This window comes from Carassius auratus, chromosome 43, assembly GCF_003368295.1.
Source record: "Carassius auratus strain Wakin chromosome 43, ASM336829v1, whole genome shotgun sequence".
Taxonomy (NCBI): Eukaryota; Metazoa; Chordata; class Actinopteri; order Cypriniformes; family Cyprinidae; genus Carassius; species Carassius auratus.
In genome coordinates, this window is record NC_039285.1 from 10,457,356 (window position 1) to 10,529,444 (window position 72,089).

The window sequence follows — 72,089 nt, forward strand, 5'->3', positions numbered from 1 at the left end:
GTTTGGCTGCTTTCTTTTTGACATTCTTATTAGTATCCACAGTGTTCCAAAAAACGAATAAAGTATGTTTTGAACTTGAAGTTAAGCTAACATTCAAATACCCACTCAGTGAGAAGTTTAAGTGGTGATATAAACGTAGTAATTTCAGTGCAGCGCCGCCACGCATGGATGATCACAGCAGGAGACACAGCGGAAAATAGTGTTCGGAAATAGTAATGTAATGAGCGAATAAACACACAACATTGACACATTTTTAATATCATCATTTATTTCAGGAACCTTAATGTACAGAAAATCAAAAAATGGACAGTGTTTTAGATCTCCCCCTAAATGTCTCAAAGTAGGCTTTCAGGGGAGGCCAGGTCCTTTTCAGGGGAGCCGAGCTCCCCTTAGCTCCCTCGTAATTCGAACCCTGGCGTTATTCATGTATTGTATAAAAGAGCAATCTGTGGCAATTTTTTTGTTTGTTTGTTTGTTTTTTACATATCTGAAGATGACTGGTGTCAGTCTTAAAAAGACTAATTTCTTATACAAAATGACTCAGAATAAAAATGATATTTACCTTGATTCCTTTACAGATCACACATCTCATCTTAAGCTCTTCATCTTAACTGTATCACTAGCGTTTAAAATAAAAGGCAAAATGAAAGAAAAATAGAAGCAAAATTGTTTGTTGGCAATGTGGTGGCTCATGAAATGGGAAATATTTTTTTTTATAGGCCTACAGTAAGATTTTTTATGTTTTTTAAATAAGTCTCTTGTGCTCACCAAGGCTGCATTTACTTGATCAAAATACACTAAAAGAGTAATATTTTGAAATATTATTACATTTTATTATTTTATTTTTACCTTATAATTATTTATACATAATTTAAAATGTAATTTATTCCTATGTGTTACAATCATCTCTTGTTAGTTTTATAGTTGTGTTCTGTTTAGTTTGTACTGTAGGTCAGGGTTGTCAATTTTCTCTACTTGCATTGAGTTTTCATTCATTTGTTCTCATGGTTTCTCATTAGTAACACACCTGTTCCTTGTTTGTTGATAATCTGTTTCAATGTATTTAAGCCTTTGTTCGTTGGTAAAGTAAGTGTTTAAGGTTTGTGTGTGTACTTCTGCTTTGTGGATCTCAACTGTTCAGTGGCACACTGTCTGCTTTGGCTTAATCTACATACATGCCAATATGAAACTGTGATAGAAAAGCAGAAGTTTCAGCAGTCATTACTCCAGTATTCATTGTCACATGACCTTCAGAAATGATTCTAATATGCTGATTTGGTGTTCAAGAAACTTTTGTTATTAATAAGAAAAAAATATTTTTCCTGTATTGATGTGCTTTATTATTAATATTGTTATTGTTATTATTTATTTATTTATTCATTTTGGTGTGTGTGTGATCCGTGTATATATATTTTATTTTAATTGATTTATTTATTTATTTTGGAGGGGGGGGGGGGGGGCGCTTAAATGAATATAATTTATTTGAAATAGATTTTTATTTTAATTATTATTTCTTTTCTTTTCTTTTTTTACAAAGTAAAAGTCTTTACTTTCACATTTGATCAGTTTCATGTGTCCTTGCCAAATTAAATAAAACCTTACTGACCCCACATTTTGAACAATACTGTAAACAAATTTCACCCAAAAAATAAGTTTTATTGTTTATTTTACTACTTGTTTAGATTATAATAGTTTTCAACAAGTAGCCTTATAATTCAAATTTGTATTATATATATATATATATATATATATATATATATATATATATATATATATATATATATATATATACTTTAATTCCTTAAATCTGGATCTGGGTCAAAGTGTAAAACAATAAAATCTACAAAAAGTTATAGAAAATCTATAGTTAATCTAAATTATGATAATAATTTATGATATGTAATGATAATAATGATATGTTTTTAAGGCTGTTGTAATGTGACCTGCATAGAATAAAATGTTTGAATAAAGATTAACCATGGAATACAGAGCAATGTTTTTTTTTTCGGTTTTATTTTACGTATTTCCAGGGTTCCAAAACAATTCCAATTAGATTAAAGGGGGGTGAAATGCTCGTTTTCACTCAATATCCTGTTAATCTTGAGTACCTATAGAGTAGTACTGCATCCTTCATAACTCCAAAAAGTCTTTAGTTTTATTATATTCATAAGAGAAAGATAGTCTGTACCGATTTTTCCCAGAAAAACATGACCGGCTGGAGGCGTGACGTGTGGGCGGAGCTAAAGAATCACGAGCGCCTGTAGGCTTTTGCGTTGAGAGCGTTTGGAAGCTGTGACACAGATCCAGAGGCTGAAATTTAACAAGAGCAGCATCAGCAACAACGTCTCTATGTGGTATGTACTGAAACTGTATATATTTGCTTAGCGGTTTTGGAAAATGACTAAGTTCCACTTTGTCGTCTTTTTTTTTTTTAAGCTGTACATATGGAAAGTGCAGTTTGATGACAACATCGCATGTTGTTTACTTGATGTGCTTACGCGCCGATAGCTAAGTTAACAACACAGAGATATTTGAAGCAGTTTTACTCAACGCATGCGGTTACAACACACAATCGTGACCCTTTTTCGTTGGAACTGCATTATCCTTAAGAAATAAACGATGTGCAAATCCGGCGTCAAACTGGGCCTTGTTTGTAAAACAAGCATCTTCGAAATGCAGGGAACAAACACAAACACTTGCACAACTCCGTTGATGCTCTGTAAAAATAAACTCAATCCACTGGTCCCTTAATGCCGTTTCTCTTTTGGTAATCTGTGCAGGGTTGTCTTGCCCTGGCAACCAAAAACACACTCCTTTTGTGACATTTCGCGACGCTCTCGCTCTGATCAGTGAATGAATGTCTGTTGTGCTCTCAGTGCTGTGCTATACGGGAGCGCGGGCTCTTCCGGCAGACGTGCCCTTAGGACCCATATAAGGAAATTCCGCTCCTTCAAACGTCACACAGAGCCATACTCGAAAAAAACTTTCCGAAACTTGTGACAAACCGGAAGGAGTATTTTTGGAACAGAAATACTCCTTCAAACGTACAACTTAATTTTTGAATCTTTGTTCATGTTTAGCATGGGAATCCAACTCTTTAACAGTGTAAAAAACTCAGTATGCATGAAATAGCATTTCACCCCCCCTTTTAATGTGAATGGTAAAATATAGCTTTCTCTAGAGCCCCTTTCACACTGCACGTCGGACCCGCAATATTCCCGTAACATTGCCTGGTCGCCTTCTGTGTGAAAGCAACCACGTCCCGGAATTGATTACCGAATCGAACCCGGGTCGGGCACATAGTAACATTGCGGTAATCGATCCGGAACGAGCGCTGTGTGAACAAAAGCCAGATCTAATTCGGTATCGAAGTGATGACGCGCGTTATCGCGCGACTCTTTTACCGGCTGTTTTGAAGGAAGATCAACATTCGCGACGAAAACATATGTGCAAACTGTAATGAAGCAGAGATCAGTTAGTTCCTCACTTTCCGCGCTGACGCAGAGATCGTTTGCTTGCTTCAGTTAAAGTGTAACGTGCCAAGCGTTGTCGACTCGTACATTACACGTCACGCGCTGATGTCACGTGTCGTTACGGGATCTTCAGGGGTTGTGTATGAAAACACACACATATACCGGGTCATCACTGGCAGTGTGAAAGTGCCAAATCTAGCGACCAGGGAGCAATTACAGGAACACTTTACCCCTGTATTTGCCGGAATGGCAGTGTGAAAGGGGCTTAGGTGTGATTGGCCTCCTTGGTTTCTGCACTGTCAGGTGTTCCACATGATACCTCCATTTCCCCTCCTTGTGCCCTTTCCACACACAACCTTGTCCTTTTTCTCTATCTTTGAAACACAATCCCACTGCAGTGTATGCCTCAGCTCAGGCCAATGTCACCCCAAACCTGCACACTCAAACCCACATTGCTCAGCATAATGACACTGCACTTTCTATTCTGGGCTGTTACCATGGGCTTCTCATCTGTCACCCACACAGAGGGCACGGGACACACACACTCACTAACACAAACACACAATTCATTTCCTGAATGTAAATAGAAGCGATAACCCAAGCTTGTACAAATGAACGAATCATAATATCCTGAGCACAAAATGAACCCAGCCAGTTCCACCTGTGATGTCATTGAGGATACTATTAATGGATACTATTAATATTATCACACATTAACAAACTATTTAAAAAACAAAGATTCATATTTAGTCAACTGTTTGTTTGCTCACATAACATAACCTTGAGTGTCGCTGCTTGTGGCTACATTCCTGTGGTGTGTGCTGGACATCTGAAATGAAGGGACATAGTCTTCTATTTGCTATTTATTTTTAAGTCTGGTGTACAACAAGGTTCCATTTAATGTTTAAAGCCATTTTTGTGTTTTATGTCATTTTTTCAGTAAATATTTCTGCATATTACATTTTTACATTAGCATGTGGGAACAATTGACTACATTTAATTGAACCATTCACTCTACACCCACACATTCATTTAACAAAACAAGTGAGTTTAAGTGAGTAATTGAATGATTCACTCAAACAATTCATTTAAACTCTGAGACGTTAGCTGGCTGAGTTTGCTGTGATTCTGTTGCTTTCGCTGGTGGAACAAAATAAACCAATTAACTGCCAGTATTGACCTAAAATGTAAGTTAGTTGTTTACTAAATGCATATTATACATCCATTTCCATTTGTAAACATCTGAGGTGGACATAACTGCAAAAGGTCTTGAAGTATCGAAGAATAACAATAACATCTTTGATTCTTTTACTCTGAGCAAAGAGATTGTTAATCAATGGTACATACATTTGTTGAAGCCAGCAACCCACACTGACTCTTAAATCATATTCGCTTCACTGCTATTCTAAAATGATCTCAATAAATCCTCTGGCATGGGCTCATGGGATTGTAAAGTGTCCACTGCATGAACATTTTTGAATCTTACTAGTAGTATTAAGTCACCCTTGTAGCCGTTTTCATACTCTTTCACATTCACTTCATTTCACCTACTGTATAATAGGAAAGTATGCGATTTCGGATACAGCCTCAGTTTCTTAAACTACAAAAAAGAAAAGAAAAAGAAAAAGAAAAAGAAGAACCTACTTGTATACTTGTACTTGTATAAATCAATAGTTTTATATTTCTCTATTGTAATCAGCCAATCACAGTGACCTGGATGCACTACTCCCTTTCCTCCACAAAGGAATAATAAACACTGTTGTCTGAATATGCTGGTATAATTATTGAACAGTCATTGGATCAGTTACACATTATTTGATCTCCTATTTTGTATTAGGAGCAATAGTTCTGTTATTAGCTTATGGAGACTAGACGAGACACTTCCTTTAAAGCCAGACTAAGCATAAATGATCACTGCTCATATTCATATGTATTATATCCCAGTTGAGGAAGCTTGAGTCACAGCTGTGATCTGTGGGATGAGGGGACCACTGAATCACTCGGTAGCATGGGAATTACGGCTTATTGCCAGTCTCTGAAACTATTCAGAGTGCCATTATTAGGTTGAGACATTATTCAAATTAGAGAATGTGTGTCTGTGTGTGTGTGACAGAGCAAGCAAGATAAGGAAACATTCAAAATTTTGTAGACATTGTTGTATGGTTTTAATTTTCATGCAAATAACTTCCTGCTATTCAACTCTATCAGCACAGATTTCAAATATATTCTAGCACAGCGGGTGCAATTATCTGAGATGAATGGTGAAAAAAAAGTTGCAGCTAGAATTAATAAAGTGAATGTCAATCATTTAGCTGAGACAACTGAGCTGTTGACTTGTGACACATTTAACAACCATACGACAATGTAGAAGAAATGCCACTGATGTGTAGTGCTAATCACATTTTTCTTTATTATTATTCTGTGTATTTTGATCATAACATCACTCTTATATCATTACTGAATTTCGATCTTAGTAAGAGGATGTTTATCAGGCATGATCATTAACACGACTGCATATATGCAGGACTATCACACTTTTTCTGCTTTCAGTTGTTAACTGTGGTTTATTTATTTATTTTTTAGCCTTTTTTATTTTTACATATAGGCAAATGAAATTCTGTATTTTGCATTAAATTAAACCAAACAAAAAAGAATATTAGCAACAACATCATGATTTTCTTAAAGGGATACTCCACCGTGTTTTCATATTAAACTATGTTTTTCCCTTAACTAAGACGAGTTGATACATACCTCTCTCGTCTCAGTGCGTGCACTCAATTGCTTTGACGCGCGGTGACACTTTGAAAGCACTTAGCTTAGCCCATTCATTCAATATGGGCCAAGCTGAGAAGCTACCAAACACCTCCACGTTTTCCCTATTTAAATACAGTTACTCGCGTAGTGTAACTCGACCTAGGACGGTAACACAAACCAAAACGTTGCGCTTTTCTAAGCGTGTAAAATGGATAACTATATTCTATGGCGGAATACCATGGCAAGTGCTTGTAGTGACTTACAACAGAGTCACAGGTTTTATTCTGGCTATTTCTCAAGTCTCAACTGCCAAAGCAAAGTTTTCCTTAAAGTGTTCATTTTGGACATTGGTTAGGATATTCAGTGCTGTGTGGGACAAAATTTAGCAATTTCCTGTTTCACAATTTTCATGTGACTTTGTGATACTTTAATTTATGTGTTTCAATTGCCACTCATGAAGTCAAGGCCTGTTGTGTAATATTCCATGTGGTAGTAATTAGCATTACATTAGGATACTGTTGAGTTCAGCTGAGCTTGCAGAATTGAATGCTAAAAGAATGGATCAGTGGACCCTCCATTGTTTCATTAATCACTCTCTAAAATGCACTTTTGATTAATGCCAAATAGGCAAAAAAAAAAAAAAAAAAAAAACCTCGAATTGAATCGAATTGACCAATTTATCAATAATGTGTTTATTATCATAATGTATGCACTAAACAAAGAATTACAAATACATTACTTAAGATAATAAATCACACAGAGATATTCTTTTAATTTACAAAACTGATTATCTATAATATGTATTTTGTTAAAGTTTGTTTTTGTGAAAAGTGGGGACATCCCATAGGCGTAATGGTTTTTATACTGTACAAACTGTATATTTTATGGCCCTTCACCAACCCTACACCTAACCCTAACCCTCACAGGAAACTTTGTGCATTTTTACTTTCTCAAAAAAATAAATAAAACAAAATAATAATAATTCTGTAAGGTTTATAAGCATTTTGAAAAATGGGGACATGGGTTATGTCCTCATAAGACACCCTCTCCCTGTAATACCTGTGACATAACCATGTTATTATACAGAGTTGTGTCCTGATATGTCACAAACCCCCCCCCCCCCCCCCACACACACACACTTTTGTAGCAATGATACTTTGTAAGATAGCAAAACTTTCAAATGTCTTAATTTTCAGCAGTGATGAAGCTTGATACGGCAAAGCAAAACTCTCTCTATATAATTATGTCCATACCAGTATCCCCCCCAAATTTTGGTACACATATAAAAGGCTAGAAACATAACTTATTTAACATCGACATGACCTGAAAATCAACTTATGAACCAGATACATCTGTACATTTTACCTCAAAATATGTGATGTTCATGCATGATAATGATTATATCCTTGTAGCTCATTTTTTAACGTGGCCTAGTCAGTAACTACAATGTGTCACTGTAGTGACCTGTATGTGTGATGTCTTAAAAAAAAATCAATATTTTCATCATTATACTTTTTATCTTTCAACAGTTGTCCTGTTTCTTCCCAGTCCTTGCTCTGCCCCGTAACCCCGCTGATATAATGCCTTGTAAATGTGTCATTCCAGTACACTGATGTTATCAGACGTCCGTTCCCAGGAGTTCAAGAAAAGAGATATGTGTGTAAATCTATCAGAGCAAGGATCCATGTCTGTGGTCATGTTGTTAATCATCATTTTGACCAGCCACAGTGTGCCTGAAGAACAGTGTAGGGAATCCATCTGCATGCCTGCATGGTAAACATGGACATCTATTCTCTTTTACTAACATAGTTTCCTTCGAGACATATTTCACCTTTTCTATCACCTAAGACACAACAACAGAAGTCTTTTCATACATGCTATTTCAAATGGCAAAGCTCCATTTACCCACCATCACCTCCCAGCTTAGCCTGGCTGAGAGCTGATAAACCTCTAATGGCCGCTGGGGTGAATCACTCACATGACAGCACCTGCCGCCTCCTGAACATTAACAATCATCTGCTCTTTGTTTACTGGGGTGGATTAGGCTTGAGAACAGTTGGATATGTGAAGCCCAATCAGATGTTCAATGCTTCAGACAGGAAGAGACACATCTCATAATTATTTAGGTTTCAGCATGGTGGCATAGCAATGCTGGCTAATGAGGCCTATCCACAGAAGACAACAATGGGAGTAAATGACAGGTACATTTACATTTTGATGAATTTCGAAGATGCTTTGCATTAACTTCAAGCTATTATTTATTTATTTTTTTTCAGTATATGCATTTCAGCCCAGGCTTATTGGGAAAACGTGCCTATGGCCACATGCCTGCATGTTTTATAAAACTTTCAAAGTGAATTGTTCAAAAATTAAAAATAAAAAGGTAAAAATACATTTATTTATAATTTACAATTTACAATTACCAGTTTTGTAAAAATGCAGGTAGAGTCGTGTTTTCCCAGTGAGCTAATGTTAAAGCATTTCCTTGGAATCAAATTCACGACTATGGTGTTGCTGGCACCATATTTTATCGATAAGAATATAATTTTATAGTGTGTATAAAGTTACATATCCTCTTTTCTCATACGTTTAAATACCTCTTATATAATATATGAGATGACTGGTATTTTTAAGAAATAAAAGCCATAATAATAATAATAATAATAATAGATGTAAACCACTGCCATATAGGATAGTTGCTGCATTAAGAGACTGGAGGTGAAAACTTTTTGCATTTGAAGATCAGGATAAACTGAATAAATATTCTGGGAAACATGTAAGTATCTTCTGGAGCTTCTGAAGGGCAGTACTAAATGAAAAAAAGAAAAGAAAAAAAGATAATACCTTAGGGAGCATCAGTTACCATTTGAACCTATTGTAATAGTTGCATATCAGTCCTTCATTTGCCGCAATGTGAAAAGATGGATCTGAAAATTATACAGTCATTGTTGGAAAGGCTCAAATACATAAAAGATGTTGGAAAATCACCAAATTTGACACCATCAGGGATTTTTCTGAGGAACAGTGGGCAGTGTGAAATATCTCATTCAGGTCAGTACTTAATAAAAAAATAACATGCATTTTATATGATCCCTCTTATTTTGGTTAAATAATTAACACACACACATGCACGCACACACACACACACAAACATTATTTTGATTAGCATTTTTGTTTTATTGTTTACATTTTTGTTGAAAAGCCTGTAGTCTGTTTAAGATTATGTTCCGTTGCGACATCCATATTAATGTGACAAAATTGTATTTTATACAAACCAGTTTTATGTTTTTGTATGTTACTTTTCTCTAACAATGAGAAATAGTCCTATAAAAAAGCAAGGTCATGGGTTGATTAAGAGAATGAACTTGATAAAATGTATACCTTGAATACAGAATAAAAAATAAATAAAAGTGTCCGCCAAATGCATAAATGTAAATTCCTTTTGTGTGTGTGTGTGTGTGTGTGTCATGAATTGTTTTGTATTTTTATTACCTCAAATTGTAAGTTTACCCCATTTAACCTTATATATTATACCTTTTAAAAGTGGAAATGGTTTCTAAATAAATAACCAAACAAATAAAGATTAATTATTTGATACAATACAAGTCCCGTAGTTCACAATGTGGCATCCAAAGTGTCGATGCCATCAAAAACACCAGGTTTTCATTATGCATTTTGATGAGAAATCGGCTGAACATGATGTGTTTAGTTATTTATTCACATTCACATATTCACATAAAAATAATTATCATAATCCAAACAAGAAGAAAGGATTTTTGGATCCAGAAATGAAAAAAGGGGAGGGGGGGCAATGGTGGCTTCACTTTAGTTGTACAGAGATGGCAAGCAGCTTGTTACGAGTCAAGGATAAGATGTTATGATCACTTTTACTTGAGGCAGGGTTACATCTCTTCACCCAACATGTCAGGAAATTAGGCATGCACTGTAGTAGGATACATATTTTTGTGAAAAAGGTGAGATAAAGCCATCCTTTCTTCTTCTGGTTCTTTGTGTGCTGGCCAACTGTTCATGTCCCATCTCTAAAATGTCATGCAGAACACAAGGAAAGATATTCAGTATCACCTGCTGCAGATACACATGACAGAATTGATCAATATGAGCTGAAACAGGGCTGCTGTTAGAGCTCAGTACGCTGCCTTTGACAAATGAGCTGAGCTCTGGCAAGCACATGCTGAGCTCAAATACTCAATCTTCCCACTTTTCGATGCTGATTACAGAGGAAAGTGACATTCTTTGAAATGAAGAGAAACAAAAGATGAATGGAATTCTCTTTTTAGGGCTTGGTCTTTTTTGTCACTGAAAAGAGATTAAATAAACAAGAAACCAGATTTTTTTAATTATTTTTTTTTACAAAGCCACGGCTGGACCGAGGCGGTTCCCCTCTGCCGGGCGATGCTCTTTTATCTGTAGGATGCAGACGTGTTTAATGTATTCAAATGCCATAGGCAAAACATTATTCTGGAAAGAAGAAAATGACAAGCACCTCTTCTGGCATTGTTTCTGCCCTAGATGCAGCATTGCCACCTGTTTATCTGAAGGAGGGGCTTAAAGGTTCATCAGTGTGAGCGCAATGATATGGAAGCATAATTTCCCCATCCGCAGCAATCTGCCATGCCACTTCGTAGCACTGACATGACAATCTGTCACATAGAGCAGAATATTATCATCCCTGTCCTTCAGCGCAACTGACAGCCTGTCCCTAAGCTGTCTGACTGATACTATGCAAAATATGTTAACGAGACCGACAACAGCGCACCCCTTGCATTGTAGCTTTTAGTTGTAAACACAAAAATCAAGAAAGATACTAATGTAGGGGATCTATTAGATCTATACTGACCAACAAATCTCAAGAGATGGTTGGTTTTTGCCGTCTGTCTTTTATTTATTTGCCACTAGAGAGGCATTGTGGGAGTGAACATCTGCCCGTTAAGAGGTATGATAACAGATTGTATCATTTAACTATTATTTTCATATGTCACATGTCATTTGTAGTTGATAATATGACTTGTTGAGAGTGATCGCATCTGTCAGCACGTCTTTTCTAATAGATGATTTTGTAAAACTTCACATTGTCTGTTATTAGTTAAATTGTAACTTCCACTTTTTCTAGTAAAATGTGTTGATATTTACAATATTATAGTAATAACTTACTGTACAAAAACCTATACTTAAACTTGCCATTGTGTTTTCCTAATATCGTAGCTCTAATGATAAATAACTTTAAATGAGGACATTTGCAGGGTCTGCTAAATTAATAAAAGTAATGTAATGTAATTGTTGTGAGGGAACTCTATGGGGTTTGCGTGTATATATATATATATATATATATATATATATATATATATATATATATATATATATATATATATATATATATATATATATATATATATATATATATATATATATATATATATATATCCCAAAACAAAAAACTTTGGGTGTACACTTAAACACAATAAAGTGCTATATAAATGCAACATTCATTCATCTATACATTTATAGTGCACTGAAGCCAGAGATTTATGCCACTGAGCTTGAAGTACTTTATATGTCCCATCACCACTGTAGTCATAAATAATGGAGCAAAATGCAATGGGAGCTTGTTTGCCATGGTAAATCAGTGAAAAGTTCACTGGGTTTCATGGTTGTGCTTGAAAAACTGAGAATAAAGTCTTGCAGTGAATCTTGCAGGAGGAAAAGATTTGAAAAGCAGATTATCCTTTCATGGTGCACAGGATTGTGATGACTCTCATCATGAATATAAAAAGTGACTTTGAAATGCACTTGTTCCAAAAACAGACATTTTCTGAGTGCTGTAAGCTTTAAACGTATTATTTTGTTTGATGTACCAATACAGCAAGTTTATTCACTTGTGACTGTCAGACGCTGAATATTTATTCTAAAGTACATGATTTGTCCTTTTAACATTTACTGTGGCTAAAAATCAGAGGCATTGCACTGGTTTCAAATCTGATTCTATGATTAAACCTTTTGAAAAAGCAGTGTTTCAAAAATAGCAGTTCATCTATTTCGTTTTCATCTGCGAAACACTGTGTACTGTTGAGGGACGCAACGAGACTCTTGATCATTCAAGAGCCTTTGAACCCTTGCTTCAGTTAAAACTATAGCCAAGCAGCAAACAACTTCTGCCTTATGGCCAATCATGCAGCAGGGAAACTTGGGGACACATTCCTTCCACTTCTATAAGTTTTTAACCCCCTGCATATTCATTAAGAATAAAATGACCAAACAAAATCCAAATGGACATGTTGGTAATGTACAAGCAATAAGTGGTAATCACAGGAATTACGTACCAATCATTGTCTTTTAGAAAATCAGTTCAAAATTCACATCACATTATTAATCTTATTTAAATTTGTGAATATTGTAAAATATGCCTTCCTGAACTTTCATATATATTACTAGAAATGCCATATGCAGACGTGTCTGGTTGGTAATTATAGCCAAAGAGTATCAACATCTTCTCGGACAGTGCAGACCAATACAAAGGTGTCACACTTTAAAAGCAAGTGATTTTCAATAAATGAGACTGTACAAGAAAAGAAAATACAAAAAATATTTTAAAATAATTTTGTCAAGAGAAGGCAATAGGCACAATGTTAATTGATTTCTTTACTATGACCAGTTTTGGGAAGCTCATCTAATTACGAATGATGGAAACAGAAACCACTCATTTCACACTAAAAGGCCAGTGGTAATTTAGAAATGGATTAGTAGAATTATTTGAAGGTTTAGATGTAGGTATGTTGTTTCATTTCAGGACATGCTCTACTAAGTTTTGTTATTGCACTATTTTTCTTTGCATATTGTATATACAGTCTACTATATGTTTTGAGAATATCCAATTTGTGTGGGGAGAGAGGTTTTATACCAATAAGCACCATTCTGAAAAGTTTTTATGCAGTTGTTTATAAGTATATTTTATCCTTTGACTGTTATCATGCATACATTTTATGCTGTCCAGATATAATTGTTGAAATAAATGTGCTTCTTTCACTGTCACAGCTGCATTGTAGAGGTCAAGGATATTAGGTGTCAGAAGGTAGCTGAAACCGTGAAAATGACATTTTCACTCCTGGTGCGACTTTTCCTTCTTGGTTCCCAAATATTCCCAAACTAATTACTGGAGAGCAGTCTGCAGTGATCCTTCCCCACTATCTGCTGTGACACAGCTGCAGGTTAATCAAGGCTTTTCAAACTAATTATGGAAATTGTCTGGAGGAAAATGTGATTAAACTTGCTTCACAGCTCCTATCTGCAAATACAAGACAAACAAAGTATGACAACGTAAGAGCATTGTCCAGATGGAATGTAAACTCACAGGCGATGGAAAGTTTTGTCATCAATCAGGACTTTCGTTAATGATTAAGATCTTTGCTAACATCTTTTGGGGTTAAAAAAGCGATGGTCAGGATTTAATGACATGTAGTAAGCTATGAAATTGGCTATGAAAATATGCATTTGTATGAGTTTCCCTTTTATGAATTTTCATGACCTACAAGACCAGACACTCAGGAAGGGATGTGATGGTAGATTAATACCAGGCTTGATTGGTGTTGGGATGTGGAGTGCATCAGTATTCGGGTAATTGTGAATGAGTGGGTAGACCTAAAGGATCTGGGGTTACTGCTGACTCTGTGACAGTACCCCCTTGTCCACGCAAGATGCCAGGCCAAGGACTGCCACGGCCCCTGGATACTGGATGGTCTGGATGATGAGTGTGGAACTCTGTCAATAACTCAGGATCAAGCCTATCATCACGTGCTCTCCTTGGGGTTGAATCCCTCACAGCTATTGGAGTTGGAAGGAGGGAAGTCCTTAATGAAGTCTGCTTTAAAGTGGGACCGGGGTCGATGAGGAGTGGGTAATGTTGGGTTAGTTATTAAGTTAGTTAACGTGGGTGGTGGGCTTGTTCCCCCTTGCCTAGGGGTGGAAGTTATATGACAAAAAAATAATGATTTTTATAATCACAATTCATGATTTTATCATGATTCTTTTTTCATGTTGGTTTTTCTATTTTGCAAGCTGTCTGAGCATTACAGCAAAACAAATGTCACCATTATAAAGACAAATCCTTTCAAAGTAAGAAAATCTAATAAAAGGACCGATATTCCAGTTGGTTAGCTCCCTCCAACCAGTGTCGCCAAACCTCTATGGAAAGATCTGCTCTGCCAGAAACATCTTCCTAGAGGAGAAGGCACATGGAAAGAGTGTAGGAGGCTCTCCATGACAATACCACTCCTACTGTATATTTATTTTTACTTAATCTTAAGTAGTAAGGTGAGAGGTGCACAGATCTCACCAAAGTCGGCAAAGAAATGGTGGTAGAAACTGGCAAAGACTAGGAATATGCTTCACATGATGGCGTTCTTTGGCCAGGTTCCAGGAGTAGATGAGGATATCATTGATGTATACAATAATGAACCCTTGGAACAACTCATTCATTAATCATGGGAGACACAAGGTGAGTTGGAGAGGCCATATGGCATCACCTGTTATTCATAGTGACCTGATGGTGTTATGAAGGCAGTCTTCCATTCATCATTCATCACCCTCGTGGATTCAAATAAAGTTGTAAGGACTACACAGGTCCAGTTTGGAGAAGATGCAAGCCCCACAAAGCTGTTCCAGGATGGCTGGGACCAGAGGAAGTGGGTAGCGATATTTTACATTTTGTGCCTTCAGGATATTGTAATCGATACATGGCCTTAAGCCTCCATACAGTACTTCTTGCTGACAAAAATGAAACTGGATTCTACTGGTGAAGTAGAAGGGCGGATGAATTCCTGCTTGAGAGCCTCCTCGATGTACTCCTCCATGGCCCTCTGTTCAGGGATGGACAGTTTGTATACCATGGATACCAGAATGGTAGCATGGCCTCAGGCAGCAGGTCAATTTAGCAGTCCCATGGCTGATAAGGTGGCAATTCCGTTGCTGCCTGCCTGCTGAAGAAATCCTGGAATGCCCTGTAGTGAGGTGGAATCTCAGGAGGTTTCTGGACTCTCCATAGCCACGGAAAAGATGGACACCTAAGTATTCGTGGATGAGGATGGAGCTGTAGATAACTTCTGAACAGGAGGCATTCAGTTTTGGAGATAAACATCACTCCATTGGGGCATCTCACCTGTGTCCCTCTTGACTTGAGGGTAATGTTAAGTCAGCCAAGGGCCTCCCAGGTTAATATTGGCAGGATATCGGCAGGGTGATAACAGTCCGGCACCAGAAAGGAGATGGATTCCCGATGCAGACAGCCAATGCGGAGCATGATGGTAGGATCTTGCCTCTTGCTCGCGGTTTTCCCAGGATAGTGTGAGTTTTGAGCGGTTGAGAGCAGGTTTTTCTCTTGAGGTTTAATTTTTGTTAGAGATCCAAAGAGGGCTTGCGCTGAAACAAAATGGTGAGCAGAGGTTACCCACATGGTGGTGCATGATATAGTGCAATCATAGGTTGCAAATGTAGGTACTCACCACTGGGCATGGTGGACAAACTGTGCAGACCAAAATCAGATGTCCTGCTACTCTGCAGTACAAGAACAATCCATTAATAATTATCTGTTGACTTAGCTGAATAATCACACTGGTGTCTTTGCAGGTGGTGATGGACCCGGACAGCTGAACCGAAGACTAAAGATGAACAGGTAAGAAGATCAGGTAAGGAGCCAGGGATGTTGATGCAAGAATGTGAACAACAAGACAAGAAACTGGGGAAGGGATGAAGGGAGATGACTTTATACGGGCTTGATTGTTGTTGACTGGTGAAATCCATCAGTATTCGGGTGATTGTGAATGAGTAGGAGGAGCTGAAGGATTTGCCATTGCTGTTGACTCCGTGACAGTGGCTACATTTATATGCAACCAAATAATATGTTTGAAATCGGATTGAGGGCTCAATCGTACTAAAAAGCCTTCATGTAAACACCTCAATCAATCCAATTGAGCTTGATCGTAATGAAATTTCGATCAGATTGAAATGGGTGGTTTATTCCTCTCGATCGGATTGAACCACGAAACACAAATGACTGCGCATGTGCAATGATGCAGAAATAAGTAATAACATATGATATGCGGAAGGAGCAGCTCTTCTATGAAGTTAATTTATTGGCAAAAAGATTTGCATACACAGGGTAAGAGTTGTTTAAGTGAACATACGACTGTAAGCGTAAATTACATTTGCATGCACAAGAGAAGCTTTTTGTAAAGGTGTAAACTTGCAAATCACTGTTCACAGGCTTGCAGTGCTTTTGACCGTCTTTTAGTGAAAACAACGTGCCAAAAGTGTAAGCACGGAAAAATGAAAGTCAGAAGAATTTAGATCATATTTATTTAGCTTTAGCATGAAGCTGTAGTTTCACAAAACTTGAATTACACATATGAGTAACAGTAAAATGCTGCAAATCAGTTTTTTCTTATGCTTGAAATGCGATTTACACCTTTACAAAGCTTCTCTTGCGCATTTATATTTAATTTATGCTTACAGTCTTATGTACACTTCCACAACTCTTACCCTGCATAGGCAAATCTTTTTGCCATTAAATTACCTTCATACTCTTCCTTTTGAATAAAGTGTTGTATAAATGCCTGTCCTGTCATTATAAAACTTTTCTTTCACTCTTTAACTGTGAAGTGGAGCAGGACCACCTCCCACTAGTCCTTGTTTTGATAACTCATCCACAGGCAAGCATTTTGGGTGCGGGGAGGGGCTTTTTTGTATTTGGGTGTGATAAATATGAGCAGCACGGCACAGCAGTATATATATATATATATATATCCATAAGATTTATACCCCTAAACAGATAAATATCAGTTCTGCTGTTAAAAACAAACAAAGAAACTGTGTAAGAGAGTGGTTATTATGTACAAACAGTGAGAAACTCTATATTTGTGTAGTGTGAACATGTCAAAAAAAAGAATCAATTCTGATTTGAAGCTTGTGACACATAAATGTCACTTTATTTAGCATTCATGTAAACACTACAGTCAGATTCATCAATCGGAATGAATTCAGTCCGATTTAACTAAAACTTTTGCATGTAAACGTAGCCAGTGTGTATATTGCAGACTGAATAATTTATACGTTTTTATTAATCTCAATCAGTCTTTCATCTTTTCAAAATATAGAATCCAAAATTAATTCCAAATGTATAATTTTAAATATGGATATGCACAGTATGTTGCTACATAATAAATGTAAATGAGTTTCTAAGCGCATTACACAGGAATAAATATGTCACTGATTAAATAAGTGATATTTTAAGGTCATATCCAGAAGACATATTTTTCATGGAACAAGGTTAACTTATAATGAGTACCGTAGGCAAGCAAATGAAAGAAAATCCTATTGAATGCCTTGACTAACACAAGGTGTGAAGAGGATGAATGTGTGCATCGGTGTATCTCAGTTTGTAATCAAAAACGCATCTAGGGACCACAAATATGTGTAGTTCTGTTTTGTAATTAGTTTTGTTGGGCTTGATTTTGGTTGATGAATCCCTGCTTTGTAAGTGAGATTAAGTGCAGGGATGAAAATGTCATGAATTTGTGCCTAATAATTAAAGTGTCACATTTTATAAGCGCTGACTTATTAAACATTTTGCAGTGTGTTGATATCTGCATCACTTTGCACCTTTTAAGTTGATTCAGGGAAAATTATCATGAACATTATCTAGAACTTGTTTTCTTTCAAATATGGCAAGCTCAATTGTTGGATTGTTCATGTTTTTCTTTTCTTTTTCTTTTATATAGATAGATTTTTTTATACAGAAAGAATTTAACATATCAATGAAATTGGAAATATTAATTTGATGGCTTAGTACCTCATACAATAATGCTTGATTTCCACTGTGACCAGTCCTCAGATCACACAAGCTTTGCTTTGGGACCTAACAATCTTTCTTCAGCTCGCACTATTTTATCCACAATAAGCATCTGAATTCCAATTAAAAATCTCTAAACAGGGAGCAATGAATTAAGTGCTCATTTGGAGCTATCTAATGTGCTGACTAGCCAGCTAAACTCATTACTTGCCAAACGCAGTTTTTCAGTGGATCAGGAAATCTCTGACTCTGGCCAAGAGGTGAGGAGGGAAAAATACTCCATTATGTTAATATATGAGATGCTATGCAAAAACAAAGGCTTTACATAATTCTTTTACAGGATACTAAATAGAAATACTACCAAATGTCTTCAACTCCGTGTTACCCCAGTGTATATTGTGTTATGTGCATGAATTCAGAATTCATCTCGTGTCTTTCTGTTAGTAAACATACATTCTGTGAATAGCTGCTTAAGATATTCACACTTTTATCAGAAACTAAAATTGAACTGAAACTTTAAAATTAAAAATTAAAGTGTAACTGGCCTTCGAAGGCTCATAATATATTTCATGAGTCATATGGGCAATTTATGATTCTTTTGTGGTGTTTTTCTTTTTCAGATCTTGGCAGCTGTGGCAACTTTGGAAGAGATGTGCATGAAGGTTCTTATTTTGTGTGTGTGTTCCATGGAATAAACAACCACAAATGACAATGACATGACGATAATGATTTTCGTATATGTGCTGTGTTCATACACAATGATTTAGATGGAAACCTTGCAATGAATGCTAATCATGAATAAACTGAGGATGACATGGATGATAAACATAAGCACATATATGTAGTGGAAAAATTAATGACTGTTTGATGGAAAAAGTTCAAGCTATTGCAAAAAATACACACAAGCAGTAATTTATATTCTCATGTCGCACTAAAAAAAGTATGCAGCATTTTCTATCTCTCTCTCTCTCTCTCTCTCTCTCTCTCTCTCTATATATATATATATATATATATATATATATATATATATATATATATATTCATCATTACACACTAAAATACTGTAAAATGTCCCCTTCACAAACGAGATATGACACTTTTCTGAAGAATTTACATGAATATAAACTATTCACCACCAAGATATTAGAAAAATGCACAAATCTATTAAAGTGATATTTGTGCTCCATATTGAGATATTGTTGTATGAGTTTAATTGACATGTAGGGTGCTGTTCTTATTTTGACAGAGAAAAAGTGCAGCAGAATGACCTATCGCCTCAGGCTCTTCTGAAATGAAAGTGTTTTCCACTAACAGGCAGCAAGGCGACTGCATATCAGCTGAGGCTATGGATGAAATTCAAGTCCATGATCACATTGCTCTGAAAAACTCATGTGAATGCTCATAATACTGAGCCTTTTTTTTTTAGGTATATGTAAACACTTTGCGAAGCATTTAGTACATAAAATGTTTTAAAAGACTGTGTATTTTCTAGAATCATTAGATCCATGATCGAAAAAACAGCTGAAACTTCGACCAATCCGGAAGTACAAGATTTTCGGCACAAAAATTTTGTCATTCTTCCAAATAACCGAAATTAAAATGGTAGTATGGCTTTGCAGATATTGAATTAAGAGTTTGTGTCTTTTGACAATAAACAAACCCTTAATTCTTGTTGCCAGTTTGCTATTATTTTCCAAAGACAAGCTCCTCCTAACTGGAGTTTAGAGGACATTACAGATCAGGCTTGTTGTTGAAGGATGTCGACAAAGAACCTGGAGTGGGGAGGCTGTCGGTACTCCAATCAGATGTAGGGCAGACTAGAGCGGGATAGACATTAGTGCTCCAATCAGACACTGGAGCTTGGAGGACATTAACATTGATCCCAACCTGGCCAGTGGGGAGGACTTCTGGGACACTGGTACAAGGTTCCCGATGATTTTGTATCTCTTCAATTAGAATGACTGCCACTTTACCATGAATTTGTTATTCCTCGAAAGGTATTAAAATGTTGTATTGACAACAAATTGCAACATTGTCCTCTGGTACTTCAGAGTGAAGATGTACATTTTTCCTTTGTGGCCATATTCAACCAGAGTTTATTTATATGTCTGCCATTTCTCAATTTCATTCAGAAACATCAAATTGGAATGTTCAGTCTTAATCTTTGGAGCAAATGAAAAGAAAGATGGGAAACCAAAAATATGAATTTATGTGTACCACAGTAAAAATTGGATTAGAAATCTTGCTGAAAAAGCTTTCCAAAATATGCATCTGAAACTTCATTCAAAGTGTCTGATTTTGTAAAGTTAGGTTTACCATGTTTTTTCACATCTTCACATTTTTGAACATATCATTTCAGCACAGTAAAGCAGGAGAGGCTAGGGCTAGATGTCACATGGTGCTGTATATGAAAATCATCTTATATACGATTTTTGTTCATTACAATTTATATTTTTTTACTGTTTCATGTTTTTTTTTTTCATTTGTTTTACTGTTGTTTTGTGTTTATACAAACCATGATCCATTATAAAAATATATCAAATATAGTGTGACAGTTATGCAGAAAATAAAAAAAAATGTAAAAATGTATTAACCTCCTAAGAAATATTAAACAATACTTTAATTTCTTTGTTCTCAGTTGTGGGGTGGTTTGGTGTATTAAATAGGGTCATTATGATTAACTGCATCAGGGTTAATCAACAAAAGCAAAAAATCGACAGTGAATAAAAAGATGACAAAGGGTGGGAATGAACTGTCAAAGGAGTGAAGTACCATTCATTATTATTATTATCATCATCAGAATATGGTATAAAAAGTGTGTGTGTGTGTGTGTGTGTGTGTGTGTGAACAGAATAATAGCCATAGGGTGGACTCTACCTTTACTGAGAGTGAAAAAATTATTAACATTAAGTGTCCTAACCTCAGAAGATGTATTCACTTCTCATGCTTGTGAACTTATAACTAGTTTTGGTAAGAACATCTCTGAAAATAAAAAAAAAACATAAAAGGAAAACAAAGAACCAGGACACAGTTAATGACACAAATAATTTGTCTAAATATAATTGTAAATGTGAAAATTTGTGAAAAATAAACTCATTATAATAATATGCTTTAATTCCTGACACAAGAAACCCACAAAATCTATATAGATTAATTCCACAAAGCCGGGACTAGAAATACAAGGTCAAAATCACCGGGATAAACCCTCAATCTATGTATTGATGTCAATTACTCAAGCAAGCACTTAGCGTAGCAAAACAGGCTAAATTTACTCATCAGTCTTGGAAAGAGATTAGACTGCATTATTGAGAGATGATCAATGTCTAATGCTATAAATGATCTAGTTGGACTCCCCAAGCTTGTTTGGTTTGTTGGAGTATTGAAATAAGGTCTTAGAAAGACACTTCACCATCCACTGGGAAATGTGATATGTGATATTTTTTCTCTCTCTCATTCTGTGGGAGTCTGGTTAAATCAGATCAAACATATTTCTCAGGATGCTGCAGACTTGAGGCCAAACTAACAGAAAGAAACACACTGCTATCCACTATCAAACAAATTCAACTGTTCTCTAGCCTCAGTGCAGGTCACAGAGATGTGTGTTTTGCTTGATTCTGCTAGCCAACAGAGAGTAGAGTTATACTTTCCAATATACTGCTAATGTGATCAAACAACTATGTACATGTAGCTAGATAATATGTACTGTTTCTTAGAATTATGGGTAACACTTTATCTTTTTTATTTTGAAATCCTGTTGTATCAATAATGAATAACTACACAGGAACAATATTAACATTCTAGTACCTATTATTTACTAACAGACTTATTAACAAATTAGTAATAACACAGTAATAGCAGGCAGTTTACTATTAACTACAATTTTACAACACTACTAAGAACTACTATTTACAAGTTCATAATTAAAGTGAATACATAATGTATTATTTATTTTATAAATGAAGATCATGGTTTTTTAAACCATTTAAAATAAAAGGCCCAACTTCCTTAATAATTTTAGTTTAGTTAGTACATACAGCATAATAATATTTTACAGATTTTGCACAGTTTGACAAAATAACAGCTTGATTGGAAATGAAGTTGTAATAAAGAAATCATGTTTACCTGAGATATTTTAAGATATTTAATCTCCTAATATTTTCTCCTTTCTGAAACTTTGTAAATGTGTACACAAATGTTTGATATACACAATTGAGGGATAAAATACTTTACGTATTTATTTAAAATAAGTAAATATATAAATATGCATTTCACTCATTGTTTAGATTAGACCTCAGTTTTATGCATACAACGTAATGAATTGTGCTGTATGATGATAAGTCTGGAAATAAAACTGTAAAACTGTAAAAAACAACAACAATATATATTATTATATTAAATATTATTATAATATTATATATAATATTGCATTGAAATTTTCTGGTTTTAATAAAAATCAATGCCATGACATAAAAGTGCCTATTAAAGAAACATTTATTACTTTTGAAAATTCTTTCCCCATTCCTGGAAACAACTCACTTTGGCTTCAATGTTTGCTTTTTAATATTGCTTTTTCAATAAGGGAGACATGCTCATTTAATCTGTTGTCTCACTTCACAGATATACTTCTTTTCTTTTAATAAAGCAGAGAGTGTAGCCAATTAAAAACATTAAATAAATATGGTGCAGTAAAGAGCATGTAATTAATAGGCCTATTAGTAGCATTCGAATAAACATGATCAGTGCTGTGTGGTTTCAATTTGACATTACCTGTACATAAATAAATAAATAAATTAATTAATTTAAAAAACTTGCAATTGCACTGCAATTAGGTAAAAATTATAGCAATCATGCAAATAGATCAAGTCTGTAATTTCAATCAAGATCGCCTGCAGACATGATATGCAACAGGTAAGAGCATCCATTTGACACCTTGTTTCCTCAACTGCACCATTTGAATTTGCATATACTTGCTATACTGGTTTATAAAAGTTTTTTTTTTTTTGTGTGTGTGTGTGCTTTGTTGTAGCCCTTGTCTAGTAATAGCTAATAAAAAAGCATATTCAGGATTGTACAGAGTCAGGATTGCACCAAACTTTTATTACAATAAAAATTAACAACCATTCAACATTTTTCATAATCAGTTCATTAACGATTATTTACAAAATGAATGCAAAAAAAAAAAAAAAAAGTCTTTGTAGTAGATCTATTGAGGGGTCATTATTTACCGTTACCTAAGTAAACGTCATCTGTTTTATGTTGCTATGTGAACTGTGATCAGGATCTACCTGCTCTTCACAGAAGCCTGTTACTGATTGTGAGAGCATGTTCTCAATTCCACTTACAACAGTCACCTTATCTGTTTCCACAGAATCATCTTTTGAGTTTTCTGAGACCACACTCACCTCATGCGAGGTACTCGGTGTGGCACCTTCAACAACTGACACCTCCAATGATACAACAGTCATATTTAACTCACTACTTGCCTGGTTGTTACTTTATTAACAGCTGCAACCTTGATATTAACTTTCACTCCATTTTTATTCAGACAAGACTGCTGAACATGCCCAAATTCTCCGCACACAAAACATTAAACCGTCTCTGAACTAATAAAAATCGTATAATCTTTACCATCAATACTCAACTTGACGGACAAGTTCAAAGCCTCATTCTGGGAATTAAAAATCATAATTGCTTGGCGTCCAAATGACATTACATGTTTAAGTTTGACACACGTACAAGTCCGACAAGTGGGATCAGCGTGATAGGACCCATTAGCTTACTGTACCTCCAAAGTATCTCCTCAAAATTTTCACTTCTTACAAGCACCGGTACATATGAAAGAACAACTTTTTTTGTTGGACTTGACAGAGGTAGAACAGGCACAAATGTGTCCTTAATTGTTTAACCATGCTCAATCAAAGTATCCTCCAACTGAATTTCACCTAGAAACAGCACTATAGCCTTATTAATGCATTATGCAGACCTAATGTTTGCGCCACTGATCACAGAACTCACAGCTAATATAAATCCTTCACTGAGACCGAGGCATCTGGCATGCATTTACACTTATGCCTAACAGTCATCCCCAGACAATCTCCTGCATTTGTCTCCATTACTTGGAGCACGCTGACCAAAGGCTTTTAATCCAACTAAAAAACTGCACAAAAATAGAAAGTAGAAAAATTAAACTCACTCAAGAACGCTCACTCACGCCAACCAACTCCACTGTACTCACATATGTGCGCACAGATACACACACGCACGCAAGCACACAAGCACACACACAAACAAACACACACACACACACACACACACACACACACACACACACACACACACACACACACACACACACAGAGAGAGAGAGAGAGAAAGAGAGAGAGAGAGAGATTATTTCATGAAACTTGAAGGTGTGTTTATCAATTCTTCCTATTTAACAAATTAACATTGTCTTATTATATCACTGTCTAACTAGTTTCAACAACCACTGCTCATATGCCCTCAGAGCTGATTCACTACTGGGCCTGCTGTGTAAAGCTAATAATTTACTAACAAAGCTGACAAATTCCCTTGCCTGCCATTTGTTTAGCCTTTTGCTAGCATTTTACCATAAAGTTCACATCTATTATGCATTGCAGGTGCATGCATTATACATAGGCTAAAAGGGCACTATAATAAGACCAGCACCTGCAGAGTTCTAAGAATTGGTACTAAGCAGCCAACATCAACATTATAAATGTACAAAAAGTCATAAATATATTTTGAATTACACATGAACCCTTTACCCATTTTGAAAATAAACACCACAGGAGCTAACCATTACTCCTTTTACTGTTTAATAATATTCAGAGGGTGTGTTTACAGTCATGTATATAATGTCAGCCTAAATGTATAACTCTGATGGTTCTGTTATTAATACAAGGATGTAACTGTGTAATTGAATCTATTTGACATAAAACATAATGAAAAAGTTTAAGGTCATTCTGTATACATGTTTTGGCTGATTTTCTCTACATTCCCATTTGTTTGCAACAAGAAACAGTAGGAGTCTTTAACAAATTGGCTATAGTTTCCATGGACCGAATTTAGATTGGATTCAAGAGGGTTATTCTGAAAGTCAGGAGATTACTGATTGGGCTTAACAGATGAGCTGTTAGAGAAATAAACTGAAGCAATTTAGTAAAAGGATGGATAAATTATGAATATACATGATGTTCCTCTTATTCCAATAGTTTGATTAATTTTAATCAGTGGTTTTGTCAAGGAAGCAGTATAAAGCTTCAGCTGTAAAATGAAGTGATTGCCATAATTCTGAGGTTGAATGTGTGTGTGTGTGTGTGTGTGCTCTTGTGACATATCAGGACACAACTTTGTATAATGACATGGGTATGACACAGTATTACAAGGAGAGGGTGACTTATGAGGACATAACCCCATGTCCCCATTTTCAAAACGCTTATAAATCAAACAGAATGTGTTTTTTTTGTTTGAGAAAGTAAAAATGCACAAAGTTTCATGTTAGGGTTAGGTGTAGGGTTGGTGTATGGCCATAAAATATACAGTTTCCACAGTATAAAAAACATTATACCTATGGGATGTACCCACTTTTCACAAAAACAAACATGTGTGTGTTTTGTGTGTATGTATATGTACAGTATATGATAAATAGGATTTTTATGTCATCTGTCATCAAGAAGAACTGTAAGCTAATGGAGCTAACCAGTAAATAGATTCCTATTTCTAATAAATTACATGGTATCGGATCGGTGCCTGGCCTCAAGTACTCGCTGATTCCGATGCCAGAATTTTCTGCAGTATTGGAGGCATTTCCAATAGTGGTATCAGAATCGGAACAACTCTAGTAGCAATCACCTGATAGATACGTGTAGTTCATTCAAAAGTCAAATACAGAATAAATGCATTTGATTGGTAAACCAAATTCAAATGTGACGTTTCAATTTCTAATGGTAATACACAGAATTTATGGCAAAACTCCACTAAATAATAACGCTAATAAGTGGGGGCATGGTTGGGTGTTTTCGCAATTGCCACTCCAGTCAATCTACTCCACAGCCAATCACAGGCATCCTCCTTGCTCGGGCTCTGGGGCTTCTGCCCCACCTAGCCCTATTATTAGTCCGGCCCTGATGACCAGTAATCCACTGTTGTCTTTAATTAAAAAACGGCAGTACTGATTCTATCTAAATTATGAAATAAGACTCATTAAGCAAATCATTGATGAATGCACTTATTCTTTCTGATCATATTGACTCTGGGTGTAGTGCCTCTCATTAACATTACTGACACTGAGACTCATGTTAGGTTATGCAGAAGGCAAGCAATCTTCATCACTTCAATAATAATGGTAATTGCTATGGTTTATAATTGAATATAGCTAGCTGTCATTCAGTTCTGGTTTCAGTTTCATGGACTTTTAGTTTTGCATCTTATTGTTTCCTGTGTTTTCTTTTCAGTTTCAATAGTTGTCATGGTTTCTCAGTGTGTTCCAATTTGTTATAGTTAAGCCATTCAAGTCATGTTTACTTTACTTTTTTATACTGTTATCAAGACTATAATTGTGTAATACAAACCCGATTCCAAAAAAGTTGGGAGACTGTACAAATTGTGAGTGAAAAAGGGAATGGGATAATTTACAAATCTCATAAATTATATTTTATTCACAATAGAGCATAGATAACATATCAAATGTTGAAAGTAAGATGTCATGCCAAATATTTTTGCTACACATTACAAAAAAGTTGGGAGAAGTAGCAATAAGAGGCCGGAAAAGTTAAATGTACATATAAGGAACAGCTGGAGGAACAATTTGCAACTTTTTAGGTCAATTGGCAATATGGTTGGTCATAAAAAGAGCCTCTCAGAGTGGCAGTGTCTCAGAAGTCAAGATGGGCAGAGGATCACCAATTCTCACAATGCTGAGGCGAACAATAGTCGAGCAATATCAGAAAGGAGTTTCTCTGAGGGAAATTGAAAAGAGTTTGAAATTATCATCATCTACAGTGCATAATATTATCCAAAGACGTAAGGGTCATACTGGATGACCGTGATCTTCGGGCCCTTAGACTACACTGCATCACATACAGGAATGATACTGTAATGGAGATCACAACATGGGCTCAGGAATACTTCCAGAATACATTGTCGGTGAGCAAAATCCACCATGCCATTCGCCATTCCCGGCTAAATCTCTATAGGTCAAAAAAGAAGCCATATCTAAATCAAGAAGCGAAAGTTGTTTTCTCTGGCCCAAGGCTCATTTAAAATGGACTATGGCAAAAAAGAAAACCGTTCTGTGATCAGACAGATCAAAATTTGAATATCTTTTTGGAAAATTTGGACGCCATGTCATCCGGACTAAAGAGGACAAGGACAACCAACAAGTTGTTATCAGCGCTCAGTTCAGAACCCTGCATCTCTGATGGTATGGGGTTACATGAGTGCATGTGGCACGGGCAGCTTACACATCTGGAAAGGCACCATCAATGCTGGAAGGTATATCCAAGTTTATGCCCCAACATATGCTCCCATCCAGATGTCGTCTCTTTCAGGGAAGACCTTGCATTTTCCAACATGACAATGCCAGACCACGTACTGCATCAATTACAACACCATGGCTGCGTAGAAGGATCCGGGTACTGAAATTGCCAGCCTGCAGTCCAGATCTTTCACCCACTGAAAACATTTGGTGCATCATAAAGAGGAAGATGCTACAAAGAAAACCTAAGACAGTTGAGCAACTAGAAGCCTGTATTAGACAAGAATAGGACAACACCTCCTCAGTCCCCAGACATTTGCAGACTGTTATAAAAAGAAGAGGGGATGCCACAGAGTGGTAAACATGACCTTGTCCCAATTTTTTTGAGATGTGTTGATGCCATGATATTTAAAATCAACCTATTTTTCCCTTAAAATGATACATGTTCTCAGTTTAAAATTTTGATATGTCATCTATGTTGTATTCTGAATAAAATATAGAAATTTGAAACTTCCACATAATTGCATTCTGTTTTTATTCACAATTTGTACAGTGTCCCAACTTTTTTGGAATCAGGTTTGTATAATTATACATTTAACATTTAGCAACAACAACAACTAACATGTAAAACAATATAAAAATAAATGAAGTTTGGAAAAGTGTTACTTATGACCCAGCTCAGAGAAGGCTTTCATATGCACTGCAGTGCTGTTGTTACTCTCTGCACAGCAAGGGTTTCTAAAGTGCTTACAGCATACACTTTAAAAAAAAGTTTCTTTATTGGCATTGATGGCTCCATGAAAGAACCTTTAACAGCCATGGACCCTTTCAAATGCACAAAAGGTTCTTTATAGTAAAAAAAGGTTCTTCAGATTATTTAAATATTCTTCACATTAAGAAATGGTTCCTTTATGACAAGTGAAAGGTTCTTTAGGAAAATCAAAGAGGTTCTTCTATGGCATCACTGTAAAAACCTCTTTTTGAGTGTACAGACCAATGTTCTTCAGGGTCAAGCCCCTTAATGACATGTAAAACTTTCTCTCCACTGCTCTTATTGAAATCAAAGTGAGTATTTTTGTCATAATCCATGCATCTAGCCTTTTGTGAACAATTGCATTGCACATAAATCAGACGTTTTCATTGTACATGTTTCTTTAATGACCAGTGAAGGTGAGAGGAATGCTGATGGGACATTGTGACCTACTAAAAGGGCAAAGATGGTAGCGGCATGTGGCAAGAGCTCCGTTGATGACTCAAATAATGTTATTTCAGCTTTACAAATCCATTTCAGTCACTTTTCCTTTGCAGAGTTATAGCTGCAGAGCTTTGAATAAATCAATAGAAAGCCTCAATCAATAAGCTATTTGGGATTAAATTCTGTCACTGTCCTCTCTCTGGAGCTGGACTGGCACAGGTTCCATGAGACAGCCAAGAAATGCATCCTCTCGCTAAATGCTGGAAAGTGTGATAGCAAATGTGTTTGTGAGAGAGTGTTTGTCCAGGGTTTTTTCTTTTTCTTTTGGCTCACTGTTTGGTGTCTTTTATCAAAGTCTCAGATGGATGCTGTCTTGGCATGTGGCTTTAGGTTTTCAAATATCAATGTATAAATAAATATTTCTAAAGCTCTTTAAAAATCTTAGCTAAACCCTGATGGGTATAACCAGGCCTAAAGTAGTTTGATGGTTTTCACTAGTTTAGGTTGATCTAGTTGGTCTCTCTTCCTGGCCAAACTGGTTGCTGGTTTTGATTATTACATTAGTATTTATCTCAGTTTTGTTGAAATATTATAATATATATATACATTAATATACTATTAAGACATGTAATTTGCTAATTCTGTGTTTCAGGTTCAAATTAATCAGTAGTTAATCAAATTAGATTTAGTCAGTTGTTAAGTGTGAATCAGATTGCATCCAAAACGAATGCTCTAGTACTTAGAAAATAGCATCTTTAGTAGTAGTCAAAAGCAGTAGTTTGACAAACTTTAAATTTACATAATTGTACACTTGTAGTTAGTTGGTCAGTGCAAGAGGTCTACAAAACAAAATCAGGATGTGGCTCTGTCTCTAGCTGAATTTTTTTACAGTTCATAGCCTTTTACAGTTCAGTTCAAGGTGCTGTGGCACTTATGGTGCTTAAGATTTTATAATTGGGATTTGAACATTTTCTCCTAATAAATACATTGACAATGACGTTATTGACAGGCAAGAAAAAAATATGTAGAGACAAAAAATAGATGTAAAATAGCCCTACCAGTGTGAAAAACAAACATATGGCCTTGTCCACAGGTAACATTAAATATGATTTGAGTACTCAAAAACAGCACTTGGCTAGGATCCAACCCATTTGTTTTTGAGCTAAATTATAAAGCTTTTTAGTCAACATGTTTGTATTGTAACCTGAAAGACTATGCGAAAGTGTTATGGTAACCACTCTTTAGAATCATTTGGCAAACGCATTGCTTCATTGGTGTCCAATTAATGAGACAAAAGGCTGTATGCACCACTGTTGTCTTTAGAGTTCAGTGTTTGTTTGCTTCTGGCATGAAACATCCTTGGTGAAAGCAAAAATCCTACATTTTCTCAGTTAAACCTGTACTGTGACACTGTAAATGTGAGAGTACATAAAAAAAAGGTTTTTCCCTGTTGCTTACAGTTAAATATTTGTTGTCCGTTTGTTCAGGTATTATTCGATGTGCATTTTGTTTTGTTTGATTTTTGTTTTGTTAATCTCTTCATCTGTGAACTGAAGTGGATTTTTAAAACGACAGTTGAAAAAGACAGCAAATTCTGTTCTATATAGCACTTAATTTACCACTTAGTTGAGACCACACAATAGAAAATGGGATCTCTATTGAATTTCAGTGCTGATGTAATAGGCCTAGACACAAATCATGAAGTTACAAACCCTCTTAGCTCCACATTCAGGCAAAGGTTGACCCAATTCATTAGATAAAGGTTGCCATAATAAATGGGCCTATAATTAGAACTCACAGGCATTATTTAATGGTGAAAGATCTCTCAACGATGATTACCCCCAATTAAAATATCTGTAATGCTAGCTTTTGCTTGTGAATTAGAAGCATTTTTCACTGTACATTAATTGCAATGCAATACATCTCTGCAATAATGTGCCTACAGTTTCTTTTAAGATTTGTGTCTTTCTTCCAAGCCAGCTGAAGCAAATTACAGAGACCAATTTGACTTCAAAAGATAGAATCAGCACACACACACACACACACACACACACACACACTATTTGACTGACAAAAATACTCCTCCCATATGCAAGCAGTTTTCAAACAACATACATTCATTTCATTCACATTCAGCATTATTAAAGCTGTGAAAGTAGGCCACAGTTTAGCTGTTCACAAACTGTCAGGTTTTCTTTTTCACCCATCAACAGGTTAAGCAGTGCTAAACGAAGGCGGTTAGAGGAGATATGAATATTTAACCTCTTAAGACCTGGCAAAACATTTTAGGAAACAAACTTTTTTATTATTATTATTATTATTATTATTATTATTATTATTATTATTATTATTATTATTATTATTATTTTTACAATTACATTGTTTAGAGCATAACAAAATATATCGGGACTCAACTAAAAATAAATAAATAAAAAGTCATGAATGTACATGCAGAGGCAAAAACAATATATATATATATATATATATATATATATATATATATATATATATATATATATATATATATATATATATATATATATATATATATATTTTTTTTTTTTTTTAATTTATTTATTTATATTTATATATTTTAAATCACCATACAACAATACAATAGTTTTCAGGATTTTTTGTTACAACATAACGTATGTTGTGCATATTAATGTGTTATTGGGGCAACATTTAATGAAAAAAAAATGTAATAATGGGAGTAATAATTGACAAAATTTTCATGATAATATAAAATATTTCATAGGAATATTGAAATATAATTTATTACCCTATTCATTCGTCATGTCTACCAAAATGTGTAATAAACATGATTTTAGTCATGGTGTCTGTTTTGCAAAAGAAAGTCATATTTTGATTTGAAACCCCATAACATTTTCCAGAAATTTTTATTTATGCAACACGGTTTAAAAATTAGTCAGATTGAAATGCTAATTACAAAATTTATATAACATTTCCACAATTTTACAGATAACATTACAGACCTTTTTGAAGACCAGGTAGAGGGAGTGGTCATGGTAAAACATCCAAACATGTAGTCTCTCTAAAAAGCCCTGGATGTGCTCTGTACAGGACATCCAGACTTAAAAATGTGGCATGTACAGTCTCAGAGACAATAAAATATAATCTCCTCATATGAGGATGCTGGGTCTCGGGAGGATAACACAACTAAACACTAAATAAATGTCTCATCAAGAATATGAAATTGTTAATAAATTATATTTCTTTTAAATGTACTGTACCACCTCTCAAATGCCTTAGTTTATTCTTATTTCAAAGCATATCTTTTTGACTATCTAAAGCAACCCTGTTCTCTAGCCAATGTTTGAGACTATCGTCAACAAACTGTCTGAGCATCATGATGACTCATGGAGCCTGAACCTTCTGTATTACTCTTCACAGCGAGACATTCAGCGGAAAGTTCAATCTTTTATTCAAAGAGATGCAGAGGACACTCGCTCTCCCCATGTCATTCTTGAGAAACAAACTGGGGTCATTTCCACAGCTCACCCCCACATGCTGGGCTCTCTGGAGGTTTAGCACATTTGTTTTTGAGGTCATTTGGGAGGCTTTAAGACAGACTAAGTATTTTATGTACAGATTTTACAGGCTAATACACACACAGTCTCTCTTTCATTGCTTAAGTGTGCTTTATGAGCATTCAAATAGGAGTAGAGACTGAGACAATAATTAATTAAACAGAACAGAGCAAAACATAAAGTCTCTATTTTAAGTAAATAAATATATATTGAAAGAAAATTTAAAATAATAAGGAAGACAAGGCAGATGTGCTTTTTTATGTGTTTTCATGAACGCCAAATCAGTCAAAACAATAATTAAAGATTGCAAAAATCCCATTCTGTAGCTAAAGCTATGTGCTAAAGCTATATCTGTGGCCTAAGCGAGAAACAGAAGCCAGCAAAGCATGTCAACTTGAATGTTCTCATGAAATACATTTCTTATACATATAAGCATCATGAAAATCACTTTCTTTATTATATCAGAGGTAAATTAAATATGTTACAAAGGAGTCTTCTGGCATATCTTCTAGTATATCTCTTCATGTTTAACTGGGCCACTGTTATCAGATAAACGTCTTGAACGATAATGGCATCTTGGATCTGAAATTGCATCCCATGAAGTGTAGCCAATTAAACTGACTGGATATGTCTACATGGAATGTCTTCTAAAAAAGAGTGACTGATTTATGCAATGAATTTGTAACAAATTCAGAGTACTTCTGAACATTGCTGTCTGGAAGCCTAGGCCTGTTTAAGAAAATTTATAAATCTTTAAGAAAGTGCAAATGTTCACGTTTTATGCTGTAGGTATTTTATTCTATTTTAACATTAACTATTGATACAAACATTTGTATTTAATTGTGCACATATTAGCTTATTAATGGCAAGTGTGTCATGTATATGTGATTTGCCTTAATGTATAATTAGTTTTTAAAAAATGAACATTAATTTGAAAAATCACAGAAATAAACAGTATCAGTATTGTTAAACTTGTAACAACGTATTGCATCTAAATAGAGACCTAAATATTCTAAATCATATAATAATATGGAACAATTCTAACTCCTCTAACTTTAACAGATTTTAATAATAATAATAATAATAATAATAATAATAATAATAATAATAATAATAATAATAATAATAATAATAATAATAATAAACTTACATTGCTAAATCAACATTACTGCAGGTACTATCAAATGCAATTTTTAAGAGTCTGATTAACTAAAAGTAAACCATATTTTTTTATCAGTTTGAAATATACAGTGCAGAAATGGCAAGATAATCATTCATCAATGAGGGGCACGTTTAAAATATAATATTTAATGAAAAAAAAAAATCAGAAAGCTTTTCCAGTCCAAAGTATTCAGTATTTGTGGGTCACTGATGTAAAGTAGAATCTGTGTACAGTTCCATTCTATATTAATAACGAGGTGGACAAGGAAACTTGAATTCACAATCTGAACAAGAGCAAGACAGGTTTGGTATAACAGCCTACTTGTCAAACTAACTTTGCTGTAGTATAACAGCATAAGAATGTAACTCAGCTTCAATTCTGTGGTGTGTCTTATGGGAAATGCCGTACTTGCTGTGTTGTTATTCAGGCATACTGCTGAGAGGCTCTCCTTCCATTGGCTGGGGAAGTCTGCATCTCAAATTCTATTAGATTTACTGAGAGAAAAGGACTGCTTCCACCAACTTGCTTCACATATTCTATTCCTCCCAACGCTCTGTGTCCTACATATGCATAACTGTATATTACAGTTCAGCTTTATTATCATAATTCCCCCCCACCCGGTACTCCTGGTACATTCAATACATTTAACATCTTAGCAATTCATGAGACTGGCATTTTCAGCTGTATATATCGTTGTTTTTGCCTGAACATAGCAGAGCATTTGAAATGTCTCCTGAGTAAGGTGCACAAAAGGTAGGTTAATGTAACTCTGTTTGTGGATTTCAATATACCATCTATATGAGCAAATAATGTTGCTTACCAGCAAATAAAATCTCAGAGACAATGTGAACTCTCAAAGGCACATTCAATAACTGTGAACCTGGACAATATAGAAAACAATGGCTTCCACTGCACTGCATTTTTATAAATTTGGTGACCATTACTGTAAATCTACTTTCATGCCTGTCAGAGGAGTGCAGCAATAACCCAGAATTGATCTCACTGAGATGCAGTCTATTAATCTGCTCAAGTCACTGTCAATCAAGTTGTCTCACTATTAAAGGTATGGTTCACCCAAAAGAAAAGAAAAAAGAAAAAAGAAAATGAATATTTAAATATTATTATTCTCTCTCTCTCTCTCTCTCTCTGTGTGTGCATACTATATATATATATATATATATATATATATATATATATATATATATATATATATATATATATATATATATATATATATATATATATATATATATATATATATATACAGAATTCTGCCTTAACAGTAGAGAATAAAAAAGGAGGACTGTCGGATTAAAAAAAATTATATATGTTAAAGGGAGTTTATCATCTGAACACTGAATTTTATTAACAAAAAGATAGACGAGTAAATAACACAACTACTAAATATGGAAGAGGATTAGGCCAAGCAATAATAATAATACAAAAATTAAAAAACATCTCGAGATTAAAGTCATTATAATGCAAGATTAAACTCGTTTAATTTCAAGAAAATATCAAAATAAAATGTTGAGAATAAACTCATTAAATTATGAGTAAAAACTTGCTAAATTTAGATAAAATAAAGCTGAAACTAAATGTTGAGACTCATGAAATTAAAGAAATAAAGTCGAAATAAAATGCTTAGAATAAACACACTTATGTCATGTTCATTTTATATTGTTGGACAGTGTTAGTCAGCATCTGCATTGGCGTAGGGTGTCGGGCGTAGATCGTAGACAGTATTACTCGTGAGTGAAGCATATGCAGTCGACCAGAGTTCAAATGCCCTTTTGCCGAACTCGCTCTACTTACTTTTTCATCACGTCACGTTGGATGTTGTTTACACTAAGTAAAAATAATGATATATTCTATTTACACTACAGTAGCATTTTCAGTGATGTGCTATTTACATTAAATCTGCAGTAGGGAACTTTTGATGCTCTAGCGGTTAATAAACAGAACTGCTTGCGTCTTGCGGAAGAACATCGTAGCCGGAGCTACTTCTCTCTGTTTATGTCTATGAAGAATCACAAAGGTACTGGGTTACTCCGCCGCGGTACCCCCGAAGCAATCTAAAATAGTGAATATAAACATTTATTATAGGTGCACCCTAGTGATTAAGGACAAGCTAAAAACACGGTTTGGAAAATGGATTCATGGTGTACTCGCTTATTATATACATTTTTCTACATTTTGAACACAAACAAAGTTACGGACCGCAGCTCTGATTGGTTGTTTTTTACCGGGAGCGCATGACTTTCTGCAAATGGCAATAGGACCACTGGGAGGAGCCAGAGGAGCTTGATTTTTTTCACAGATTATCTGTCTCATATTCTACTGTCAGGACATAATGACAGGTTTAATAAATATGTAAAAATATTTTTTTTACAAAAGTTCCCTACAGCACCTTTAAGTGAAAAATAGCATTACTACAGTATTTATGCTATGTAAAAGTAGCACTATTACTATGTAAATATTAATTCGGTGCTATTTATACTTATAAATGGTGACAGACAGCATTTTATACATTAACAGGATGCAATAATTGGGCCTAATTGGGGCAACAAAGTCCTCCCTATACCCTACCTACTCATAAACCTACTCAATTAATACATCATCATTAAACACTCTTTAAGCAATTGATTTTCCCTCTCTGATGTGATATGTAATGAAAAAAAGAAGAGTGAGTTCGGCAAAAGGTGGATTTGCACTCTGGTTGACCACATATGCTACATCCACGAGCATTGCTTGCTACGATCTGCGCTACTACTGCTGATTAATATTGTCCAATGAGATAACATGACATGAGTGTGTTTATTATCAGCATTTTATTTCGATTTTTTTCAATTAATTTAATGAGTTTATTCTCAACATTTAATGTCAACAATTTTTCTTGAAATTTAATGAGTTTTTCCTTTAAAACCCCTTAACTGTCACTCACATTTTTGAACATTGACTTTGTAGTGCACAATCCAAATTTACATTTTTATAATTCATGAATGAAAATATTTTATAACATGATATTGATGTACCATTTACATGGTAATGCACTGTCTGATTTTAAAATGGGTTTTAAAGGATGAGTTTTGAGATTTTAAGTTTTAAGCAGATATATAATTTCTGATTATTTCTGAAATGTGATAGAGAAAAGAAGTCTTTTTTTTAAACAAAGGTCAAAACTCCTGTTATAATTTAGATTTTTGAGGGTGCACTCTTGTCATAAATAAATCGGTTACTCTTCCTACATAATTTTTAACAAAAATACTGGTAAAATATATATTTGGGAGTCTTAGACCTTTCCAACGAGATATAGTTTGTCAAGATTAGATTAGATTTAATTGTAATATGGTGAAGTAAATGTAGGCGTCCCACAGAGGGGACGGGTGACAGTTAACTTAAACACAATGACTTTTTTCGTGTAATTTAATGTTAAGTCTCAGAAAAAAATATAAATAAAATAATAATATGCCATTATAATGACTCTAATCTCAAAATGGTTTTACATTTTTTATTATTACTTGGCCATAAACCTCTTCCGTAACTTCATATACTTCATTATACCATGAATGGGTAAAAATATAAAGTGCTTAATTTTAAGATGCACACAGTATAACGTAAGTGATTAAGAATATAATGATGAATAATTAGGAATAATCTGCTTCTCTAAAACTAATAATGTGAAATCCCTTATTATACATCAAACAAATAAATGGAAAATCATTTGTTATTAACTGACATCAGCTACTTTATATAATATCTAATGCAAAATTGGAAAACATTGGCAATTGAATGAGCACTCTGTAATGAGGCTTTATATTGCTTTCCCCACATCAGTACACTCCATAAACTATAATGACAAAGCAAACAACAGAATTATGATAACTTCATTAATATATATATATATATATACCACTTTGCGTAAGTATATCCCTTAACGCAGTACTCAACTCATTTGAAGCACCTTTGCTTTGGCAGAAGCCTCAGGTCTATTTGGGTATGACAGTTACCCACGGATTATGGGGATTTTCTGACATTCTTTTTAGCAGATCATCTCAAACTCTGTCAGATTGGATGGAGACTGTTAGCGGACAGCCATTGTCAGGACTCTCCAGAGTTGTTTGATTGGGTTCAAGTCGAAGCTAAGGCTGAGCTAATCAAACATAACCACAGAGTTGTCCTTACCTTAAGAAACCTTGATTTGTCTTGGCTCTTTGCATATCGATTGTGCATTTTGAAGGTGCTCCTACCCTGATCAGTTCCTCAGTCCCTGCCAAAAATACCCCAACAGCATCATGCTTTCACAATAACTCTGGCACTGGTATTGTGCAGTTCCTGTGTCTGAGCACTGAAAGTAGTTATTTTGATCTCATGGCTTGATTTTTGCTTTAATAAGCATGTTATCACAAATTTGGTTTATCACAAATCCTCTTTTTTTTTTGTCAATATGGGGTATGGAGTGTTGACATTTAAAATAGGAATATGGGTTGTCAAGCTGATTATTTGACAACATCTTGAATGTGGTTTATAACAAGAGCAGACAAGTATATTTTAATTTTTTACGTGAACTATTCCAATTCAAATGGGATTAAATACAGAGAACACTGTTGTTTAAGGCTGAAAAATCATTTTTATGGCATTAGTCTGTATTCACCAGAAATATTTTGCAGTCTATAGCTGTAATCTCAGAGGACGTGAGAGGACTGTTTCAATATTTCATTGAGTGAGTAACCATAGTGTCTAAAAAGTGAATTTCTAGACACATAGGTCACTTACTGTGAAGTCACATATCAAAGAGGCAATGAATAAAGGCTGAAGTTGAGACAGACTTGTGATCAAGGGAATACAATAGTAGACAGATGCTCTATCTGCAAAGTTGCCACTAAATCAATATTTGCTGCTTAGAAAACAACAGTTGACACAGAATGTGGAGCCACATAGTCAGACACTGGAGAGATGGGTGGAGTCCGATAGTAGGTCGAGCAGCAATACTGACTCCCACTGAAAACAGCCCTTAAGTCTACCTGACCTTAAATTCTACTTGGTTATTAGGCTGCTTGGGTTCCGTTCTAGCTGTACTCCATTGAAATGTCATGCTTTGGAGAGGCTTTAAGATCATCCTCATGAGTGCTCATTTAAGGACTTTGCTTTCCATTAAAGCCTCAACGAGACTGAACCTCACTGCTTCTGGCCAAACGTGGCTCATCTTCGGAAATTGCTCTGAAAGGTGCTTGAAAGAGTCTGATGTGATCCCACCATGGTGGCTCACCCTCCCTTGTGGTCCTCTCTGCAAGGGTTTATGATTGAGAGCAGTGCAATAGTGTTATAATGGAGTCTAGCATTACCCTTGAGCATAGTATGGTTTAAGCCACATAACTAAGAGCTTTATTCTGTTTCTTTCGGGTGAGGGTCTCCATCTCCCTCACGGCATGTGAGACAGCCAGATCCATCTGCCTGCCTGGCATTCTGCTCTATAGGGATGGAGCCATTTTTTTTGGCTCTCTTAGTTGATTGACAGGATTGTTTGGAGTCAAATTTGTATATCTTGGCTGAGATGTATGATGTGAACAAAGTACTTTACAGTGGGACATACCTCAACTCATGATGGAGAGAACACAGATGACATTAAGTTGCACAATTAAAAATGTCAGTGTATATGAAACATGGGAATTTTATTATCAGTATTGTTATTAATATTATACCATACAGTGTCATAGATTTTATATATTTACTGTGAACTGACATCATACACGATTTGGTGGTAGTTTCTGCACCACTATCATCACCAAAAGGAACTGACAGATTTCCTGAGCCAACACTACAGACTTGTATACGAAACTTTGAGGAGAAGATATTTTATCTTTAAAACATTTTCATGACAGTATGTAAATATGGTGGCTAATTCAATCTTACTTATACATTTTCATACTACCTGATTACACCTCACCGACAATAAGTTTAAGGGGTGAACCTCCTAGTTCACATTGTACAAATTAATACGAAATCACCATGTCGTAAAATAGTTATATATTCTGGGTTTTATGTGTATAAATATATATATATATATATATATTATATACAGGCAACCAAATTGTATTGTAACCAAATTGTAACCAAATTATTTTAATTTCAATGAATGTCATTATCATTCAATTTCTGTTCTTTTTTTTTTTTTGGAGTTTGATTTTGTTAATTAGTAAGCATATTTAATATGCTTGTGTTGGCACATTTATTATTTAATATGCCAAATTTGTTGATCTGTTCAAGATGCGTCCTAGATAATGCTAACAAATAAATAATTGCACTTGTGATTGAAAAATCAAAGTCAAAGCAACCAAATATATTTTTTGATCAAATTCTTGAATTTCCGTGAACCTGTGATGAGAATAAACAAGAACATGCAGTGGTTTAGCTAAATAAATGCTGCAGAACAATTTAAAAAAATCAAACTGTTGAAAGTGGTTTTGGCTGAAAAAAACTTCATAATAACTGCTTGTATTGATTCGATACATATCATATACACCTTAAATCTTGCTCCCCCCACTAATCAAGGCACTTGTTCATCCTCCCTTTCTTTTGAACTGTTTGCATTGTACCATTACAGACAGCTAAACGTCAATATTCTTTCTCCTGAGAACTGCTGGCTCTGAAAAAGGGAGTCATAATGAAGGCCTTTGAATAAAAGAGAAAGTGTTGTGAGTTTCTTTCAAAACCTTGAGGTTCAGACACTTTTGGCTCTGAATCAATATGTCCATAAATATGATCTTGTGGCCTGGCAGAAGAATTTACATCACAATATCCGTGTAGCTTTTAATACTGTAGGTGGCTGTTTTTTGTTTGTTTGTTTTTTAAGTGTTTTGCAATATACTATTAATATATATATACTGTATATATATATATATATATATATATATATATATATATACTGTATATATATATATATATATATATACTGTATATATATATATATATATATATATATATATATATATATATTAGTGCTGTCAATCGATTAAAAAAATTAACTAATTAATCGCACAATTTTTTAAAATTAATCGCGATTAATCGCGATTAATCGCAATTAAAAGACTGAAACATTTTGGATATGTAAATGTAAAATGTAAATAATTAATGTAAACTCAAGACAAAGAAACTATTTAAATTCAAAATATGATTGTTTATTGGAATTTTTGTTTTACTTGTAACACAGATTTTCTCATGTAAACAACATACCTGCAATAAACCATCAATATCGTCCAAATTAACTGTTGGCTTGAAAGCCATATTTATTACAGAAATAAAAACACAGGCATGTAAGTACCATTTGAATTTCAAAACAATCAATGCCAATAAAAAACAAAAATGATTTCCATGTTGAATTCTAAGTGGACTGCAAAAAAATTCCAAAGTATAGTCATTGCCAGTGCTTCAAGTGGGCCAGTACACACAGGTACTCAGTACCACCACTTCCAAATATAGCTCTTGAGCATACCGCCACCTCTCCTTGCGCCCAGAACGTGCTTGTAGCGTACCGGTACGCTCATTTGGACATCTGTTTTAATAGAGGTTTTAATCTTTTACCTGCACTGCCGATTTTCAGAGCGCCCTTCACAATGCAAGCTTCCTAATTCATCCCACCCAGAGCAGAAACTACATTACCCATTCACCCTTAAGTTATACAAGTGAATAGCGCATGTGTCGCTTTCCCACTGTTAAGTGTCAACAACTCAACGTGGCCGGAGAAGGTGTGTGAAACTCGTTGTGAGTTATACTAAAGCAAAATCTTGAGTATTTATTGTCTGATAAACATTAAAAACTGTCTGCGGAGGTTGAGTCATCCTGCAGCCCCCGCTGGCTGCTCATTGGCTGCAGCATCTTTTTTCTAAGTTCTAAAAAATACCGTAGCGGCTAGGCACAAATTTAGGTATTCATTTATCTAATTTATCTATAGCCTATGCACAAAGACAATATGATCTTTTTCTCCCCTTTTTGTTTTAAAGCTTGATGAGAGAGAGCGCAAGTTGCTGCAGCTGAGGAGGACAGTGATGCACGCGCACAGGAGTGATTGACAGTTCGCGGCACTGTGTACAAAAAATACTCCGCTACACAATTATTTTGTTATTTTCGTTTAAGCTTATTAACGTTAGCGTTACAGAAAGGTCTGATTTACGCACTGTTACAGTCATTGTTTTTTTTTTTTTTTTAAACAATGACATTTGAGTTCATGATTTTAATGTTGCTGTTTCTTGTGGCAGACTAAATGAAGAGTAATGTTTCTTGTGGCAGACTGAAGAGTAATCCGGCAGAGTTTTATACTGAAACTTTCCGTCTAAAAGTCCTTCCTTGGTCTTATCCATATTTCTTTGCACGTTGAACACACATAGGCCACAACTGGAAATAAAAAAAAACTGCAACCGCGTTAATTGCGTTATTTTTTTTTAACGCGTTAAATATTTCAAATTAATCGAATGCGTTAACGCGCTAATTTTGACAGCACTAATATATATATATATATATACAGTACAGACCAAAAGTTTGGACACACCTTCTCATTCAAAGAGTTTTCTTTATTTTCATGACTATGAAAATTGTAGAGTCACACTCAAGGCATCAAGGGCTATTTGACCAAGAAGGAGAGTGATGTGGTGACCTGAACACCTGGCCTCCACAGTCACCGGACCTGAACCCAATCGAGATGGTTTAGTTGTGAGCTGGACCGCAGACAGAAGGCAAAAGGGCCAACAAGTGCTAAGCATCTCTCAGGGAACTCCTTCAAGACTGTTGGAAGACCATTTCAGGTGTCTACCTCTTGAAGCTCATCAAGAGAATGCCAAGAGTGTGCAAAGCAGTAATCAAAGCAAAAGGTGGCTACTTTGAAGAACCAAGAATATTACATATTTTCAGTTGTTTCACACTTTATTGTTATGTATATAATTCCATATATAATTCCACATGTGTTAATTCATAGTTTTGACGCCTTCAGTGTGAATCTACAATTTTCATAGTCATGAAAATAATGAACTCTTTGAATGAGAAGGTGTGTCCAAAATTTTGGTCTGTACTGTATATATATATATATATATTATTTACAATTACTTTAAAAATGTATATGTACATTAATTAATGTGTACAGATTATTTTCATGATTAGTCTGAAAAAAAAACAACAACAAACAAACGTAGTTTGAATAAGGTATAAATTGCCTGCCTATAGAATAAAGATGAATTTGTTAGCTTCCTAGATACACATCAAAGATACATGTTTGATGCCTGACTAATTTGCATATCTAACAGTTCAGACTATGAAAAGACAATGCAGAAAAGCAGAGAGGATGTGGCGGAAGATGAAACTTGAAATTCACTATAGCATCTATAAAGGCAGCCTTCATGCTTTTAATGTGAAACTAGCCACAGCTAGACAGAATTTCCTCTCAAACCTTATAAGCAGTAACTTAAACAACACTCATACTCTTTTTGCCACTGTTAAGAAATTGACAAACCCCCCAAGTCAGATTCCCAGTGAAATGCTCTCGGACAGCAAAATGCAATGAGTTTGTTTCCTTCTTTTCTGAGAAGATCATCAATATCAGGAAGGCGATTAGCACATCCTCAAGTAATTCAGAAGTCAGATTCAGCCACAATATCAAAAAGATACCATGCCTATTTTTGAAGCAATTGATAGCAAATTTTTTGAAAAAATAGTGCAGCAATGTTATATAGGCAATGTTATAGAAAAGGTAGTTCAGACAGGACCACTTTGGCAAGTTTACTTGAGTTTATTGAACACAATTTATCTTTGGTGGTATTATTCCTTATGGGGGTTCTTGCTCCCAAAATAACTGAACATACAAGAGCTTTAAACATTAACCCCCCAAACATAATGAGAGGGTATTACTGCCTGAAGAGGAACCCCCCAAAACCAACCTTGTTCCATTCCTGCAAAAGAGAAAAGACAAGTGTTATTGAGATATTCTTAATATAGCCTACTGGCTAGCAAAGGGGTATTCTCCCCTCTAATGAGACAGAGAATAGCAGGCCTCTCTTTAATAAAATTAGCGAGTTATAGCAACGAAGGGTATTCTTTCCAGTGGGAAAACTGCAAGAATGAGCAGCATGTCCCTGAGCTTGGTATGAGGGGTAGGAGAGTAGTGTGAAGACCCCCCCCAAATTGTCCTTGTTCCATTCCTGCAAAAGAGAAGATAATGTGCTTAATGCAGCCTATTAGCTAGGAGAGGGTTATTCTCCCCTCCAAACAGGAGGGAGAAAATAGCAGTCCCCTCTTTAATTTAAGTAGCAGGGGTGTTCAAGCGCTAGAGCATCAAAAGTTCGCTACCGCAGCTTTAAGAGAAATATCTAGTTGATTTGGCAACTAATTTTGAAAAAGCAAAATACTCAAAGTAGTTTGAGTTTATTTATTTGATTTAAAAAAAAAAACACCATACACACGTGTTGCTTCACATGTGTTACATTAACACACACAACACCAGCTGCTATATTCTCATATTCTCACATCCCAGACTGTAAGCTTTGCACTGGCTCCTTGTTCTATTTTTTGTTCTACATTTGTCTTTGTCAAACACCAATTTACCAAGACAAATTTCTTGTACATGTTTACATACAGTACTTTGCAATAAATGTGATTCTGGTTCTGATTTATTGAATTATTTATCTTGATTTATTCTGGCGATGATGAAAGGCCTATGGAATTACACATCTAGTAAAGCAGCAGATTTTACTGTGCAGATGTTAATAAAAATAAATAAGAAATAGAGTACAAATTAAAAATACATAAATAATAATAATCCAATAATTGTTACAGACACGCCAGACTCCAACACCAACCAATCACAGCGCACATCCTCAACTGAATACTAATTACACCCACCTGCTCCTCATCCACCTGCAATCAGCCAAAAGTCACACACGCAGTCACCGTCCGGTCTCGTTCGCAACTAGGTCAATACCTACCTGCTAATTCTAAAGGACTAACCATTTACCTGACTTACCTCTCTCCAGCGATCTCCAGCGTCTTCCTGTCCCCATTGTGTGTGTGTGTCGTCTGCCTCCATCGCCTTGTACTACTACCCTCCGGATCATCTCACCACTCCACCAGCACCTTATCCTCACCTATTGCTTCTCCATTCATCACCTGCTCATCTGCTTGTGTCTTAATAAACCATCATTCTCTTTTATTCCAGTCTCCTGTCCCTGACTACCGTAACAATAATACAGTCTTATACGAATTGTGATTAAGCTGGTAAATTTTTATTAGAACATTTCCCTGAGATTAACTTTTCTGATGTACTTCAGTGAAACAGGGTCATTTTATAATATTTACTTTATATTTTTATTTACATATATAAATGGCACAGGACTGGCACTTAATATGTGGTTCATTTGTTGATTTTAGCCACTAGTGCTAAAAATGCAAGTTAGCTTAATGTTTATAATAATCATGATCAAATTGATGATGGCAGCCCTGTTGATATATTGTTGGTGATTCTTGCCTTAAGGATTTAGCATATAACAACATGACATTTTCATGAGGTTCATCATGATAATATCAAAGGTAAAGGCAAATATGAAGGCCTTTGATGGGGGGTAGTGTGAATACAACTTCAGCATGGTGTTTATATGCAGGTGCCCCAATTTGAAATCCACCGTGCTGTATTATGTTAACTATTAACATTTATAATGGTAAGAAATGTTTAGTACCAAATCAGCATATTGGCAGGTATAATGGCTGCGTGCTAGGTGACTGGGGTAAGCAATCCTTATTCAGCCTTATTCAGACATTGCGTGTAAAAGATGTAATGTAAGGTGGGTAGTTTGGTGCCTATAATGATTTCAGCTGCTCTCATGACTTTCTGGAGAGCTTTGCGATCACTGATGGAGCAGCTTCCATACCAGACAACCAAGCACCTGTCATGATGCTTTCAGTGGTGCATCTATAGAAGTTTGTGAGGATTTTGGGAGAGAGGCCAAACTTCTTGAGCCTCTATAGAAATTAGAGTCGCTGACGGGCAGACTGTACTACTGACATGACATGCAGGGACCAGGACAGGTCATCAGAGAGGTGCACACAGAGAAACTTGATGCTCCTGACACTTTCCACAGCAGTTCTTTCAATGTGTAGGTGTCACAATCTCGGTGGGTTCTGAGGCCTTGTTGTCTTGGAGCACATGTCCTTTTGTTTTGATGGCCCGCCATGTGTTCCACTGCGATCGCTATGTTTTCTCAGTCCCTCTTGTCATCCCTGTTACCATGTTCTCCCTCACCTGCACCCTGTTTTTTCTGATTATCTTCCCTTTATTATCCCCTTGTGTTTGCTATTTTGTGTCAGTTTATAAGCATTGTTAGAAGCTCTGATCTTTTCATTGCCAGTCGTCTTTCTGACCCAAGCCTTGTTTGTTTATTTTTTCCAGTTTAGTCAGTCTGGTGTTCCGTTTTTTTTCTTTTACTCGCCTGCTCCTCTAGGACTCTGGGGTGCTTTCCACCTTGTCTCTTGCTTTTCGTAGCCAGGGTCTTCTAGGCAGCTGACTCCACTCTGCTCACTCTCGCCACTGCCTCTGGAATTCAGTGGCGGCTATACACCGCTATAATTAGTATCAGAACAGCCCCACCTACTGTTCAAAAGATATATAAAAATTGACATTTGTTCTTATAACTTATGACCAGTTATACAATGTTCCTATGTTGGTCTTTTTGGCCATCTGTCATTTTGAGTTTTGTAGTAAAATGCTGTATCAACAAATGTCTTTAACAGGGGTCTCCAACCCTGCTCCTGGAGAGCTACCATACTGTAGAGTTCAGCTTCAACCTTAATCAAACAGATCTGAAACTTCTAATCAAGGTGTTCAGGGCTACTTAATTGCAGACAGGCGTGTTGAAGTAGGGTTGGAACCTATAAAGCCGGGCATACACTGTGCGATTTCGGCAAGGTACCAACTAACACTGTATGAGTAGGTTGCATGCGTTGTAAAGCCAAAGCTCACGATTTTTATGTGTTCACTTTACAGTCCGATCGTCGAGTTGCGATTTGACTGCTCACACTATACTTGGGGAATCAAGAAGTAGGTTCCCTCAGAACCCAGATGTTTGTGGCTGTTTCAGAATAAACATGCTTTTTTGAAACGTCCAAAAAAAAAAAAAAAACTGCGTATCTGGATGCAGATACATGCATCCAGAAGACGTAGCCAATATGGTTTATAAATTTTGCAACGTGAACTGGAGGTAAGCAGGCGTTTTCTTCCCTCTTTTATTTTTATTTTTCTTTGGCATAACTTCACAACTTTTCACTCCATCACTTCAGTCCACACTACAAGCCGTGTCACCATGGTTTCATTTATGGATTCGCACATGCGCAGTGAGGGAAACGTGGAAAATTGGTTCGTAGGCCTCACAAGAGGCAACCAAAATTTTGGTTGAAAAATTTTTGAAAAAATCCATCCGACCAACCGACTGCCGGTCGGAAGAGGTTAATTTCCTCTTGTTTCCCCTTGTACACTGCACGGACACTGCATGACAAACGACGCATGAAAATGCTGAAAATCGGCCCGACCCGAAAAAGAGTCACACGAGTCAGAATTCGGCTCAAAATCGTATGAAAATCGCACAGTGTATGCCCGGCTTTAGTCTGCAGGAAGGTAGCTCTCCAGGAGTAGGGCTGGAGAACCCTGGTCTTTACTGAGTAATTAAAGACAGCTCCTTGGCTCTTCATTTTACCGGTTGTGCTTGGCCATATAACTGCTGCTTGCATCTATATTTATTATTTTTATTAATATTTTATTTTAAGAATGATAAAAATCTGTATAAAATACAACAAAAATATTCTCTAACACACTTAGCAATTTCTGCCTCAACAAATATCATGAATTTTGGCCAGGGTTTTTTTCAGGGTGTTCATAAAAATGAACGAAACTTTATAAAACTGAATGTAACTCTTTCAATGCAAAAATTTAACAGGCTCTTCAAATATGCTTCATTCTTTGTTAATGTTTTTCAAAGATTTGTTTTTGCTTATCATGGATTCTGAATGCATTGCCACAGATTTTGCTTATGCTTCGCAGTTTTTCATTTGGCGTTTTGAAACAAACTTCTCATGGGGGCGGGCTTAACAGTGATCTACTCTGATTGGATAGTGAGCTTTTGATGGACAGGTGTTCTCTGACCGGGAAGTATAGACGTGAAAAATGCCACCTCACAAAGTTCAGCCATAGCAACATAGATAGCCTGCGAGGTCAAACAAACCATGTGGATAAAGACAACCTTGTGAAGGCAGTAAGGATGGCTTTTTCTCATCTCAGGGAAAACAAAGCCAAAATCTTTATTAATGCAGTGAGTGTAGGACAGACATGTGACTGTAATGTGAAGACAGCCAATGAGAGAGTCAGTGTGCCTAAACGTACCTCCTTACAAATCAAGTGTCGAGTAGAGGCACCACTTTTCAGAGAGGATAAGACTCTTATCTTTGAACCTGATGATAACCCACGTTGGCCTGAAGGACTAGAGTTTTGTGGCACTCTTGTGTCAGTGAAGGTAGGGGTGACCCCGAAAATTATTGACATTATGCTGTCTGTGAGGACTGTTATTGGAACTGTACAGTCGGCCGGGTAAGTGTATCCTGCCAACATATTTAAAACAGATAACCTACCAACCGCATCCATTCACCATGTCTAGGCTCAGAATTCTAGTGGAAGCACCCCTGCCCAAGAACAATGGGAACCTCCTGTTGATTTGACTTAATGAACACCAGAGGTAGACAGTCGGTCAGATGTTAAGAGAAGAGTCAGATTCATTCTCCAGGTCTGAAAATGACATAGGCTGTGCAGAGAATCTGCTAATAGACATTTCACTAAAAGACAGTGATCTAGTGTCAAGAACGTACCTCTCTTTTCCAAAACCTTTATATAGAGAGATGAAAGACTATTTACAGGACTTGATAGCACAAGGGTGGGATGAAAAACCGACCTCTTCCTATTCCTCTCCAGTTGTTTGTGTCAGAAAAAAAGATGGTACTATGCGTTTATGCATTGACTACAGGGAGCTCAACAAGAAAACCCATCCAGATCACCACCCCATCCCCAGAGTGCAGGATATTATGGACACCCTGGGAGGAAACCTCTTTTCACTGCTGGATCAGGGTAAGGTGTACCACCAGGGATTCATGGCAAAGGGAAGTAGACATTTGACAGCTTTTGTTACCCCATGGGGCCTATATGAGTGGCTTCGGATCCTGTTTGGACTCATGAATGCACCTGCAGCATTCCAATGTTGCATGGAACAGTGCTTAGAAGGCTTAAGGGATGAAATATGTTATTGCAAAAACACTTGAACGAGCTGTGTTCAAACAAGTCTCTACATTTCCACACACAACAATCTCCTTGACAGCAACCAATCTGGCTTCAGAAGTGGACATTCAACTGAGACGGCCTTGCTCTCAGTTGTTGAAGCTCTAAGACTGGCAAGAGCAGAATCCAAATCTTCAGTACTTATCCTGCTTGATCTGTCCGCTGCTTTTGACACGGTTAACCACCAGATCCTCCTATCAACGCTACTGGTGAAAGGCATCTCAGGAACAACACTTCAATGGTTTGAGTCTTACCTATCAGATAGGTCCTTCAAAGTATCTTGGAGAGGTGAGGTGTACAAATCTCAACATCTAACTACTGGGGTGCCTCAGGGCTCAGTTCTTGGACCACCTCTCTTCTCTGTCTACATGGCATCATTAGGTTCTGTCATTCAGAAACATGGCTTTTCATACCACTGCTATGCTGATGACACTCAACTCTACCTCTCATTCCATCCTGATGATCCGACGGTAGCTATTCGCATCTCAGCTTGTCTAACAGACATTTCTTCCTGGATGATGGACCATCACCTTCAACTCAACCTTGCCAAGACAGAACTGCTTGTGATTCCAGCAAACCCATCGTTCCATCACAATTTCACCATCAAGTTAGGCACATCAACCATAACTCCTTCAAAAACAGCTAGATGCCTTGGAGTTATGATTGATGATCAGCTGACTTTCTCAGACCACATTGCTAAAACTGTCCTATCCTGCAGATTTGCTTTATCCAACATCAAGAAGATCAAGCCCTTTCTTTTGGAACATGCTACACAACTCCTTGTTCAAGCTCTTGTTCTGTCCAGGCTGGACTATTGCAATTCCCTCTTGACAGGTCTTCCAGCCAATTCTATCAAACCTTTACAATTAATTCAGAAGATTAATTTTTAATGAGCCAAAAAGAATACACGTCACACCTCTGTTTATCAATTTGCACTGGCTTCCAATAGCTGCTCGCATAAAATTCAAGGCGTTGATGCTTGCCTACAAAACTACCACTGGCTCTGCACCCATTTACCTAAATTTGTTACTTCAGACTTATGTGCCCTCTAGAAGCCTGCGTTCTGCAAGTGAACGTCGCTTGATTGTGCCATTCCAAAGAAGCACAAAGTCACTTTTACGGACTTTTAAATTAAATGTTCCCTTCTGGTGGAATGAACTCCCCAACTCAATCTGAGCAGCTGAGTCCTTAGCCATCTTCAAGAATCAGCTTAAAACACATCGCTTACATCTTTATTTGACCCTCTAACTTTAACACTCACTATTCGAATTCTATTCTTTAAAAAATCTAACTACCTTTCTAATCTTTTTGTATTCTATTTTCTTTTCATTTATTATGCAATTGTATATGTATGTGTGTGTGTATGTGTAAAGACCTCTAACTAGCTTGCTCTATTCTTTTATTTTTTATTCTATCTGTTTTCTTTTTATTTATTATATTAGTTAAAATCCCATGCTACGTGTACTGTGTTAACCTAACTGAGACTTGTTATAGCACTTATATATCATTGCTCTTTTTGTTGTTTTTGATTGCTTCCACTGTCTTCATCTGTAAGTCGCTTTGGATAAAAGCGTCTGCTAAATGAATAAATGTAAATGTAAATGTAAATGTAAATATGTGTGCCATATCTCGATGATGTTCTTGTTTTTAGCAGAACGTTTGAGGATCATGTCATTGATGTCAGAAAGGTGCTGCAATGGCTGAGGTAGCATGGGATAAAACTGAAACCCAGAAAATGTGACCTGTTTAATACAGAAGTGGGGTACCTTGGGAGAATTGTGTCTGCTGAGGGAAACAGAATGGACCCTGCTGATAATGCTGCGGTAAGAGCCCTAAAAGTTAAGCAACCAGTTACTGTTGGCGAGTTGAGAGCATTTTAGGACTGTTGAGTTATTATCGGCAGTATATCAAGGATTTTTCATGTATTGCCAGCCCCTGCTCAAAGCACCTGTCGAGACGGAGACCCTGAAAAATAAAAAGAGAAAGTGGCAAACAAAACAAAACAGTAGAGGAGTTCCATCCAACACAGCAATTGAGTGGTCTGATGTGCATCAGACCATATTTGAACAGTTGATAGACTATATATATAGTCTTATTCAGCCCCCTGTTCTAGGTTTCCCAGAATTTTTACAGCTATTCACCCTCCATACTGACACTTCCAATCAGGGGCTAGGGGTGGTAATATATCAAGGACAGAATGGAAAGCTCTATGTGATTGTTTATGGCTCCCGTACTTTGACTGCAGCAGAGAAAAATTATCATTTGCACTCAGGCAAGTTAGAGTTTCTAGCCCTAAAGTGGGCGATCACACAGAAATTTTGTGACTACTTATACAATGCACCATTCTTCACCATCTACAGTGACAATAATCCACTCACCTATGTGCTGTCCACTGCTAGACTGAATGCAACAGGCTGCCGCTGGGTAGCAGAGCTGGCCGATTTCCATTTCACAAAAAACACCACACTGGTAAAGAAAATATAGATGCAGACAGTTTGTCCAGAATGCCTTTGGATGAGGAGACTTTTATGAAAGAGTGTTCAGAGGAAATGGCATATGATGTGATTGGAGAAGCGACACAAGCAGTGGAAAGTCAGGATAAGTCCAGCGTATCTTGGTCCATGGGTATCTCAACTGAATGGAAAACGCTAGCTACAGACACATTATTCAGTTACAAATGACCAGAGGAATGACCCCACTGTGGGACCCGTGGTTCATTTCAAATTGACAGGAGATAAGCCATCAGGTAACAAACTAAGACAGCTCAGCCCACAGAACACAAGCCTTCTTAGAGTGTGGGACAAACTGGACATGAACAAAAACAGGATATTGTACAGGAAAACGACAAGCAGAAAACAACTGGTGCTTCCAGAAAAATATAAAAGTACTGTGTTAAAGGAGCCTCACGATGAAATGGGCCACCAAGGTGTAGACAGGACTACGTCACTGATCCGAGACCAGTTTTACTGGCCCTATATGCAACAAGAGATAGAAGACTTTGTCACAAGGAAGTGACACCAGAGCCCCCATGACGAGCATTGTCACCACTCAACCATTCGGACTTGTCTCAGTGGATTTCTTACATCTTGACAAGTGTAAAGGTGGCTACAAATGTATTCTTGTAATCCTTGACCACTTTACATGTTTTGCCCAGGCATATGCCACAACTTCAAAATCAGGAAAAACAGCAGCAGACAAAATATTTAATGACTATACACTGAGATTTGGCATCTCCACAAGAATACACCACAATCAAGGTGGTGAATTTTGAAAATCAACTGTTCACACAGTTGAAAAAGTACTGTGGAGTTGCTGGGTCAAGAACTACTCCCTACCAACCCCAAGGGCATGGACAGGTAGAGTGGTTTAACCCAACACTACACACAGCAAGTGATAGCAGAAAGCACGCGGGGACCTGCACCTGCACTTGCATTACAGTGATAGATATTTTCATATGTACTAACCCCTTAAAGCTAAAAATAAATTGAACTGTATGAGATTTATCATGAATTATTTCAATACTGCCTAAGTAAAACAATTCTTCATATCTGTCTGCATTATGCCTGACATATGGTATTACTTCATAATGTTGTTATTAGTGAATCAGAATGCGATCATGTCCATTATTTCGACAATCCTCTTTATATGAATCCGTGTCCTGTGCTTCTCTCTGGGCAAACAAATTCTTATGCCTTGAAGGGTTTGTTCAGAAAAAAATAAGAATTAGTCAATAAATTACTCACCCTCAAGTCATCCTAGGTGTATATAAAAAATTGTTAAATTTCAAGCCATTTAATGCCACTCAGTGGGTGATCAGTCCAAAAGATGTTAAATAAAAAGCGCCCATCCATAAAAAATAAGTGTCTCACCTGACTGCGGGGGTGAACAAAGGCCTCATGTAGAGAATGAATGCGTTTTTGTAAGAAAAATATAAATGTTCAAAATGTAATAATCATTTTAATGTAGTTGCACTCACTGTTGTAAACGGAAGCAGTTCCAAGGGAATGATGTATGAGGTCAGAGGTCAGAATCGCAGCGGAGAGATCAAAACAAAACAATGGTCAAAACAACAGTCACTACTTAGAAGTACAAATCGAGGATTTCGAAATAAGCCAAGAGGAGACTGGTTTCCCTTTGCTAAAGTTAGGAAACTTTGCTTCCTGTGATCTTGTAAACAAACGCTGATATTCACAAGACCCACCGGCGCATGTGCAGGGCCGACCTCATACATCATCACCTTGGAGCTGCTTCTGTGTACAACTGTTGGTGCAAGCTACATTAAAGTGAAAAAACGATCGATTTGATATAGGAGGCCTTTGTTCAATGCCCGGAGCTGTGTGAGACACTTTTTTTATTTTTATGGATGGGCGCATGTTTGTTTTTGTTTTTTTACATCTTTTGGACTGATGCATGCAACACCTGCTGAGTGCCTTTAAACAGCTTGAAAGATCAAAGATATTTTTTTAATTTGAAAGAAGAAAGTCATATACACCTAGGGTGACTAGAGGCTGAGTAATGTATGGGCTTTTTTTGGGGGGGGGGGGGGGGGGGTGAACTTATCCTTTAAACATTAGCTTTTTATTTCTGTCATCAAAAGATGAGCAGATCATTTTGCCCTCTAGAAATGGAGCCAAAGCCAAACTTTCTTGGCTTTATGACCTCTACCTCACCCTCAGTCCATCTGGCTGAATATGTCTCAACAAACCAGAGAGTTTTGGAGTTGCATTATCCCATATGTGCATGAAAATCCTGCCTTTCACAGTTCAGTTGGCTACAATATAACTTCTGTTTCAGCCAGCATGCTTCTTTATTGCTAGATGGATACTGTCCAATCCTACTGCTGCTGAGAATGCTGATTATCCTCAAAGATCAGTGAAGGATGGTAAATTATGCTATAATTCATACCCCACAGTAAATTTGTTCTTAGATTCCACTTGCATGGGCTCTGTTACTGAAGGGCCGTTGGCGGGAGAACCAGACTGGTGGACTGCTTCAACAATTGTGCAGGTGGCTAGGTGCTGTGATATGCGATTGGCCTTTAGCATAAAGTTCTCCAATCCGATGGAGTCTTCATAGATCGCCATCTGTGCACGGATCCGAAGATTAAGATCTTGATGATGGGTGCTTAGAAGCGCTGCTTCATTCTATCCACTAGCTGGCAATGTTTGAAACAGGAAGGTGTATTAACTTGTCGTTTCACCCTGATGCAACTGCAGTAGTTGATCGTCTATATATATTTCATCCACAGATGAGCTGAACACTTCTTCAAAGTGGGCGTAAAAGCTTCATAAGAGTTATTTATGGCTCTGTTTGCATCCCATATGCCCTTTGCCCATTGCGGGGTTCAACCAGACAGTAGAGAAATTAGGAAAGCTAACTTGGAACAATTGGAGGAGAATTTCTGCGGTTGCGCCTCAGCGAGACCTGGAGAAGAAAGCCGCCACATCCAGCTGATTCCCCCGCATTTAACGCAGGCAGTGCCATGGGACTGGCGGAGGCAGATCGGGGAGTGGATGAAGTGGTGAGTGCTGACCGGAGGAGGTTGCCCAGCTCCTGCGGAAGGTCTACAGGAGAGGATGACTGGTTGATGGAAGTGGATGTTGATCTTTTGTCACAAACGAAGATGGAGGCAGAGGGTTTTATTGCCAGTGAACAGTTTATAAGTGGTAATGTGACAAGGTGTCGTTGAGATGATCACTGTCAGAGCTCTGAAGAGTAACACACAGAAAGTCAGCTAAGGAATGTCACTGGAGATCGTCGTTGGGATATCTGAAGACATAGGAGAGACAGGTTATTAGAGAGAGGTCGGGCACCAGTTCGGGGTAGTGGGAGGTAGACCGGACATCTGTGATTGGGATCGTGGTTGATGAGAGTCAGGTGAGGGTGATGATTAGGGTGACTGTGATGGAGATTTCCTGACAGTAACATAGAACTTTTGAAGGTGTAAGCTGAATATTTATATAATAAAACATTAAATTAATCTGAATTATTTAGAGTTAGAAATGAATGCATTATTGATCATGTTGACTTCAAAAATGTCTTTATTCATTACTTTAAACTAGATAGCCACTTCACTTCAAAAACAGGCAGTTTTATCAAGGCAGTTTTAAGTTTTAACTGAAACATAGGGTGCAAAAAATGTGTGTGTGATTAAACTATGCTTTCTCTTAATGACAAAATTTTTTATTTATCTTATATAATATTTAAATTACATTATTAAAAATATAAAACTCTTCACATGAATTAATATTGCAATAAGCACAATGACAAATACATTTAGGCCAGGGTTTATACAATATGAGGTGTCAGTGAGTCAACAAAGAGTTATTAGCGTGAAATCATTGTTTTAGCTCACTGTAACCCTTTTACTCGGTCTGGCAAAGAAAGCTTCTTTTTAGTAAATATATCCCTTCATCACGTCACACATATTTCAAAACAAGCAGAATGAAACAGGACAAACAAAGTCACTGCACTTCAAACCAAATCATTTCTTATTCACAGAGGTTTAACTATATGTTTTCTGTTGCATGGGACATCCTCTAGTCTCTTCATTTATCTGTGCTCCGAGTTATCTCTTCTTCTCTTTTATTTTTCTGCTGCCCTCCGTTGCTCTCCAGCATGCGCTCTGCAGAGCTGCTTGTCTCCTGGATCCTACACTTTGATGTGCAGGAGAGAAAGCAAAAGAGCCTGCTTGCTGAGGGCAAAGTCACACTAACACATTATTCGCTCAGTGGCGATAAGGAGACTTTATGCCATTTTGTCCAAAATGCTTTCATTAACATCACTATTTCCCCCAGCTCCTGTATTCATTTGGCCACTAACATCCACTGCCAAGTCTTTATCTTCTCAGGGGCATGTGGGAAAAGCTATCTTGTGTGGGGGAATAAAATATTGCTATATTAGTCCCATTAGCCCTTATTTGACAATCCAAACTTGGTTGCATGCCAAGTTTGGTGCTTTCATATTCAGGGTAGTGGAAAAGTATGATGTAGAAACTGAAACCCATGAATTTATATCAGAATTGAAAGTCTGAGTCTTGTCTGGTTTTTTATCTTTAAGTATCTGCTATGAGCAGATATGAAATATTTGAATCTTATGTGATTAATATTAGAACAAGATTTACAATTATCAAACCAAACATAGTGACCTTGGAAGGCTATTTCCATATTTGTACCTGAAATTACATGAGAGATAAAGGCAGAGATAGGTTATTCAAAATTAAAAACCATGACTGTGTTTGCTTGGAAACCTCCAAACGCTTGGCGCAAGAAGTTAAATGACTGCTTGATTTTGATGAGCTGAATAAGATGACCTAGATACAGTATATTGTCTGCAGTAATATGGAAGAGAAAGCAACTGAGACACTAATGGCACTTTTCCACTGCATAGTATGACTTGGCTCGATACGGCTCATTATGGGACAGTATGGCATGGCTTGAAATGGTTTTAATGATGGGTCGTTCTTGAACAATTTGTTCATTTGAACGAATCTTTAATGTGACTTGGGAATAACACGTTCAGTCACGTATGCGCAAAATTCTATAGGTTCTGTACTGGAATCTGTACTGGTTATTCTACTAGTTCACCTGCTACAGTCAATGCAGTCCTGAGCCGGAAAGAGAATTGATTAGTTCATCTCATGAGTCATTGGGTTTTTCGAGTCTTCGTTCATCACGTGAACAATATATATTTCAACCCACAGATGTCAGGATCACTGCACTGAGAACTACTTTCCATATTTACATTAAGTTCTATGGACACATAAGCATTAACCTATGCAATCTGAACCAGAAAGATACTTAAAGGGGGGGGGGGTGAAATGCTATTTCATGCATACTGAGTTTTTTACACTGTTAAAGAGTTGGATTCCCATGCTAAACATGGACAAAGTTTCAAAAATTAAGTTGTACGTTTGAAGGAGTATTTCTGTTCCAAAAATACTACATCCGGTTTGTCACAAGTTTCGGAAAGTTTTTTTTCGAGTATCGCTCTGTGTAACGTTAGATGGAGCGGAATTTTTCTTATATGGGTCCTAAGGGCACGTCTGCCGGAAGAGCGCGCGCTCCCGTATAGCATTGAAAAATCGGTACAGACTATATTTCTCTTATGAATATAATAAAACTAAAGACTTTTTCGAGTTATGAAGGATGCAGTACTACTCTATAGGTACTCAAGATTAACAGGATATTGAGTGAAAAGAGCATTTCACCCCCCACTTTAATAATAATGATAACCAACTTTTCATTACCTTTGTTACAACATTCAGTGTATGGAAAATAATAAAAAATAAAAACATTTATATACAATAGTATATAAACTATACTATATAGACTATATTGTAAAATATAATTAAAAAGCTACAATTTGAGACCAGAAACGCAGAAACTGTAAGAGTAAATAATAATTATAATAATGATGATAATGATGAGGATGATAATAATAATGAATATGCACCCGTTTATAAGGAAGCTTCAAAATTCATTTCTCTATCCAATGCTGTCATGTCACGTAACAAAAGAACAAACGATAGGTTAAAGCATTTTATAAAGTCTTTGTTTTCTTTTTTAATTAAACAATACAAACATTAAAACATTAAGGCAGTACCATTTAAAATCAGAAAGACAAAAATATACACACAGATTTGTTGCCAGGGTAACTCCTTTTATACAGTCTATGGTCAAAGCTTTTGGGTCTGTCATGTGATGAACAAACAACTCAAACCCGATGACTCATGAAATGAACTAATCAATTCTCTTTCCGGCTCAAGAGCATAGGTTAAATCTTATGGGGCTGTCACATGATGAAAGAACGACTCAAACCCGAAGACTTGTCAAATAAGAGGTGAGGTGAACTAATCATTGACTGAAGTTCCAGGTAAACAATTAATTAATCTTTTTTGTTTCTTACAGCATTATAGTTTTGTATTGTTTGTAGTGCGATCAACGTTTGTCGGTAAAATGATCCGAACTTCCCATCACTACTTGGTTTGCGTTTCCACTGCTTTAGAGTGGGTGGGATTATTCACATGCCATTATTGTTGCGCTGCCTCTATTGCAGCGACTCGTGAAAAACATTTTCATTCTGCGCCGCCTCCCCATCAAGCTCTCACTGAATCTGAAGGCTCACCAGAAGACAAGTTGGAAAGCCCATGTGATTGACACTGTGTAGCTAAAGAACATCAGCTCATTAGGCTATTGAAGACAGTTGAAAGAGGGGACTAGATGGTGGACCTATTTTTGTATTTCAGCACATAAGTATGAGCCACCGGTTAGCTGCATCAGCAGATCTGTCACATTCACTGAGAAAGCAATCTCTCACTAGACAGAGCTATGACATTTTCACACTATAATGAGCCATCAAATCCCTAGCTGATTAGTGTGTGGAGAGGTGTTTCTGAAGAAATTCCATAGAACACAATGTAAATATGGAAAGTAGTTCTCAGTGCAGTGGTCCTGACATCTGTGGGTTGAAATATATATTGTTCACAACTCTATTTACATCACACAAACCATTTAAAGGTAAAGTTGACCCGAAAAACTATAACTTATGGCATTCCTTTATGGTGTGCAAAGCATTCCCGTATCAGTGTAACAGGAGAGCATTGTGCTAGCAGTTGGCTAGATCATGGGTTTGATTCTCAAGGAAAGTAAGAACTAATAAAACAATGTAATGCAATGTAAATCTGACAAAAGTGTCTGCCAAATGCATAAATGTAAGTTACTTTTTTCTTCAGTGAATCACAAAAATATATATTTGAATAAAGTTTCAGCTGCTTTTATCAATATTATGAAAGTCGATGGGACACAAATTTTTCAAGCATCAGACAGCACGCAAACGTTGTGTGAAATTAATCCATACTTTGTATAATGAAGGAAATATTAAAAATGTATGCCTTTATTTACTCAAATCAAAATACTGATCAATGCATACAGTATGCATCAAATATAGTGACATAAACCTCAAACGTGCTAACATTAGTGTTCAAACCTCATTGATTCTTGCATGTGACCCAACTGAAGTGACATTCAGCCAAGTATGGTGACCCATACTCAGAATTTGTGCTCTGCATTTAACCCATCCGAAATGCACACACACAGAGCAGTGAACACACACACACTGTGAGCACACACCCAGAGCAGTGGGCAGCCATTTATGCTGCGGCGCCCGGGGAGCAGTTGGGGGTTCAATGCCTTGCTCAAGGGCACCTAAGTCGTGGTATTGAAGGTGGAGAGAGCTGTTCATGCACTCCCCACACCCACAATTCCGTCTGGCCCGAGACTAGAACCCACAACCCTTCGATTGGGAGTCCAACCCTCTAACCATTAGGCCACGACTTCCCCCAGGTCCAAAATATCAATGACTCAAATTGCATTTTAAGCAAGCAAATGTAAAGGCTACTTGCTATTAAAAAATTACATGTCCGTCCCCAAACTTCCTGTTTTAATTGGTAATATGTTGACACAAGACAGAAAACTGCAGTTTTATGGGGTCTTCATAGGTAAAGATGAGAGCACCCATAGAGTTTAGCTGGCAGGGCTTAGTATGGGCTGGGAAATTGTTTGCTGAGGGGGAAAATGACAGTCAGTTTCCCGCTGTCAAGCTGCCGGGAAGGAGAGCAGCAAAAACACACTCTCAGGCCAAGACTCATGCTGGGACCAGCAGAAAGAACAGAATGGAGAGAGGAACGCAGAGACTAAAGAGCGCGATGTTGAGAGATGGAACGCAGACTAAAAATATGAAAGAAAACACACCATCATTGTGGAAATAGCTGGCTCATTCGACATTTTCTCATAGGGTGAGTATTACAAGTTTTAGGGTGTTTGCTATACTTAAATGTGAATTGACTATTGGCATAATTTTGTGAGTGTAATATCCAAATGGGTGGCTACCTGCTGGCATTAAGTAACATCCTTTACTCCTGCACAGTCTAACCGAAGCTTCCATGAAGAAATCCATATCGACTGATACACATGACTTCAGACACAGGCCTCTTGTCATTTCCACTTGAATTACCAATGAGACCATCACTGCAATGTATCGGGAGCTGTGTGGTTTACATGTATGAATGAAGGGAAAAGCCAAAAAAAAAAAGAAGCTAATGGAAATAAAAAATAAGTATGATAGGTGTCCAAGCTGCAGACCTAATGAAGTCTGGTCTCAGTTGGGCCCCTGACATGATTGATTGAGGTAATTTCACTCCTTTACGAGTGGATGAGGAGAAACAAGTGTCCTGGAGCAAAATTCATGAGCCACTGTAGTGAAATCTGACAGCACGTCATTTCTTCAGATGGCCAATTTGTCAACCCACTGGTGAAACAAAAGTGAATGTGATGTGATATATCCCCTAAAGTAAGTCTTTCATAAATACCCATTAGAGGAAAAGAAAATTAGTCATACACTTTTATTTTGCAGAGAACATGGAGAACTAAAGTCAAGATCTACAAGAAAGGTGCAGACTACATTCTTTTACCAAAATTCACACCCATGATCATCAAAAATTAAAAGAAACTTGAGGATATATATATATATTATATATATATTTTTTTTCTTTTACCGCAATATATTATTTTTCCTGGTGTCTATCAGATTTGGAGTGCATTCCACCAGTATTTTCTTTGTATAGCTTTTGTCTTCCTGTACAAGTCATTTCAAAATGCTAGCCAATTTAGAAAACCTGTCATTCATTTTCGTAATATATTTTGTCTCAGCTGGCCTGTCTGAATGGGCTTTTGTTTATATGTGGAAACTGCGTGGTTATTTAGTGCATTCGTAAGTGTAGAGAACTGAAGGAATATTAAATATCTTAATGATTTCATTGACTGAGATTATCGCACATCATAACAACGTAAAGATATATGAAATATATTAATTTATTATTTATAATTTTATGACAAAATTTAAGCCAGTCAAAGTGTGTTAACGTGTTAATCAATGTAGAATTTTAAAATTAAAGTTGCATCATTAAACATGCCTTATAAAGTCTCTCTGTCCTAAGGGGTAAGTTAGGCAACAAACAGTGCATTCATATTTCACTCCAAAACATAAATCACCAAATAAACTGCCTACATGAGCATGACTGCTGCCTTATCGTATGCTTAGCTTTTCCTTTGGAGCAATTTATATTTTTAACAAACAAAATATTTTATGTATGCCATGTAAATTCATTACCATACGGTTTAGCTGTTTTGTGCAGATGAAGTACTGAAGATATTGGAAAATGAATCAACTTAGTAAAATAAATTTCTATAGTGCAGAAATAATACTTTAGGAACAATATGATAACCACAGTCATTTGGTTACATGCCAATCAGCTAATCAATTTAAAACACCTATAAAGGTTTCCTGAGCCTTCAAAATGGTCTCTCAGTTTGGTTCACTAGGCTACACAATCATGGGGTAGACTGCTGATCTGACAGTTAAAAAAAATCCAGAAGACAATCATTGACACCCTTCCCAAGGAGGGTAAACTTAAAAGATTCATTGCAAAAAAGAAGCTGGGTGTTCACAGAGTGCTGTATCCAAGCAAGTTAAAAGAAAGTTGAGTTGAAGGAAAAAAGTGTGGAAGAAAAAGCTGGACTGAGGCTGGGTTAAAGGAATTTGGTGTCAAGGAATTTGGTTACAGTTGTCGTATTTCTCTTGTTAAACCACCCCTGAACCACAGACAGTGTCAGAGGTGTCTTACCTGAGCTTAGGAGAAGAAAAACTGGGCTGTTGCCCAGTGGTCCAAAGTCCTCTTTCAGATCAGAGCCAGTTTTGTATTTCATTTGGAAACCAAGGTCCTAGGGTTTGGAGTACTTGAAGTCTAGTGTTACGTTTTCATAGTCTGTGATGATTTGGGGTGCAATGTCATCTGCTGGTGTTGGTCCATTGTGTTTTTTTGAAAACCAAAGTCACTACACCCATTTACCAATAAATTTTGGAGCGCTTCATGCTTCATTCTGCTGACCAGCTTTTTGAAGATGCAGATTTCATTTTCCAGCAGGATTTGGCACCTGCCCACACTGCCAAAAGCACCAAAAGTTGGTTCAATGACCATGGTGTTGGTTTGCTTGACTGACCAGCAAATTCACCAGACCATCAGATAGACCAAGAAGGCCTGCACCCCACTCAGCACAAAGTTGAGGCTATTGTAAATGCCCCAAAGCCCACAAATGTCTCTGAGTTGCTTGCTTATTTGGAGCTGTTGAACTGTTGGAGCTGTTATTATGGCCGCTTTCTGAGAAACTTGTCTAGTGTGCTTCAGCCGGAGCTGGACACCTGGATGTGAGGAAGCCTTTATGAATGGTAAAGAGATGTTACTGAGCAGCACGGTTCTGGTACATTATGACACAGAGAAGCCGTTGAGATTGGCATGTGACACATCCCCATTCAGGGTGGGTGCAGTCATTTCTCATGTGATGGACAATGGAGATGAGAGACCAGTTGCGTTTGCCTCACGCACTCTTACTGAGGCCGAACAAAAGTATGCCCAAATAGAAAAGAGGCACTGTTGATCATTTACGGAGTGAGGAAATTTCACAAGTATTTATATGGACGCAAATTTACTCTCATCACTGATCACAAACCCTTGCCGACTATTTTGGGTCCAAAATCAGTGGTGCCTACATTGGCAGCTTTGCGCATGCAGCGCTGGGCGTTGATTCTCATGGCTTACAGTTATGAGCTAGAACACAAGGAGTCATCAGACCACCTTAATGCTGATGCTATGTCCAGGCTGCCTGTGACTGAGTTGGACAACACAGCACAGGAATCCAACATTTTCTACTTCTCACATGTGAAAGAGTTGCCAGTAACAGCTCAGGACATTAAAGTAGGCACCAGCAGTTATCCGTTGTTGAGCAAGGTTTGGAGCTATACTATGAATGGATGGCCTAATTACCTGAACTATGAAAGCCTGAAACCATACTTTGTCAGGAGGCATGAGCTGTCAGCAGATCAAGATTGTGATTTGTGGGGTCTCAGAATCATTATTCCTCAAATGCCATGGCCGCAGATTCTCAAAGACCTGCACCATGAACACCCGGGCATCTGTAAGATGAAGTCCCTAGCTCACAGTTATGTGTGGTGGCCAGGTTTGGATGGCTAGATTGAGAACAGGGTCCAAAACTGTGCTGTGTGCCAAAAAGTGCAGAAAGTACCTGCGGTGGCACCGCTCCATCCCTGGCGGTGGCCTGTCAGAGTATTGCAGAGGATTCATCTGAACTTTGCAGAGAAGGATAGACAGTACTACCTAGTGATAGTGGATAGTCATTCTAAATGGCTGGAGGTTTTCCACATGACCTCCATAACAGCAAGCTGAACCATAGAGTCATCTCGGATAATGGACCCCAGTTAGTCTCCGCAGAATTCAAGCAGTTCCTTGACAACAATGGAGTAAAACAAACTCTGGTTCCACCATATCATCCAGCATCGAATGGAGCGGATGAGAGGTCAGTGCAAATACTAAAGCGTGCTCTTGTGAAGCAGGTTCTAGACGCAAGTGGACAGCTCAGCATCTCACTGCAGCACAGGCTGTCAAACTTTCTGCTAATGTATAGGGCTACGCCACACTCAGTCACAGGTCGCTCTCCAGCTGAGCTATTTTTAAAGAGAGAACTTCGCACCCGTTTCAGTCTTTTGAGACCAGATATGTCGAGCACTATAGACCACCAGCAGGCGAAACAAAAGCTGTATCATGACAAAGAGACACTGGAATTGAGAGAGTTTTCAGGAAAATGATAAAGTCCAATGAAAAATTTCAGGGGAGGAGAAGAGAAATGGACTGCCGCTTCTGTCATAAAGCACTTCGGTCCTGTGATGTACTGTGTCTGGGAGGGAAACAGACAGCGGTCCGTTCATGTTGACCACATGCTGTGGAGAAAAGGAGAACTCAAGGAACTGGAGCCATGCACACCTTTTGATGGCCAAAACATTGCATCTGAGGTTTCAGCAGAGCCTGACCCGGTATTGGCCAGCAGAGTCAACCTGCCTGACCTCCAGCAGGGTCAGGCAATGTTACGTCCCCTCTGGGCAGCCATAACAGCACTGCCACTGTACCTCCAGGAGTTCAGCCAAGGAGAAATCCAGAGAGACTCAGGAATGCTCCCAAGAGACTGGACTTGTAAAGTGTTAAAGCTGCAGTAGGTAACATTTGTAAAAATATATTTTTTTACATATTTGTTAAACCTGTCATTATGTCCTGACAGTAGAATATGAGACAGATAATCTGTGAAAAAAATCAAGCTCCTCTGGCTCCTCCCAGTGGTCCTATTGCCATTTGCAGAAAAGTCATACGCTCCCGGTAAGAAACAACCAATCAGAGCTGCGGTCCGTAACTTTGTTTGTGTTCAAAATGTAGAAAAATTTAAATATTAAGCGAGTACACCATGAATCCATTTTCCAAACCATGTTAGGCGGCAGGGGTTTGATGGGGATGGGTGTCTGATGCCTTTGCCTCTTCCCCTGACATCTTTGAAATAGACGAATGCAATAATTAATATTATACATTGGATAAAATAATGAAATATCCTAGGCAAAACGTTTTCAAAATGGGGACCAGGATGTTGTGCAGTAAAAATAAAAGGAAAGAAAAACCTACAAATAATTCAAACTATTATGGGTACTGCCAACAAGTATTATGGATAGGCCTATTATAGAAGTCTCTTATATAAAACTGTCAGAGTAGCTCCGCATTCTCTTCAACGTGTAACGTTAGCTATAAAAAAAATAATAGTGGACCAATAATAGGCGCAAAAACTACGGCCGACCACGTACGATGGCCAAAATTGCGTGTGTGTCAGGGTCATAATAACCATCAGACCAAATATATCTTAGACTGTTTAAAAAAAATTGAAAATTCATATATTGATAAAAATTATAATAATATAGTGAAAATAGGGGTCATTATCTTGGCAAGTCAATGGAGTTGAACACAAACTGGGTAAAGTAAAGTAAAGTATGTAGAAATTAGTTCGGCGACATGTAAATCATTTAAAATGTGACAGCCGCTGTCCTCTTCTGTAACCGTTACGTTACCTATTTCAGCGAGAGTCTGAATCTGTGTCTGTGGAAATCTTACCCAGATACAGCAATGCTATTTTCTTATTGGCTGATCGGTAGCAATATATTTTTTTATACGATTAGCTGGTGCGTCTCAGGGCCGTTGGGGAACTCACTTGAAACCTCTACCTGTTTCACTGTTTAAAAAATAGCGCCGCAACTTGGTGGGCGTTATCCTCGTAATGTCTCTGCCTGAGAAATACAAGGTGTGGCGTGTGAGCGTGTGAACGGGTTGAAATGCGTGGGTCTCACGCCCAATGCGTGAGACTTGAGAGCCCTGATGTTCTTCCGCAAGACGCAAGCAGTTCTGTTTATTAACCACTAGAGCGTCAAAAGTTACATACCGCAGCTTTAAATGTAGGGGTAAAACAAAAAAGTTGAGGGACTGCAAGAAGACCTAGTGAGTTAAGGTCATTAATTTTAGTAAATGGGTATAAAACTTAAAGGGGAGGAATGTAGTAGAGTGGGTTTCTCATGTTGTGAAATGCTGTTATGTAATTGTTTTTTGGGATCATGTGCTTCGGGGCGGGTGGAAGAAAGTATCTGCTGTTGTTTTTGGCTGTTTTCAGTAAAAGTTATTGAGTTATCCAACCCAAAGACTACCGTGTCTTGATCTAACCCCCAAGATATTACACTTTTTTTTTTTTTACAATGAAGCAAATATTTTTAAATATCTTTTAAAAAAAACTCTGATGTCTTTATTATTTTTTTTTTTTGTAGCCTAAATTTGGCCAAAATCTAGAAAAGATGACGTTAGACCTCTATTTTTTCTTTTTCTTTTTGAGTAAATAAAACAGTGTACTTTATTATTATTACATTGCTATTATTGTAGGGAGTGAAACTTAAGGTTAAAATTAATGTTCTATAACTTTATAAAGTTATAAACTTGCGTGCAGTTGTGAGAGGTAGAGAGAGAGAGAGAGATGACGCACACTGTGTAATCAGACTAATTCTGATGTGGCTAATTCCTGATGTTCACCTCTTCAAGTTTAATAAATCAAGTGTTATGATCTGCCGAGCTCCCTGTCGGTGTCCTCCTTCCAACAAAGTCAACGAGCTACTGCACGGTAAGAACTGTAAAGCCTGCATATAGAAACGATGCGCGTTACATTATTATTAGAGAAAAATTCTACTCAGCTGATTTTAAGCACTGACTACTTGTCCACCACAGAAATTTCTGCTCCAAAATTGTGCTTGTTATTTAGTGTTTATATTTGGGCTTGACAGATTTTTGCTCAAATGTTAGATTTCGTCGGAAGAATACAACAGGGGTGAGGAGCCTACACACGATCAGCAAATTGGAGGCAGTGGTGTGGTGAAAACTGTATGCAAACACTGGCACATGGAAACAACAAATTATCTTAAAAACAAAGGCTTCATTATGATTGGATAAGAGTGAATGAATACACTACCACAGCTAATCTATTTTATAGCATTCAATTTTCAAATGCTCACCTACTACACTAGTACAAAGAAGAAACTTACGGCTGTCAGGACAGCATTTAAAACCACAAACTCTTGAATAAGCACTGGAAAAAAAAGACAAGTTTAATCTCTGCCTCTATTGCTCCAGGTCTCTAAATGCAAATATAAATGAATGTCAGGAAGTGAAATCATATGTCAGCTCTTGCACATTAGCATTCCACAAACATTTTTCTAATTACAGTCTTCCAGTACTTGTGAAATTCCAATACTAAATTAATTCAAAACTTATACTAAACTCAAACCCAATACTGCATATGTACATACATAAATAAAGGAATAAAATTAAATTAAAACACCAAAAAGTTATAAAAGCCAAGAATGGAACATCACTCATCATCCAGAAATATTCTAGAAGGTGAAATGTCAATTTTTTTCCAATCATTTTTTTTGGTGGAGAGAGAGAGAGAGAGAGGATTAAGACACTTTTATTTTATCAACAATTATAAACCAACATGTTTGTTCAACACAATATGATGATGATGATGATGACGACAATCATTCATCATCACAACAAATAAATAAATAAACATTAAAATTTCAACAATTCATCTTCATAAACTGTACATAAGACATGGTTTATCCCCCAAATTTCCATAAAATGCTCTAAACGCCCAACCAATTTGTAGTACGCATATTCCATTCTGAGACGAGAACCCACTAGGACTAAAAACATGAAGATTGGATTTACAAAGAGAGAGATAGATAGAGAGAGAGAGAGAGAGAGAGAGTAAACATGGGAAATGCCATTATATTATCCACTTAAAGGAATACCCTTCCCAAAAAGTAGTATACTTCAAGTTTATTTTACTAAGTATACTCAAGTAAAGTTAAGTATATTTTTAAGTATATATTTTTTTGTAGCAAGTATACAAATATCAGTGTTCTAGTAGTATACTTGTAAGTATCCTGTTTGAATACTCCTTGGGACTAAATTGGCCCACCTTCTAGTATATAAATGTATACTTTTAAGTATACTTTAAGTATAACAGTAGCAAACTTTGAGTACACAACTAGTTTACCTCTATGTTTTGTCATGGGAGGAGCAAACGACAGACACGGTGGGCATGGCGTCAGGCCTCGGAGAGGCTTTTTTTAACATAAAATAACACAAAAGAGAGGGAATAAAAGTGGCCAAAGGGGAGGGCGCCCAAAATAAATGAGATCTGGTGTCCTCGTCATGCTACGGGGGTTTGTGTGGGTCAGGCAGTGTTCATGGAGTAAGGGTCCAGGTAAGGGGGAGTCCGGCGGCTGCACGCGCTACCCTCTTCGGTCCGGGGCATGAGGAGCCGCGGCTTCTTCTAGCAGCCGCATGCTTCTCGTTGGCTGCGGGGCTTGCAGGGAATGGACAGTCCGGCATCCTGGCCCATCAACCGTGTAAACGGGTGTGGTTCTCATCCAGACCACGAGCCGGTGGCTCACATCTCTGGTAGCGCGGGAATCCCTCAACGCACCCTTCCTGGACCCACGAGGAAACCAGTGTGCATGCACGGGGAATAGACCGGTCTCTCAAGGAGAGGTGTGTTGGGCTTTTAAACAGCGGCGGTGATGAGGCTCCATTTCCTTCAGGTGTGCCCCATCACACGCCACCAGCCCTGGCTCATCCAGCACCCCTCCTCTCTCACATACCCACTCCTGTCGGGAGCCTGGTGAAGGGCGGCGATTTAAGACGGGGTGCCGATGACAATCAGGGAGGAGGCAGTTGACTCGTAACCAAATCGCTTCTACCCCCCCCACAAGCAACATCCCTGCCGCCCATACGTTACTCTCAGACCCGTTACTTTCAGAAAATTCTGTTCAGTCATTTCTATGCATCTTGGTCTGAAGATTATGTGAGCAAATTTTGGGAAGAATTAGGCCAGATTTGAAGGGGGATTAGCGAAAAAAATGAAAACTGTAATTTTCAAAATGGCTGCTACTGTAAAGGGCGGAGATTTAATGTAAGGTATTGAATGTAATAGGTATTGAATGTAGTTTTAATTTTGTAGAATTAGGGGTTCAAGAGTCATAACAATTTAAATGTTGAATTTGCTCTAGAGACCCCAAAGTTGGTCAGATCACTATTCATGGCCATCACTACAAGTGTGCCAAATTTCATCATTTTCTTATGTTCCCTTCATAGGGCTGCCATAAACTCCCGTTGGCGAAGAAGAAGAAGAAGAAGAAGAAATCCTACAGAAAACAATAGGGCAACAGCAAGAGGGAAGTGGCTGAGGGGGCATCAAGTTCCTCCCTGATGGCAGCAGACTGAAGAAGCTGTGTGACACGTGTGTGGGATCACCCACAATGCAGAGGTCTTAACGGGTGAGACGGGTTCCATTAATGTCTTGGAGGGAGGGGAGAGAGACACCAATGATCATCTCAGCTGCTCTCACTATGCATGGCAGAGTCTTCCGGCAGGACACATTGCAGACCCCATACCACACAGTGATGCAGCTCGTCAGGATGCTCTTGATGGTGCCTCTGTAGAAGGTGTACATGATGGGGGGCCGAAAAGTCCATCAGAACGTCCAACAGCCAGTTGCACACCTGGAATGATCGTGGTAGCTTTGAAACATGTGGGAACAACAGCCTGACTGAAGCGAGATGTTGAAAATGTCTGTGAAGACATCAGTGAGTTCTGCTGAACAGTCTCTCAGTACATGCCCAGGGATGTTGTCAGGAACCGGAGCTTTGTATGCATTGAAACTGCTGAAGGATCTCCTCATGCTATCTTGGGTCAGCATCATCACCAGGTCACCAGGAGGTGGTGGAGTCTTCTCTGCAGTGTTGCTATTTTGTTTCTCAAAGCGAGCGAAGAAGGTGTTCAGCTCATTCAGCAGAGAGATGTTGCTGTCACAGGTCCATGGTGGGGGCTTGTAGTCTGTAACGGTCTGTATCCCCTGCCACAGGCTCCAAGTGTCTCTGCTGTCACTGAATTGATGGGCTTTCCTCCTGGAGTACTGTCTCTTAAATTCTTTCATGCCGCAGGACAGTTTGGCCCCAGCTGTTCTCAGGCCCACCTCATCTCCAGCTATGAAGGCAGCGTTCCGCATCTTCAGGAGTCTGTAGAACCTCCCCTGTCATCCATGGATTCTGGTTGGCCCGGACTGGTTGACTGTTACATCATCAATACACTTGTTGATGTAGGTAGTGACAGCCTCTGAGTACTCTTGGAGGTCTGTGGTGTTATTGTATGTGGCAGCCTGATTAAACATATTCCAGTCAGTTGTGTCAAAGCAGTCTGTGACTTTAATGAACAGTCTGTATGCAGGCATTAGCATGACAGTGATGTGGTTTTAGGCTGCGAGGTGGGGGAGAGGGAGGGCTTTGTAAGCGCTTCTCTGTGTGGTGTAAACAAAGTCTAAAATGTAATTACCTTGTGTTGGAAAGTTAATGTGTTGGTGTATTTTTGGAAACACACTCTTTAAGTCAGCATGGATGAAATCCCCAGCTATGATGAGGAAAGCATCAGGGTGTGCGGTCTGCTGCTCACTGATGTGCTGGTACAGTTAATTTAGTGAATCATTCCTGTTGCTGCTGTTGTCATTTGGGGGAATAAACAGAAAAGAGCAGTATGGCTGTATATTCCCTTGGCAGATAGAATGGCCAACCCTTAATAATCATAAACTCCAACAGGGGTGAGCAGTGTTCGCAGATCACAACAGCATCGCGGCACCATGCATCATTGATGTAAACACAAAGCCCGCTGCTGCGGGTTTTTCCTCCCGCGACGAGAGCTCTGTTCACTCGATGGCACGTCAGCTGGTCGAGCTGAATAGCGCCGTCTGGAATGCTGTTGCTAAGCCATGTTTCCCTGAACACAAAAACACAACAGTCTTTTACAGTCCTCAGAGTTGAGTGCAGTAATCAGATGTAATCCAGTTTATTGTCCAAAGAGCGTATGTTCTACAGTCACACCTCAATGCTTACCCATCTTCTGCTTCCTCTCAAGCCACTTGTGGCGCTCCGCTGTGGGTGAGATGCAGCAGTGGGGGGGTCACTGATGGTGAAGACCTCTGGAGCAGTCCGATATCCCGCAGCTCCTCGACATGCGCAGAGTTTAACTCTAAAAAGTGGTTCTGCCAACATTGAGCAGAAACTCACAACTGTATGTGTGCTTAAAGACAGGTAGAACCGATGGAGACGTACAAAAACACTGCAACTCACAAGTCAAAAACATGAAAACACTGATGGGAGTGAGAGAAGCCACTGTGTGTGGATGCGCTGCCATCGTTGTGTGTGCACATCACAGAGGACCTCTCCTGGACTGACAACAGCGCATCACTGGCCAAGAAAGCACAGCAGCATCTCTACTTCCTCCAAAAACTGAGAAGAGCAAGAGCCCGGCCCCCATCGTGTGCACCTTTTACAGAGGCACCATCAAGGGCATCCCGACTAGCTGCATCACTGTGTGGTATGGTGCCTGCAACACGCCCTGCCGGAAGACTCTTCAACATATAGTGAGAGCAGCTGAGAAGATTTTTTGTGTCTCTCTCCCCTCCCTCCAGGACATTTATGGAACCCTTCTCACCCGTAAAGCCCTCTGCTTTGCAGGTGATCCCACCCATCCGTCACACAGCTTTCTCAGTCTGCTGCCATCAGGGAGGAGATTGAGGAGTCTCCAGGCCAGGACCAGCAAACCGGAGGACAGCTTCTTTCATCAGGCTGTCAGGAAGCTAAACCCCCCCCAACCCCCCCCCCCCCCCCTTTCTTCCCCATGCACCACTGAACTCTGAACCTCAGTTCCACCTCCATCTCCCATCTCCCACTAACACACTGGGACCTGCACCAGACACTTTGTAAAGCACTGGTCTGCTCACTACCTAATTTAGCATTTAACTGACTCTCTGAGATTTTTGACATTTTAATTAGAATGAATAAGCTCTTTTGCACTACAATCATTATATCTGCACTATTTACTTCACTGGTTTTCACTCTGTCTGCCATGTGCCTTGTGCTGCTTTACTGGTCTTTTTTACGTATTTGTATAGTTGTACTTTATATTTTATTATCTATGTTTAATGTTCTACTGTTAATGTAATCTTTATGCACCAAGGGTCTGAGAGTAATGCAATTTCAATTATCTGTATGTATGTACTGTACATGTGGAAGAATTGACAATAAAGCAAGACTTGACTTGACTTGAAATTGTGCCTCCCTCCTCTGGATTAAGCTGTTGTTATTGTTTGTTTCCCACAAACTGTCACTAATGTTGTCCTTGCCATTCATTTCATACTTCTGGATGGTCATTTTAATGTCTCTGTTCTGACAATCTAATGATAATTAGCACTTTAGAATGTCGAGGGTGATCATCATTAGTGGAATAGGCAAATCAAATGATTTTTTTGTTAGATTTAATCCTCTCTCTCCACTTGACTTCAAATGTTTCTCTCTTTATCACTTCTTTTGCCTTTTTCACATTCCTTAAATGAGAAAAGCAAGATTACATAGCAGTCGGGTGAAATGTGCCTCTATTTGTCTACAATTAAATAACACACACACACACACACACACACACACGGACAATCACATTAAGGACCATTGTAAACATCTCTGGTGTCCCTGCATGTCTGATCATTATGTATTTCTGCATATTTTAATCATTTAAATTCAAAATGCTTCTTTGTTCTCCTTTCATTAGTCTATTTATTGAATCTTGTAATGTATGCTGAGACTGGTACATTCAGAGTGTAGTAGACAATGAGCTCAGAATTTTTTGCACTGCAGTAGGCTTTGCCCAGTTTCTTAATACT